The sequence below is a fragment of the Adiantum capillus-veneris genome, chromosome 6 (genome assembly GCF_014529385.1).
Source record: "Adiantum capillus-veneris isolate H3 chromosome 6, ASM1452938v2, whole genome shotgun sequence".
Taxonomy (NCBI): Eukaryota; Viridiplantae; Streptophyta; class Polypodiopsida; order Polypodiales; family Pteridaceae; genus Adiantum; species Adiantum capillus-veneris.
The window spans coordinates 25,197,438-25,269,526 of NC_140936.1; the positions used below are offsets into that span (position 1 = coordinate 25,197,438).

At 41.2% G+C, this 72,089-nt stretch overlaps 1 pseudogene; it reads right to left on the reverse strand.

Moving 5' to 3' along the window:
* Nucleotides 1-52,819: 52,819 nt before the first annotated feature.
* LOC147455275 (uncharacterized) lies at nucleotides 52,820-55,512 on the reverse strand (annotated as a pseudogene).
* Nucleotides 55,513-72,089: the final 16,577 nt, after the last annotated feature.

Here is a 72,089-nt window from a genome sequence, read left to right on the forward strand (position 1 = left end):
AAGAAAAGATTATGAAGAGACTTTTTCTCCCACTTGTCGTATGACTATTGTGAATTTTCTATGTGCATTGGCAGCTCATTTTGGTTGGGGTGTACATCAATTAGATATTGTTACTGCTCTCTTGAACGGTGACATATTTGAGGAAGTTTATGTAACGCAGCCTCACGGTTTTGTTATTAAAGGCCCAAGAAGATAAAGTGTGAAAATGTAAGAAAGCTTTGTATGGGTTGAAGCAATCTCCTCGTGCTTGGTATGAGAAAGCTGACACTCATTCAGTCAAACAAGTCTTTCATAAGAATCCAATAAAAAGTACTTTGTATGTGAAGCGTGAGGTGATGTACTTCACATCGTTGTTCTATTTGTGGATGATTTGTTGATCACTGGTCTGAATGAGGCACATAGTACTACATTAAAGGATGATTTAAATGCTACTTTCAAGATGAAATATTTTAGAATGTTGCATCATTACTTGGGCATACAATTTAAGCAGTGTGATGATGGTATTGCCTTGTGTCAGACAAGTTACATAGAAACATTACTATGTAAGTTTGGACTTGAGGATTGCAAACCTATTGCCACTCCCATGGAAACAGGTTTGGAATCGAGTCTTCACGATGTTGGTGATCCTGTCGATGTCACTCTTTACCAATCTGATGGTGGATGCCTTATTTATGTATGCAACACAAGGCCAAATGTTCAGTTTGCAGTCTCACAAGTTAGAAGATTTATGCATAGCCTAGGGTCTAAGCATTGACAGGCTGCCAATAGGATTTTTTGCTACTTGAGTGGAACTATACATCTTTGCTTGTTTTATCCAAGGGGGGATAATTGCTGCTAGATTTACATGCCTTTTTGGACTCAAATTGGGCTAGATGTTTTGACACGCAAGTTTTTACAAATGGTTTTTGTTTCATGCTCGATAGTCTATGTATCTCATGGTTGACCAAGAATCAACCTACTATGGCCACTTCTAGTTTTGAGGCTGAGTACAGGGTAGTTTACACAGGTACGGTTGAGTGTGTATGGCTCATACGCCTTATGGTTGATTTGGCTGTTGGACAAGACACTGCCAATAGTCAGAGTGCATTGGAAGTTGCAAGGAACCCATTTTTTCATGCTCGCACAAAGCACATTGAGGTGCATTACCACTATGTTATGGAGAGGCTCTCAACAGGAGAGATCAACTTGGCTTATGTGCCAATACACGACAACCTTGCAGATCTTTTCACAAAGGAATTGTCTTGTGAGAAGTTTGAAGCTTTTTGCAAAGATTTGGGCTTACTCCCCTTTGTGGATTGATCTTGTCCTCATGGCATGGCAGTTCCCTATACTCCATGTGCTAGCGCTCGTTCACCGCATCACTCCCAGGGGCTATCTGTTACCATATACATGTGGTAGTGATGTGTGTGAACATAATTAGGACTGTTGGGGCATTTTTTTCCTCACTAGGAGTTGTTTTCTCTTGTGCATTGTTATACTCCCATCACTCTATGGCTATCTTATCTTTCATTGCACACTAAGTAATACTACACTATGTTGTGTGCCTTGAGCTTTCTTTGTTTTCTCCAAGCTGTGTGTGTTTTCCTGTTAACTGAGCCAAAGTCAGTTAACAGAAGATGCTAAAGACCAAAGACGTACGAATGCACATCAAATATCAACATGAAGAAATAGTAAAGATTAGAGTTACACATTTTCCACGTTTTCCCAAAATGGTCACGTATTGTAAATTCCTTATTTATTTCAAGCCATTGTAATATTTCTAATGTGTCAAGTTGTAAAGAATAGGTCACTTATTGTGCTTAGGTTGCAGATTCAGTAAGTGGTGGAGCCCTAAAGGCCTTGCACGCCCAGACATTGTATACTTTTACCCTAGGTATATAAAGCAGTGTGTAAAAGAAATTAGGGTTCTCAAGCTCATTTGTTGAGAGCACTCTTTGGTGAGAGCTCTTGAGGTGTGTGGCTATGGAGTCCTTGAGCTTCTCCTTGCTCATGAGACTTGATTAACACTAATAAATGATTCATTCTCTTTCATTATGCCTCTCTCATGCTTCTTATGTTTGCCTATGATGCTTAAATTAATTAGATCTTAACTAATTAGTGGTTAATCCCTCTCTAATCTTGTGTGATTGCCCTCTCTTGCTTGTGTGTGCATGTAGGTTTGATTGGAGTGTGGTGCTCGATAGATCTATATGTGTGTGCTTGCGATTAGTGTGTTGCATGATAGGATTAGTGTTGTGTGCATCTTGCAATCGTAGTGTGTGTGATTGGGTTGATTGGAGGTTAAGAGAAGTGGATGTGGAGATTGCCCTTCATTGTGGCTTAGCTCTTCCATAGGCCAAGAAACTCACCTCGTAGAGTTAACCATTCTTGTTGCGATGATTAGCTCACTAATCGTGTGAGTGTTTTCATGCCCTAGCCGGGTAGCTCATCCCTCCGTATTGACAATTTTGTTGGTCATTGGAGCTATTGCAACGATGGGACCCCCAACATCTGGCATCGTTGCCAAGGACAATGGCCTACGCTAGTGTGATTGTGGCATAATCGAATGTCTTCCCTCACTAATTTCACTACTAATTTCACTTGTGTGTTTATGTTTTTGTGGATTTTGGATGTGTGTGCATGAAGCAATGTGTTCATAATATCCTAATGTGACACTGTATCTTGCCAATTGTGTGTTTACACAATTGGCAAATTGTGTGTATGAACAAATTAATGTGTTTACACACTCTAATTTCACACTAACCCCTTGCTTATTTCACTAATTTTTTCTAACTTACTAATTTGCTATGGAGGATTGGAGCATTCAACCATTCAATTGATCTTCAATGGAAAGGTAATCAAGGTGGTATTATCAACCTCCCTAGAATCTAAAGATGTGTAGAATTGTGTAGAGATCCCACCATGATGATGCAATGTAATGTTGATGCTATGTTGATGCAATGCAATGTTGGATTGAAAATTTTTTGATTATTCATTTTCATGCCGTCGTAATGCCAAAAATTTTAAGATTTGGTGGCGTATGTATTTGACAGGTTTCAATTGCTAATTGGTGAATGTTCTTTGCTAATTGGGTGCATAATTGAGTTAGTTGCATGCTTGGATTGTCAATTTCAAGTGTGTGTGCACTAAAATCAAGTGTGTGTGCATTCTAATTGAGTGTGTGTATGCTTAATTTTAGGTGTGTGTGCACTATTTTGCCCATGTTTGTGCACCTAAAAATCAATGTGTACTTAATGATTTTTCAATTGTGATGATTGATTTGTGTTGTGTTCATGCCCAACTAATGATTTGTGAACTCACATTGCAATTTCGACAAAATTTGCCCATATGTGTGGGCACCTAAAGATTGGTAAAAACTGCCAATTTTATTAGTGTGTGTGCCTAAAAAAGTGTTTAATTTACATGATTAATTAAATTTTTGATTACATGATTGATGTGTGTAATGGTTAATTGCTGTGTTTTTGTGCTCAAAACAGGGATCTACACACTCCAATTGCGTCAATTTTTGACATAATTTTGTCGGTTCAATTGCTAGTCTTGATTTTATTGGTGAAATTTTTTGGCAATTTATTTGATGTGATTTGTGTAACTTTATTTGGCTGCACTATTCCCCTATGTGTGGAGAATTTTTAGAATTTTTTTGGGTATTTTTCGGATAAGTTTTACAATTTTTGGATAATTTTTTGCTAATTTTTAGTTAATTCCAGAAAAATTTGATATTTTGCGATCTTTACGAGCTATTTTGTGTTTGCATATTTTCAGCATCATTTTGTTCGCATTTGTGTCCTCCGTGGTCGAATTTTGAGCGTTTTGTCGTTTTCGGCGATCGGGTAGACAATTGTGTCACAAATTACACTTTTGGAAAAATCTGCTATTTTTGGTGTGCTTTTGCGTGTCAAAAATGTCCGATTGTGAACGTCGGTGATTTTCTAAGACTCCTAGAATTTTCCATAAATTTTTTGGACTTTTCTGGCAATTTTTGGGATTTTCTGGTGATTTTTGGAGTTTCGGCTAATCTTCGGCCTATTTTTGGAATTTGTGGACGTTCAAAAGTAAAAAATTAATTAAAAAACCGATTTCGACTTCAACGCCGATGCTTTGTGGTGCATAAAATTCCGTGGTGGATAGATATTTATGATCTGTTGGGATAATTATCGCCGACAATAAAATACTTTTCTTCTTCTTCTCTCTCCGGGTGAACACCACCCATCACGCACACACACTCCCATTCTCTCTCTAGCTTTCTCTCTCTTCTCTAACTTCCCCTCTCTGTCTCTCTCTTTGTCGGTTATGGGATAGTTTCCTAAGAATTTAAAATACTCTTCGTCTTCTTCTTCTTTTTATGCTGTTCGTCATCGCCCGCTGTCATCACACACACACACACACCCAGCGCGCGCATTGCCCATAACTCTCTCTTCTCTGAGGCTCTGTGCGCGTGAACGCCAACACACACAGTTGACTGTTTCTTGCCCGCCACTTTTGGTATCTTCACAAACACACACACACGCAAGCGCACTCCCTCTCCCTCCAGCGCGCAGAACCCCGGGCCCCTCGCGTCCCTATCGTGCGACTCCTCCCCTGCCAAAATCAGCCACATCACCCACGCTATCCTCTCTGCCCCGCTGTCTGCGGCTCTGCCCACGCGCGCACATTCACACCCATGCACAAGTCAATGCTATCAGGCAAGCCGTCAACGCCTGCAGCTATCCAGCGTGCAGCCAGGTAAGAAGGTAAAGCTTTTGTTTTTTTAGTTTTTTATTTAATTTAGTTTATTTATTTTAAAAAAACATTAATCAAATAAAAAATAAATTAAAAAAATAAATATTAAAAACAATAAAAAAGGAATAAATTTTTAAAAAAACAAAAACTTAAAAACAATTTAAAAATCCAATAAAAATTAAAAAAAGAGTTTTAAAAATTCTAGAAAATAGAAAAAAACATAAAAAATTCACAGATAAATCAAAATCACATAGAAAATCATAAAAATTTCAAAAATTCCATAGATAAATCAAAAAAACTATAAAAATTTCATAAAAAGCCACAAAAAATTCATAGAAAATCAAAAACTCTTTGGAAAAAATAAAATAAATCAAAAAAATCATAAAACCTTCAAAAAATTTAGAAAAACTACCAAAAAATTTATTAAAAAATCAAAACCTTCCCCAAAAAATCATAAAAAGGCCAGAAAATTTTAGAAAATTCAAAATTTTACCAAAAATTTTAGAAAAATAAAAAGAAAGTCGCCAAAAGTGCCAGAAAAAGACCAAAAGAGCCAGAGAAAGCCTGAACGAGCCCAAAAAAAGTCAGAAATAGCAAAAGCAAAGCCGGGAGAGAACCGCGCATTGAGCAAACTGTGCCAAAATGAATCAGATCAGTCAAAAAAAGCGAGCAAAACAACCAATTCGAAGCAGTAGAGGGGCAGATAAATTTCAACAATTTTGCATGCAAGAACCAAGCAAGTGCAAGTGTAGCAGTGCAAATTAGTTTCCAATCGGATGAACAGGGGCACAACTCACATGTGATTGTAGATAAGGCTAGTACGAGCAACAAAAATTATGCTAATCGATACCAAAATCCGCTAGGAGACAGTTTTTACAGAACAAGCCGACATGGACTCAAATCGAGCCCAGAATTCAAGTACAACAAAGCAAGCCAATAGCAATGACAACACATGCACAACTACAATAGAGCAAAGTTTTCAGCTATATAGCTACAATGGAGACAAAGTCTTATATGCAAATTCAGAAGGCCATAGATACTTGATGAGCAGCAAAATCAACACAGGAACCAAGATCCTATTGATCAAAGTAAATCCAGATTTAGAGAACTCCCAGATGTTCACAGACTTCAGTGGAGCAAGGTATTGCAAGCTCAAAGATGAAGTGCAGATAGAAGTGCAAAAAATCGACCCAAATGGTTATCCAAAAATCTGCACAAGCCAGCAAAACATACAGTTGGTGCATATGCAATCAGGGTCATTGTACATGGATTAGAGTGGTCAAATCTATAGTCGAGAGCCAAAAATGAAAGATCCAATGGATCAACCAACAGAAGACAGTCTAATTGGAGAACCAAATCAAAGATGGTATAAAGGTCAAGTTGGGGCAATCTACAGCTTGATGCTTAGTGTTCTAAAAGAATATGCCGACAACTTGGCCAACATAGAAGCAGAAACTTCTCAGTAAGAGCTTGACATGACAGAACCAAATGAAATGCCACCAGTCATGGCGTATTGCTCAGATTGTGGACAAAAAGGTGGACATTTTTTTTAAGATTTTCCAAGAAATCCAGACAAGAAGGATACATCAACTGCCAAGCAAGATACAAAGAAAATTGGAAATGCGAATCTTGATGTAAGTGCATTTAACTCATCACTTTTAATGCAGTCAGATGATTCTACATTACAATTAGAAGCACAGTAAAAGCACTGCAAATTCAAAATCAGCATTAAGATGCGCAGACACGTGAAAAGCTTAAAATTGATTCTTTGAACAACATATTCATGCGTGAATTTGGTAAAGCTGTCCAGATATCACCGAAGGTTGAAAAGACTGTTAGGTTTGCAAATGATTATGCATTCACTGCCACAAGTGTGCAATCATTCACGAGTCTATGGGACACATCAAACATAATGATGTCAGCTTTGTATGGTACACAAAACTCATATGCACACTATGTAGACCAAAAAGGGAAACTGTACAAAAAGGATCAACCAGTGTTTGAACGCCCACATATTAGCTCATAGAAGTGCATCCAATGATAGATCAGAAAGGATGGTTCATTTTAGATGAAAGAGTCTATTATATCCCATCCTCTCTAGAGCTAAAGGATATTACCTGAGTGAACTTAGAAATCTGCTCAAAGCCAAACTCTCCTCCATCGAAAATCAAGCTTCGATGTTGTGACCAAATGAACATATACTTTGACCAAAACAGTCGTAGATATAGATGACAGTCTAGCATCTATGATACCTTGGGTCCTGAAACCATAGAAGCTCATATCATAGGAGACCCATCGCATAGACAATATCAGAGCAAAGATAATGCTATTTATAGCTTGACTTGGGGAACAATTTGTCATGTTTCAAGGAGATACATACAATTTTGAACTCATACAATGAAGCAGGCTATATTGATCACCCTAGGAAGGGGGGAGCTGTAAATCCATCAAGCTCAGCTTATGTACCAGGAAATGCTACACCAGTTAGAATCCCTAGAGCTTCTAACCAACAGAACTCTTCAAAGAAGAATTCATTGAAAGATCATATGGTTGTTGGAAGTTTCCACTTGACCCATATTCCATCAGAGTCTACAGATAAATGCCTCTATGAAGATCATCAAGGACAGAAGTTTCAACTGATCTCCACAAGTCAATGTCAAAATCCGACCAATCCAATAGTGTTCAAACAGTTACATGCGACCAAGCTCACATATGCATATCAAGATGCATAGGGTAACGAATATCAGCAAGATCATGACCTTGTACAAACCCCTATGGATGGTAAGACTAAAGTCAAAGACTATTTGAAGATCATGCAAAGCCTCAAGCTACCAGAATAGGAAGTCAAAGTCAATGAAAGCTAGATTCCAGAAAGCTATACAAAGGTCACCATTGAAATCTCCTCCGGAGAGAGAGATTCTTCCAGAAAGTACAGTGGATCTTTTAAGATCAAAGGTTACTCAGATGCAGGTAGATAATGCTCAACAATTGCAAGCAGAAAGTGCGGTATCACAGTCATACGAGTCAGCGTCAATTGAAGAAAGTGGTCAAAGCAAAGACAATGCAGATAAAGCTCGACCAAAGGATTTTTCCATAGCAAAAGAAGACGATCAAGTGCAACATTGTTGGTGAAAACAAAGAAAAGTTGTCGAGAGAAGTAAAGCTAGATTTTCAGTTAGACAAGAACCTCATGTCTTTTTGCACTTGGAAAAGATGTGGACAACCATAGCTGGAAGATGCTCCTGAATTTGCGAGCATATCTGGAGACAAATGAGCAGAATGCTGGGGAATCGTCTCCACCACCATTGAGGTAAGTTTACAGAACATTACTGCCCAATTCCACGTGATCACAACAAAGGATATGCCAGACGACATTATATTGGGAATGCCAATGGCCCAGAAGCTATTAGAGATACAAAATGCAAACATGATGGACTCATCACAGACAACCAAGAATAAAGACATGCAAAGACTGGTCACCCGCGGATGACAGCACAAGGTCCTCAAGCATAGTTAGAATGGAGACTGATATCAAAGCAGATCTTATGGAAGATGATTCATCTCCATCGAACAGAACTTCAAAAGACCTAGAAGCAGATCAGGCAACAACAAGTGCAAATCAAAAAGAGCAAAGAATGCCACCAAAGCTAGAAGTTAAGAAGAATGAGGTTGTAGACAAACAGGAAGAAACATTAGGAAGTCCAAAGATCCAGACATTGCCAACTGAATCAACCGATGTAAGTCAAAGTGAAAAATAAAATCTCAAGCCACCCTCTATAGAGACACAGTTAGATCAAGATGAGACCATGACAAAAGCAGTACAAAGATCTTCAATAGAACCAACAACAAGAATAGCTATAGTTCTCAACAGTACAAAAGGAGCAAGTGGCAGATGTAATGCTCTATTGGATAAAGAAGAAAAGTGCAATATGGTTGCAGATAACATTTAGAGCATTCTAGAGATCACTCCATGCAAGAATGATAGCAAAACAATGCTAGGTTTGCATACATGTCAAAAAGAATTGGTTGTTACCCTTAGCATCCAACATCATGAAGAGCAGGTAAAGTTTCAGGTGAATCCTTCAAAGAAAATTCTTGCAGATGTCATCCTTGGACATCAGTGGTTAGACTAACACAAGGCCTACAAAGAAGATAAAATGCTAATAGTCTCTTCTCCAAGAGGTAGCAAGTAGCACATACAGGTACCGTTAATGCTAGATTCACAGTTGTAAAAGTCACAGGAATTTAAAAAAAAATCTTGCAGACAAAGGTAAAGCTAAAGTGGACCCTCCACCAATTAGCAAAGAAGGTGTGGCATCATATGCCTCTACATCAAAGAACCCTTGTGGATTAGATACTTCTAGCAAGTCAGGCTATCAAAACTTAAAGTCATGCTGACCCAACTGAAACCTCTAAGGAGACTGTTACCATATACATGTGGTAGTGATGTGTGTGAACACATTAGGACCGCCGGGGCATTTTTTCCCTCTTTAGGAGGTTTTTTCCCCCGTGCATTGTATATACGCCCATCACTCTAGGGCTATCTATCTTTCCATTGTACACTAAGTAACACACTCTATATTGTGTGCCTTGAGCTTCCTTTGTCTTCTCCAAGTTGTGTGTGTTTCTCTGCAACCCTAATTCCAACAATTGGTATCAGAGCAGGTCACGTCCTCCCGGGCTTAGTCACCAACTGCTCCATTACACGCCTGCTCACTTTCTCCGATTTCAGTGAGCTTTGGCGAGCGTTCGCAGGTCGACAAAAATTTTGGGATATCTCGAAGAGCTCGGTCTGCTCAGAATTTTGATTTGGGCTCATTTCGGCCTCCATTTCCACTATAGGTAGTACTGCACAGGATATTTTGTCATTTTGTGCAGAATTTTTATCAATGCCATTTTCTACATAAAAGGTGCCTTATAGTCTTCTACGGTTTGTGCTATATAGCACAGGTTGTTCCCGCTCCGTTTCTCCTATTTTCGGGCAGTTTTCACATCAGGTGCAGCATTTACCATGGCTGAAAACAACAACACAGATGTGTTCAAGATGTTTGCTGCTGAGGACAGGTTGGATGGGGACAACTACCCTATGTGGGATTATATGATGCAACATGTTCTTGTGTCAAAGGGTGTCTGGAACATTGTGCAAGGCATTGATGTACGTCCTGGTTCCGAGGATGTAGGCGATGTTGAGGATGTTGCAGGTCTTGCTGCAAGGATTGCAGCTGTTAGAGTTGTTTTGCCTACGGCAGAACAAGCTCGTTGGGATGTTAAGGATGCGTTGTCTGTGAAGCGCACCATTGTTCCTCACATCCGTTCAGCAAAATCTGCAAAACAGGCTTGGGATATTTTAGCAGGTCTTTATGTAAGCCGCAATGAGGCTAAAATTGCTTTGCTGCGTAAAGAGCTGGAGTCGAATATTATGCATGAGGAAGATGATATGGACACTTTCCTTGCTAGTGTCAAGGATATCAATGAGCAGCTTATTTCTGCATGTGAAGTCATTTCAGATAGTTCCCTTGTGCAGACTGTTCTTGATGCCTTACCAGATTTCTACCAGACTTTTGCTAGTACTTGGAGACTGATGACCCAAGGAAATCCGGAAGTTGTCAAGTTTGATGCATTATGCACATTGTTGTTGCAAGAGTCACTGTCTAGAAAAAACAGGACTAGACACCGTGCAGTTGAACAGGCTTTTATTACTTCTCAAAGAAAGGGTGGTAACAGCAATGCAGCCACTGCTTATGGTTCTACTGCGAGTGGCAAAAATTATGTTCCTAATGCTTCTGCTGGCAGTACTTTGTCTTGAAATTCTGGTGATAAGGGCAAAAAGAAGATGCGTTGCCATTATTGTAAAGCCAATGATCACTTGATCAAGTCATGTCCTAAGTTGAAGGCCAAAGAGGCTAAGAAGAAAGAGGGTGGTTCCACTGCAAATGCTGGTTCCACTATAAATGCAGCCATTGTTAAGTCTTCTGTGAAAGGAGACTGTAATGTTGATGTTGATGCAGAATGGGATTTTAGCGCAGAGTGCACTTACAATCCTGTTGTCCATGATGCATGCTTGTCAGTTGCTGCAGATTCACATGTATGGTATTTTGACAGTGGTGCTACAAAGCACATTACCTCACATCGTGAATTGTTTAACTCTCTCGAGTCTGTCCCTCATGGGAATTCAGTCACTTGTGCCAACAACGCCTCTTATCCAATTCAGGGAGTTGGAAATATTGTGCTCACTGCTGCTAATGGCAGTTCCTTCACACTTGTTGATGCACTTTATGTACCTGGCATCAAGAAGAATCTCTTGTCTGTATCCGCACTTGCTAGACTTGGACTTGTAGTCAAATTTGTGGATGACAGATGTACACTTCATGATCTCAGTTTCGGTGATGAAATTGTTGCATCTGGGCTTTTGTGTCGTGGGGTGTATAAGCTCACTTTGTATGACAAGTGTGGACAAAATTTTGCAAATGCTGTTGAAGATTCAAGGGCTATTTCAGATGCAAAACTTTGGCATGCACGTTTTGGTCATCTAAATTTTGCCAGTTTGCTGCTTTTGCAGAAATTTGATATGGTTGCTTCTTTGCCGCCTCTTGAAGCACCTGTCAAACATGTTTGTGAAGGCTGTATTTTGGGTAAGATGCAGCGTTCTAAGGTTGCAGCTTCTGCATAGTGATGTTTGTGGGCCCATGCAAACTCCGTCCTTGGGCAATTACCTGTACTTCGTGACTTTCATTGATGATTACTCCAGGCATGCGTGGGTATTTCTGCTTAAAGCGAAGTCCGAAGTTTTTATGTGCTTCAAACAATTTCTGGCTATGGCTGAAAATGTCTCGAAATGTACTATGGGCACCCTCCGTTCTGATCGAGGGGGGGGAGTATATGTCTCATGAATTTAATGTATTTCTGGCTAGTCGTGGGATAAAACACCAATGTACAGTGCCTTATACACCTCGGCAAAATGGTGTTGCTGAGAGGAAAAACAGGTCACTGACGGAAATGGCACGATGTATGGTCAAAATTCAAGCTTTGCCGCATTCTTTTTGGCTTGATGCCATCATGTGTGCCACTTATGTACTTAACAGGTGTCCTACGAAATCTTTGCAGTCTATTACTCCATATGAAGCATGGCATGATAGAAAGCCTTCTATTGAGCGTATGTGTGTTTTTTGCTGTTTGGCATATGCTTTGGTGCCACAAGTGCAGCGCAAAAAATTGGAAGATAAGGCTGTCAAATGTATTTTTGTTGGTTACTGTGCTGAAAGCAAAGGTTACAGGTTGTATCATCCGCAAACAAAACGTATTCTTGTTTCACCGGATGTAGTGTTTGTGGAAGATTCTGTTCAGCCCTTGCTGTCATGTACTAGAGACAGTAATGTAAGCTCACAGGACATTTATGACACTTTGTTGCCTCTTTTCAATGGTGGAAATACGAATGTAAGTTCCAATGAGGCAAATGTACAGTCTATGGGGGTTTCTGAAAATGTTTTAGATCAGCCTATTACTGATGCAGATGTACATGATGTACTTGATGAGGAAAGGGCTGAAAATGAGCAGGCTAGAGGTATGCCAAAATGGTTGGTGCACACTTTGTGTGACAGTAAATTGGATGCACCTTTGTCTAGTCGTACTCGTTCAGGCTCTCGCCATGCATCTTATGCATCAGATTGTTATGCTTTGGATGTGTCTAGTTTACATGATGTTGAGGAGCCTCTGTCTTTTGATGAAGCACAGAATTCAGAAAATTGGATGGCTGCCATGCAATCAAAATATGATGCACTTATAGAGAATGACACATGGACTTTATGTGATTTGCCTCCTGGCAAAAAGGCCATTGGTACGAAGTGGGTTTACAAGTTGAAACGCAAGCCGGATGGTGAGATTGATCGCCATAAGGCTCAACTTGTTGCAAAGGGTTATGCACAGCAAAAAGGCATAGATTATGAAGAAACTTTTGCTCCCACTTGTCGTATGACTACTGTGCGTTTTCTATGTGCATTGGCAGCTCATTTTGGTTGGGATGTACATCAATCAGACATTGTTACTGCTTTCTTGAATGGTGACATATTTGAGGAAGTTTATGTAACGCAGCCTCGTGGTTTTGTCATAAAAGGACAAGAGGACAAAGTGTGCAAATGTAACAAGGCTTTGTATGGGTTGAAGCAATCTCCTCGTGCTTGTTATGAGAAAGCTGACACTCATTTGGTCAAACAAGGCTTTCGTAACAGTCCTACAGAAAGCACATTGTATGTAAAGCGTGAGGGTGATGTACTTCTCATTGTGGTTCTTTATGTTGATGAATTGCTGATCACTGGACCAAATGAGAGACATATTGCTGAATTTAAGGATGATTTGAATGCTACTTTCAAGATGAAAGATTTGGGGCTGTTGCATCATTACTTGGGTATACAGTTTAAGCAGTGTGATGGTGGTATTGCCTTGTGTCAGAAAAGTTACATAGAGACATTGCTATGTAAGTTTGGACTTGAGGATTGCAAACCTATTGCCACTCCCATGGAAACACGTTTGAAGTTGAGTCTACATGATTCTGGCGATCCTGCTGATGTCACTCTTTACCAAACTGTTGTTGGCTGCCTCATTTATGTATACAACACGAGGCCGGATATTCAGTTTGCCGTCTCACAGGTCAGCAGATTTATGCATAGCCCAGGGTCTAAGCATTCGCAGGCTGTCAAGAGGATTTTCCGCTACCTTAGTGGCACTTTACATCTTGGCTTGTTTTATCCCAAGGGAGGATCATTGCTGCCAGACTTACATGCTTTTTCGGACTCAAATTGGGCTAAGACTTACCGCCGGGGCATTTTTTCCCTCTTTAGGAGGTTTTTCCCCCGTGCATTGTATATACGCCCATCACTCTAGGGCTATCTATCTTTCCATTGCACACTAAGTAACACACTCTCTATTGTGTGCCTTGAGCTTCCTTCGTCTTCTCCAAGCTGTGTGTGTTTCTTTGCAACCCTAATTCCAACAGAGACACCCAAAAAATCAAAGGTATACTAGCCAAAGTACTCAAGAAAGAAAAGGAAAGTCAAGAAAGTGTTTGTTCAGAGCAGTTTAGTCAAATTCAATGATCCAATTTGGATTAAAGATGGGAAATCAACACAGAAAGACAAACACATGGGATGGATAGCATCAGAATGGATTTTAAAAGAACAGGAGTACTATGGAGGTAACAGACAGATATAGGTACCAAAACCGCAGGTTAGAGCATATGAAGTAATGTCAAGTCCCTCCCAAGAAATAAGGCCCGCAAGGTATCAACCTCGATAATATTCTAGGATACCTACGAAGCAGGTGTGCAATAGAACAACATCGAAAGATGCATAGTCTACCACACCTCACAAGAGGATACAGAACAAAGACGGATCTCAAAGAAACTTCCTCTTAGACAAGGATTCTACACAGATTATACAAATATTTGGCTACCAGTCAACCACAAGCCAATTGCAACTACACCAGACCTGAATGTAGATCTCAAGAACTCAACAAGACCTAGAGCTCAACAAAGTCAACAAAGGAGTTACAAAGGTCCTCAAAAGATTTGGATTCCTAAGTCTTCCAATGCTCCTAGTCAAAAGCCAAATTCCAACATTGAACAAAGGCCTACAACAACATCAAAGACTCCTATCAACATGCCTAATTGGAGAATCAAACAGATAATGGAGTCTTCACAGCCAAGGAAGGACAACCCAACCAATGAGAATGCAGACTCAAAGATGATAAAAACAGGTATGGCAAATGAAACCTTCAATGCCAACTTGGTCCTTCACTAATCCCCTTTTTTAGGATTCAAGCTTACTTTTACCCGAAGAAATGTTTGTAGTAAGCACAAGAATGTAAAAAGTCAAGTCGCCAAGGTGCAAAAAACACTCTTTGTCATAGTCAGAGTCGGGCTGTCGAGCCATAGAATGAGCAAAGCATTAGTCCCAAAGCTTTAAGTCATATTAAACTATGTGCTAAGAGTCGTAGTTATTAGGCTTACGCTCAAGCTGGAAGAGTTGAGCATATCTATGTCATGTTGCTCATGTTGGATGAAATGAGCATAAGAGTCAAAGTCTATTAACTTACAATTGGTGGAGTATTGTAGAGTCCAACACTGGCGCACAGTGCACAGTAAGATGAGACAGATCCTCATCAACGAAAACTATTCTTAAAGGGGTGCCAGCTTGCAAAGCCATGTCATATGCTTTTATAGCTACACCATCTTTCTTAAGAACCCCTCAAAATCCTTCTTGCACAACATATTGTTTTCCATGCATTTCTGTGTATGCATAAATAGGATGTCCCCTCATTGGACATATGCATTAGACACTCTTTTTTGCTTCCACCTATGGACCTTGAGTGGACTACAGTAGGAAAACCATTGCTCCATCATGCTACCCTCTCATATTTGCTGCCTTTTCAATTCCATATCTATCAACAAATAATCCCTTGAGTACTTTATTAGTATTTTCCATGCTAATAAGTACTCCAATAATGCGCGTATCCCAAAGGCACTTTTTTCCCATTGGGTTTTTCCCTTTGGTCATTCAAGTATTAGACCCTAATTTAGAACCTCATCATTCTACTTCCCTTGTACATACTTTTCATAAATAAATAGCAGCCTCATCATTATGCTATTACAATGGACAAATGCAACATCATCTCTCACATCAGACATATTCTGACCAATGAAGATGCTGTAGCAGATTGAACCTCATCAACAAATTCAATGACAAATGAAGACAATCAGCTGATCAACAACCAATCAAAAACCTTCCAGAGCCTCCACGGACACTTTTCAACAGTGCCCGAGGATGGGCACTAAAATCAAAAGGGGAGAATGTTAACTGAGTCAACGTTAGTTAACAGAAGCTGCTAAAGACCAAAGATGTACGAATGCACATCAAAGATCAACATGAAGAACCAGTAAAGATTGGAGTTACACAATTTTCACGTTTTCCCAAAATGGTCATGTATTGTAAATTCCTGATTTATTTCAATCCATTGTAATATTTCTAATGTGTTACGGGCTCCAGGGGAGTTCCAAACCATAAAGAATAGGTCAGTTACTATGTCTAGGTTGGAGATTCAGTAAGTGGTGGAGACCTAAAGGCCTTGGACGCCCGGACATTGCATATTTCTACCCTAGGTATATAAGGCAGTGTGTAAAAGAAATTAGGGTTCTCAAGCTCATTTGTTGAGAGCACTCTTTGGTGAGAGCTTTCCAGGTGTGTGGCTATGGAGTCCTTGAGCTTCTCCTTGCTCATGAGACTTGATTAACACTAATCAATGATTCATTCTCTTTCACTATGCCTCTCTCATGCTTCTTATGTTTGCCTACGATGCTTAGATTAACTAGATCTTAACTAATTGGTGGTTAATCCCTCTCTAATCTTGTGTGATTGCCCTCTATTTCTTGTGTGTGCATGTAGGATTGATTGGAGTGTGGTGCTTGATAGATCTATGTGTGTGTGCTTGCAATCAATGTGTTGCATGATAGGATTAGTGTTGTGTGCGTCTTGAAATCGTAGTGTGTGTGATTGGGTTGATTGGAGGTGAAGAGAAGTGGATGTGGAGATTTCCCTTCATTGTGGCTTAGCTCCTCCATAGGCCGGAAAAGCTCACCTCATAGAGTTAACCATTCTTATTGCCATGATTAGCTCACTAATCGTGTGAGTGTTTCCATGCCCTAGCTAGGTAGCTCATCCCTCCATATTGACAATTTTGCTGGTCATTGGAGCTATTGCAATGATGGGACCCCCAACATTCCCTGCAACCCTAATTCCAACACTTATATCCTCTTATTTTCAAGCTGGTGTGCCACTATCCTTGATCCTAAGTCAATGGATAGTATTGTGGCACAAAATAGAAGCCTAGCACTTTTGCTTTGCACAGTTGAGAAATCTTATTTAAATCAAAATTGTAAGATAGAAATACAAGTAGAAATTGAAATTGTCTAACCTTATCACCCCTCTAAGGGCAGTTGCCTTCGCTTGAATGTGGTTTTTATCCATGTATGGTGAGAAATTTAGAGTTGTCAGCCCTCGGGGCTTGGTTCATACCGACCTCCAATAAAAAACAAGTAGATACATTGCGAAGTTTTTACAAGTTTGTATGCTATTAGCATATTCCATACTTTGGAAGCTTCTAGGCCAAATTCCCTAGATTGAAGCCTTTATTTGCGTAAGTTCATTGAGGAGATGATAAGAAGAGATCGTGATCAGTGCTCCTAGCTAACATGTGCTCAAGTCAAAGCAAAAAAGAATTGACCTTGTCAAACTTTTATAGAGAATCAACCTTGCTAAATCATGCAGTCTAGAATCATGAGATTGCCCAATATTGAAAGAGATACTCAAGAGCTAGCACTTGAAACTTAGCTATCAAATGTCATCAAGCTGCTAAACATTGCTTGACCAAAGCAACATTTTCTTAGCAAGTTGGCACTGTAAAAGATTTTACAAGAGTAAGAAAGTTCAAAATTTGAAACTGAAATTTAACTCTCTTACCAATGTTCTAAAATTACCACCCTTGGCATCAGAAGTCATAGCACCCTGTGGCATGATTGTGCTTTCAATGCACTTTATGTACTTATTTTCTTGTAGTCTGGCAAACTGCAATTTCTTTAGAGCAATTAGGCACCCAATGTATAGATATAGATATGGAGCCATGCTCTTGGAAATCTTACTTTTCCCCTCTCTTAATAATACAAACAGGACATATCAAAGAGATATTGGCCGATGCACAAGCCAGTTTCTTGAGTATCTTTATACGGAGCCTTGCTCCCATGATGCATCTTATGGCATTGTCATACTCGAGACAGGTAAAAGAAGTTTAACCCTGCCGAGTGTCGACATTGTCGAGTAATATACCGGCTTCAAAGCTTAAATGTAAGAACCCTAGGCGAGTACATTAGAGATCCACCTCCCTAACACCCTATATATAGACCGTGTCGCTCATAGACAGTCTATTTCGATCCCCTTCTACATTTCTAAGTTGTCTAGGCCCTTGGCCTAGGTCCATGACCCCTTGGGATTGCCCTTGGCTTTACATTACTCCCCCCTTGGAGAAGTGTTTTCTTCCTCAAAACAAAAGTGGGAAACTTCTTCTTCAGAACAATGATGGTTTTCCAAGCGGTGAGGCAAGCTTTTCCATGCATGGGAACCCCCCATATATTTTTTCTCTTTTACCAAAAGTATTTCCTATTATATAAGTTACTTTTGATTTTTTCTTCCCTTTTTCACAAACGTTTTAGCCTTTATTAAATAAATAATACTTATGCTAATCAATCACGATGTAGCATAAATAAGTAAGCTTTCTTTGTTGATCTCTCTTTTGACCTTAAATATTAAATATATATATTTTAAATTACATTATATATTTTAGTATTTTCTAATATATTTTTCATGTATATATATATTAATCCACCCTACCAAATATTTTATTCACTAGTTTTCATTTTCAAACCTCAACCCCACTTTCAAATTTCAATAATACCTCCATCTAGATGATTGCCAATCTTTTCAAAACTCTAGGTCATGTTTTCATACACATGAAGGAGCTCACACTTGAAGGCAAGAGAGAAGTCCACTCAAAGGGGACCACCAAAAGACCTTTGCAACCACAAATAATACATTATTTGGCTAAATTTTTTAAGTAGAGAAGAACCCCGAATCTAAAGGAGCGTTCAACATGAAAGATGTAGCTCGTGATCTCAAATTTTAGCTCAATTTTTTTCAGAATTTTTGGAGTTATGAACGCGGAGCTATGATTTTTGTGGTGGACCCCAATTTTCTCGTGTAATGGTGACACAGGCCATCCTCAATTTTCTTCCCTCTAGAATGGCTATGGTTCTACAAGTCTTCAAGCATGATTACAAGAGACAAGGCTCTTTTAATGAGGTCTTGGCTAGTGTAGAGTAATTCTATCACCATTTTTGGAGGATCCATCCTCATCAACAACTATCCACCTTTGACAATCTCTCTTGTAAATTTCTTACCTCTCTCTTCTCTCCCTAATAAGCTTAAGTCTAGCCAAAGCTAGACTATTGTAAATATCTCCTATCCTCTACATCCTACCCACATTCTCTCTTCTTCTCTCTCTATTGACTCTTGTATTTTAAATAATGAGGAGACAAGATGGGAGCCAGAGTCACATGCACCCCAGTTTCCTAGTCACCAAAGTGGGACACTCACCTCAAATAGAAATATTGCTAAATCCTTCCCTCCTTCCCTATATAAGGAGGCCATGAGAGCTCACTTGAGGGGGGAGACACACACACACACACACACCTATCCATACACACTCTTGTGCTACATGCTTGTAGCATGAACCCTAATCACATAATCACAACACCATCATCATCACCATCACCATGCACAAAAGATGAGCACCACACCTCCACACCACTTGTAATTAAGGGTTGAAGGCACAATTTCAAGAAGAAGAAGGGGGGACACACTCATGATATTCCTCGCCATCAACTCCCATCTCTCCATTATGCCTCCTACGATCTTGTTCCCTTCTCATTTTCCTGTCATACGCTACCTATTGTATTCATCTTTTGCAAGCAATCAACACACTCCATCTTGGTGCCATACTTTGTGTTGCTTTGGATACATCTCATTGTGAGTATGGTATATGCTTGTTCCTTGCCATTTTTTTCTCTTTCTGCTTATGTTAAGGTGTGCGGATTCGCCACCATACACACACACTCTCTCTTCCTCTCATATTCCTATCATCTTGCTACTTCCATCTTGAGGTGTGCGGATTCGCCACCTCTTGTATGAGAAGTGAGCATACTTGCATGTATCCCTGACATCGTTATCTTCCTTACTACATGCATGAGTAGCGAGCCCATTCTCACTCACTCACCACTCCTCTCACCTTATTCTCTGACCACCCCATTCCACATTTGGGCGTGGATCTTGAAATTGTTTTTCATGGCATGTTTCATTGTGTATATGTATGCGTCCTAGCCGCATATCTTGCTAGGTGGTGCCCCTATTGCGTATTTCCCATGATGAGGCCATTGTGCATAGTCTTGGTGTAGAGGCCACCGGGTCTATTTTTTCACTTCCGCCTCTCAGCGGCACCTTCTTCAAGTCAGTCTTTCCACTTGACTAAAACTTGTTGACATACATGATGGCGAGTCTGTAAATCATGATAGTTTAAGATGTGTTTAGGTTCATACGTTGGACTAGAGGTTCAATGAAATCAATCAAAATATATTGGTCAATGACATTTTCATCCTCATGCAAGCATTTGTGTAAACAAGTTACATAAAACATCGGATGGGTATAAGAGTGTGCAGGTAATGAGAGTTTGTAGGTACGATCACCAACTCACTTGAGTATCTTGAAAGACCCACACTATCTTGGAGATAATTTAGGTGTTGGCCTAGTCTTCATACTTTTTGAATACTCTGGCACAAGTAAAAATACCTCTTCCCCTTCCATGAAGATAGCTTGCCAACGTTTCTCATCAACATACTTCTTATACCAATCATGTGCTTGTCAAACATTTTAATGAGCCAATTTTAGCATTTCCATATGGTAATGGAGAAAATCCTTGACCTGTTGGAGCTTTTTAGTTGCCAACCCCATCGTAACGAGTGACCTAGGTTGAAAACCATACATGAGTATGAAAGGACTAAATCCAGTCGTAACATGCGTAGCACTATTATAGGCAAACTCGAGAATAGGAAGATAGTCTTCCCAGTATGCTTGCTTCTTACTAATGTATGCCTGTAGCATATCCTCTAGCACTTGATTGACTTCTTCAATCTGACCATCTGTTTCAGGGTGATATGGAGTACTTAGGTTGAATTGTGTACCCAATCGTTTAAAACACAACCCTCCAAATGTGATTGTTAGACTTGGGATCACAACCACTCACAATGCTACTTGGAAACTCACACAACATGTATAGATTATCTACAAATAACTTAGCCAATCTGGGAGTCTTTATTGTTGACTTGGTTTTAGTAAACTTGCAAAGTTTAGTCAACCGGTCTATGACCACCTACACCGAGTCATGATCTCTACTAGTGGTTGGTAAACCCACAATGAAATCCATATAGATACTTTCCCATTTTCCATGGGAATCTCCAAAGGATGTAAGAGTCCTCCTGCCTTCAGGCATTCTGGTTTATTGACTTGACATTCATGGCAATGCAAGATATAGTCTTGAACATAACAATATAAACCTCGCCATTAGAACTGTCGTTGTACAAGAGTATAAGTTTTCTTAATTCCTAGGTAACCTGACTTGGATTGTCATGACATTCATAAAGAATTTGGAGCTGAATGTCCTTGTGTGTTGGTACAATAGTCGAGTCATAACCTCGACTAGTGGTGGTAAGCCCACAATGGAATCCATAGAGATACTTTCTCATTTTCCATTGGGAATCTCCAAAGGATGTGAGAGTCCTCCTTCCTTCATGCACTTTGCTTTATTAAATTGACATTTTTTGCAATGCAAGACATAGTCTTGAACATAACCATATAAATGTGGCCAGTAAAATTATCTTCATACACAAGAGTATAGTTTTCTTAATGCTTGGGTGCCCTGCACTTGGACTATCATGACATTCATAAAAAATTTGGAGTCAAATGTCCACATCTGTCGGTACACATACTCTCCCCTTGTGGAGTAGGGGCCCATCATTGATGGAAAAAATCTTCCATCTTTGCAGCTTGTCACTCGATAGAGGAGAATTGAGTGTGGAGGTAAAAGACGCACTACTATCATTGGAGTGAGAAGGATCCCTCATTTTTACATGGATCAACACTTTAGAGTATGCATGGTCATGCTCACAATTTCCCTTAAGAGATTCCAAAAACTCGCTTCGTATCTCGATAAAGAGAAGGGAGTTGATCTCAGGAATTTGACTAAGAGAATCAACTACCACATTAGTCAATCCTTTACAATACCGGAGCTTAGCATCATACTCCCAAAAAATCTCAGCCCACCTGGCCTTTCGACCCTTCAAATTAAACTATTGTGTAAACCATTTTATTTTTTCATGTTCAAACACAATCTCAAATTGTGTCCCATACAAATAATTTGGCCAAGTTTTCAAAGCTGACACTATAGCATAGAGTTCTCATTCATAAGTAGAATAATTTTGATGGTCTAATTAAGTTTTTGTTCATCGAATGCAATTGGCCTTCCCTCCGTAGAAGGACTGCTCCAATAGCACCATTGTTGGCATCCATTTCTAAACGAATGCCTTCAAAGGATGGATCGATCCATGTGTAACTCGTCAGTTGAAATAACATGCTTTAAATAGTGAGTCTCCTCCTTGAGAAAATCACACCTTGATCTTTGGAATATAGCTTATGCTCTCATAGCAAGTTGAACATCTGCTTTAGATGTTGTAGATTCTCGTCTGTTGAAGCACTATATACCAGAAAAAAAACAATAAAAAACTTGCCCATATATGGTCTCAAGACATTGTCCATCAGCGTCATGAAAGTAGTTGGTGCATTGGTCAACCCAAAGGGCATAGCCAAAAATTCATAATGTCCAAACTGTGTTCGGAATGTAGTCTTGGATATGTCTGCAAGCCTTATGCGTACTTAATGATATCCTAACCATAATTCTATCTTCATAAAGATGCGAGCATGATTGAGCTTTTCAAATAGCTCATCCACTTATGGTAAAGGGTATTTGTTCTTAACAGTGATAGAATTCAATCCTCGATAGTTTACGTACATGCGCATGCTACCACCTTTTTTCTTCACCAATAAGATTGGAGAAGCCAATGGTGAGGAGTTGGGTTGTATAGAACCTCTATTGAGATATTCAGAAAGTTGGCATTCCACCTCAATAGCCTCAGAAAGTCTCATTGTGTAGGGTGGTTTACTTACCACGTCTATTCCATGTTGCACAGCCCGTGTTGGCGATAACCTAGGTGGTAAATCATCTAGAAAAGACATCTTTATATTCTGTAATAATTTCTTCAAATTGTTAGCAACATTTGCTTGTTCAAGAGAGAGAGAGAAGTAGCCAAAGATAGAATAGAAGAGAGAGAAACATGCAGTGTTGAGGAAGTGTCAATGAGGAAGCGTCAAATAAAACATGATCTACATTAGAAAGCATGATCTACATTAGAAAGAAAATGTCACATGTGGTAACATAGAAAAACTTCTTCTATTTCATTATTAGAAGTGAGCTTCATAAGCTTTGCACATCATTCTCTCCCAACAGCAGCACGTGCAAGCCATTGTATTTGAACATTAAGTTGTTGTGCTCATAGCTACGCTTAAGTGCTGGTCCTAGACTATGTAACCACTCTCTACCCAGTACCACATCTGCCCGCTCCATATTCATAACCTGGAAGTTCAAGGATTTGTGATACCCTTGAATTTCCAATGGCACATCTTTTACTTGAGTGTCCCACACCTCGGAATCATGGCCAGTCATTATTGCTACAATATAACGGTGGAAACTCAGAACCTAAGGCAACTTGAGCCATTTCACTAACGTTGGTGTAGCCAAAGTGTGTTGGCCATAGAAGATGGCATGGGCAGGTATGTGCAGGCTAGCAAAAGCATGGCAAAGGGTTGGAGCAGCAAGAAAGATCATGGGCAGATAGGTAGTAGCGAGCATGTATGGATGATGCGGTTTCTAGGCCAATAAAGGCTTCAAGAGGGGCTAATTTGGGGAGCAGATAAAGGAGGTTCAAGAGTCTTTGGGTCTAGAAATGTAGAGCTTGAGGTTCTGAAGGAGAAGGTCCAGGTGGCTCATCAAATTGAGCTATGGAGCCCAAACTATTGAAGTTTGAAGGTGCGGTGTGTTGCAAATTCTTGCAGGATAGGGCAGCTAGGGACAGGTGGTCCAAGCGGATGTCAGTTTACAGGCACGTAGTGCTCAATTTATGGAGCCTTCTCGTCTTTTGAGATTACAGATCAAAGCTACAGATTGCTGGATATGGCCATTTCAAGTTTTGTTGGGGGCTAGGTTGGTACCCACCCGATTGTAAAGTGTGAGCTAGGTTGGTACCCACCCGATTGTAAAGCGTGATCATGGGCAGATACGTAGTAGCGAGCATGTATGGCTGATGCGGTTTCTAGGCCAATAAAGTCTTCAAGAGGGGCTAATTTGGGGAGCAGATAAAGGAGGTTCAAGAGTCTTTGGGTCTAGAAATGTAGAGCTTGAGGTGCTGAAGGAGAAGGTCCAGGTGGCTCATCAAATTGAGCTATGGAGCCCAAACTATTGAAGTTTGAAGGTGCGGTGTGTTGCAAATTCTTGCGGGATAGGGCAGCTAGGGACAGGTGGTCCAAGCGGATGTCAGTTTACAGGCACGTAGTGCTCAATTTATGGAGCCTTCTCGTCTTTTGAGAATACAGATCAAAGCTACAGATTGCTGGATATGGCCATTTCAAGTTTTGTTGGGGGCTAGGTTGGTACCCACCCGATTGTAAAGTGTGAGCTTTGTCCTAAGGTGTGATTCAAGGAGAAGAGAGTGGATTTATCCCACATGCTGTTGAGCAAGGCTGTAGAGCTACTTAAAGCTCATTTCATAATTGAATAAACATCAATTCCATTTTGCACTACATGCTTGTCTATGGTGAGCTTGTGCTAAGCTAAGTCAATACTCAAGATTGTGTTTATGAGTCCAAGCTAATTCTATCTTGGAACCTAATTCACTTGAGTGATAATGTTGCTTACACACACACTCACGCATTGACGCTATGTTTCTCTTTCATCCACCCTAGCTAGCACGATCCAATTCCTAACATTTGGTATCAAAGCTATGGTGTGCTAGCTAGGATTGTTGCTATGCGTTTGTGTGTTAGTACAATTAGATTACGTTATTATCATTAGATAAATCCATTTGATTTTCCCTTCTATTGCATACCGCATGCCTCCATTGGCTAGCATGAGCATGTTCTTGAGCTAAAGTCTTGGGCCACTACTCACTAGCTAATTGAAAGATTAATTGGCATAGGATTTCATTAATTGATCCATTACGAACTTGCATTTTTCATTCAAAATTTGCTCCTCAGCTTAGCAAAATTGGCATTCACCATTGGTATGTGTGCGTAGCCCCATTCAAATGCTTTCCGTCAAGCCCACCCATGCTAAAATTGCATTTAATTTGCCTATTCTAAAGCTTGATCAATTTTTCTCTCATACACACCCTCAATCTCTGGTTTTTCCTGCAGACTCAAGACCCAAATTGTGTGTGTGTGTGTGTGCCTAAAAGAGCATTAAATGCTCACCACACCCTTGTGGAAAAAACAAGCCCAAAGAGCCTCAAACGACTTTGCATGTGGTGGGAACACCTTGCTTTTAGGGCCTTTGACCATTTTAAAGGCGAAGGGCCACACCCACAGTTGGGGCGCCCACTGGCGGATTTGAAAAGAAGGAGCTCAATTGTTTTGCATAAAACTTTCGACTCCAAACGGACCCCGGCCAGCCGGTCGCACCGTTCCTGCCTGCACCTGCCCAAAAAAATGGCCGACAAACTACTCGGCCTGACCCCGCGCCTGCCCGACTGGCTTTGTTCGCACACTCAACCCCTTTTAAGGGGATTTTTGGGTCCGCCCCTCTTGGGCTCCCCTTCCCACGCTGCTCTCAGGTCTCAAGAACTCCAACCTAGCGCCCTTCTCGGGCCCCCCTTCCCGCGCTGCTCTCGGACTCAAAGCCCCGACCTCTAGAGCTCACCAAGGAACACATTCCCACGAGCTTGCTACCATCAAGCCGTCGAGACCCTTCAAGGGCTTGCTCCCACCAAGCTGCAGCAAAGCACCCTGCCAAGCTTCAAGGGCTTTTCCAAGGCAAATAAACCAAGTCTTTCAAGCCTCAAAGATTTTCAAAGCTTCTACACCGGACTTCAAAGGCGTTCATCAAACAAAGCATCTTCAAGCTTTTAAAATGGAGCTCCAAAGGTAGTCTAAGCCAACTTCAAAGGCTCATTCCAGTCATCAAAGAAGAGCTCAAAGGTGTATGTGAAGGGTGACTTCACCTCGAGTGAAGAGGTACTTCACATTTTACTAAGAAGACATTAAAATTGAAATCTTGCAGCCAAGCACAACAACTTCTTGCAATGTATGTAATTGTATTTGTCTACATAAATGACATTATGTGCTTTTGTAATGGAATAGACATTGGCATTGGAGAGTCTCCAAATTGCTAAAATCTCTCCATGTGTGAAGACTTTGTGACAATGAGTATGAGAAACACCGCATGCTTGGGCTCTCGGAGTATGACCAAGATGGAAGAGAAAGCATTAACTTTTTGCATAAACCCTCTTATAGGATATTTTAGCATATTGTTGCATGTCATTATGACGCATGGAATAAAACCTGATTGCACAACGAAAAGCGGGATAGAAGCACTCGTTCGAGGGGAGGATACGAAGTCAAACCATAAAGCAGTCGAAAGCAACAGCAGAAGAGGCAAGAGACCTGACAGAGGATCAGCTCACATAGTAGAAGACAAAAAGGATGAAGACGAGAGCAACGTTGTCTTTTATGAAGACCCATTTTGAAGATGCAAACTCTCTACTTGTAGGGGAGGACTTTTTCCTGTGCGGATTCCATCATCCTGTGTGGACATCACCATCCTTTGTGGATTTTTCCTATGTGGATTTTATCGTCTTGTGTGGATATCACCATCCTATGTGGATTTTGTTAGCCTGTGTGGATATTACCCTCCTGTGTGGATAGCAACTTATTATCCTGTGTGGATCATGCATCTTCAGTATCTTGTCATAGTCCAAACCTCAAGGGGAGGATTGTAAAGTGTGAGCTTTTTCCTAAGGTGTGAGTCAAGGAGAAGAGAGTGGATTTATCCCACATGCTGTGGAGCAAGGCTGTAGAGCTACTTAAAGCTCATTTCATGAATGAATAAACATCGACTCCATTTTGCACTACATACTTTTCTATGGTGATCTTGTGCTAAGCTAAGTCAATACTCAAGATTGTGTTTATGAATCCAAGCTAATTCTATCTTGGAACCTAATTCACTTGAGTGATAATCTTGCTTACACACACACTCACGCATTAACGCTATGTTTCTCTTTCATCCACCCTAGCTAGCACGATCCAAGTCCTAACACCGACCACATGGGGATTCATGCCATCCGGTGTTTTTTGGGCTGCGATAGAGTTTGAGAAGGTGCTATACAGTGTATAAAGCTAGCAGGAGTTGATTGCTTGTCAAATAAAGCTCGGAATGGGAAGTTATTGAAGTCGAAAAGCTGGGTGCTAGGTAGTTGCTTCGAGTTGTCCAGAGACAGTTTTCCCGATTTTTGCGCCCTCAGTTCGAGGTCTTGGGGAGTCTTGAAGTGCGGCAAGGTTGGATGAGTTCAAAGTCAATCAAGTGAGCTTGCGGCCTGGTTTTTCGGCTCAGCAATCGGATCAGCAGGTGGTAGTTTGTGGGCGTGCAAGTTGGGGTTTTTTTCATCAAATGGGATATTTTTTTAGAAAAAAAGAGCTTGGAGGCTTGAAGGCCCAGCAACCGTCACACGGCTGGCAATATATCCCACATACGTGGACTTGGGAGAAAAGATGGGGGTATATGGGCTGGGGCGTGAGCCCATTGTCTTGTGCTGAGCTATGAAGTAAGAGCTTCCTTGTCATGGTGAAGGCCCGCTGGGTGCTGTGTTGTGGTGGCGCATGGCAGGTTTTGGAAGGAAGGTTTTGGAACAGCGTGGCCGGTGCCGGTTGGTGGTGTGTTGTCCTGCGGCGGTGGCATAGTGTAGTGACATGGCAGGTGCCTCTTATGAAGCGATTTCTGTGCCCACATGGTCCAATCATTTTTGAAGGCAAGGGTGCCCCCCCCCCACCCCCCCACCCCACTAGCAATATCGCTAGTGCATAGGGGAGGGTCCCCCGGCAAGTAGTGGAGCGAGAGAGAGAGAGAGAGAGAGAGAGAGAGAGAGAGAGAGAGAGAGAGAGAGAGACAAGTTCAAAGGCTTAAAGGGCCAAATCAAAGGGGCAATCGCATGGTGGATAGAGAGGCAGTGAGAGAGAGAAAGAGGCTAGATAGTGACGAGCTAAGCCGGGCGGCCGAGTCGGGCGAACAAAGGACCAAGGGGTGTGCACCATGCAGGAATTACCAAAAAATAAAGTGAACCAAGTGTATGCAATGCAAAGAGAATTCTAAAAAGGTCTCAAATGAAGTGAACGAGCCAAAGAGCTCACTTTTTTTTTTTTGGGTCTCCTAGACACCCCTATAAAAGGATGAAACATGATTTTTTTGGGGATTTTTTGCCATTATGCTTTTGCCAAGGTAGCTTTTTGCCTGTGTAGGCTTTTGGGCCATTGTTTTTTTGCCAAGGTTTGTATCGAAAGGGCTGCAGATTGATTGTACATGGTTGTATATGCAAGAAGACCATTCATTGTTGTCTCTTGGCATCATTCCCCTTTCTCTTTTCTACTTGTGTGCGTGTGTTTTCGGGCGTGTGTCTCGGAGTGTGTGCCCTCCCCTCCCCCTCCGAGGTGTGACGTGTAAACGGAGATAGAGAGAGGCTGTGTGCATGTGGAAGGCTGTGAATTGAGCAAATCAGAGTTATCGGGTATGTTCGGTGCATTGCAAAGCGTATGTGCATATGGTTGTGTGCAGGCGGTGGTTTGCTTGTGGGTAGTATCGAGTTTTGAAGGTGAACTCTAGTGGATTGGGGCGTTGTATATACCCTAGGCTATAGTGAGGCATTTTGTTGTGTGTTGGGTGTGCTCCCCTTTTCCCCTCTCCATCTTCTGGTGCCCTCACGGAGGAGCTGTTTGATGCTCCGATTTGCGGTTGGAAGCGGTGTTTTTTAGCTGACAAAGCGGATGGCTGATGGTCGAAGTGTTCGATGGTCGACTTTGAAGCTGGCTGGTGGAGCCAAGTTTTGGCCCCATATTTACAGGCGTCGAAGTTCTCGAGGACTGGTTAGCAAATTTTGAGTTATGGCTATTGTCGATGCATACATTGACGGATGCGAAAAAGCTGCAGACGGTGTCGCTGTTGATGCAAGGACGAGCCAAGGTGTGGTTCGATAGTTTAAAGATCAGTGATTGAGGATCATGGCAGAGGTTGCAAAGTTAGTTTTTGGAGTGGTTTCGAGAGGTGATTACGCCGGAAGAAGCTAATGCAAGGCTGAAGGCGATATGCCAAGATGTGAGTAAGGATTTTTCTATTTTCATTGAGCAATTTGAAGCCTGTTGGAAGCAGTTAGAGGTTGCTACTGGGATAAAAAGTAATCAATATTTGAATTTGTCAAAGCTGCTAGAGTGCTTGCATCCAAGGATTAGAGAAAAGGTCGAGGATGGTGCTGACACATATGAAGACATGGTCTATCTGGCCAAGATGAAGAGCAGAAATGTGAAGCAAAAGATGGAGCTAGGCGTGCTGAAGCCAGCAGATTATGTGCCTGTTGCGGAGGTAGAAAAGTGTTCTTTGGTCCGTTCCAATTGTGCGAAATTCATAGCCTATTGAGGTAAGGCATACTATTGGTCATGTTCCTTGGAGATTTCGAGTTCCTTGTAGAATTTTTCCAGGAGAGATAGAGCAGTCGTCCCTATGGAGGAAAATGAGGGGGGTGCAATAGAGAGCGAGTCTCTCTCTTCCTTGGCGGAGCATGATGCAGTGATAGAAGAGGTGCTTGAAGAGCATGTGATTGAAGCTGAAAAGTAGATGGTGTTGATCGACCTTGAAGAGCCGATTGACAAGGAAGGGCTCGATGATGCTGGAATCGAGTGTGTGGCCAAAGAGCAGGTTGTGTTGCCAAAGACGGTGGAGATTTTGATGCGGCAAACATGTCCAATGGTGGATAAAGGAGAATCCCAGGCAGTGTCTTTGCTTCCATTGAAGGTATGTGAGGTATGGTTGATGAATATGATGGTAGATACAGCTATGTAGTGGATGGTTCAATAGGTGCAAGGGTCTATGGTTGAGGTCTCTACTTTATCTGGTTGGGAGGGAGGGTCAAACATGTGTTTGAGCTTGGTGTGAGGAACATGTTTTTTGGATGGTGATATGCTTGATGTTGCTTGGTATGGAGTGGATGCTTGTTTGTTGAGGTATGCATGGAGTGTTGAAGGTAGGCTATGGGCAACCTACGTACATTATGGTCTATGTGTTGGGGTACCGCACTATGGTGAGCAGTTACAGATAGGTGGAAGACACCAATGGCAGGTGTTTGATCTAGGAAGAAGTTATGTGATGCAGGGGGTGGGGCAACCCACTTGAAGGTTTGACAGTAGGAAGAATAAGACTATGTAAATATGGTTTTGGTTTTCTCATAGTGTGTGACAGGTTTTGCAGTATGTAGTGGAATAAAGCTCTTTTTTGGTTGAGCATAAATGTTCAACTAGGGAGTGGGCAATGATGGTGCAACCAAAGTGTGTTAACCATAGAAGATGGCACGGGCAGGTGTGTGCAGGCTAGAAGATGGCATGGGCAAAGGGTTGGAGTAGCTAGAAAGATCATTGGGCAGACAAGTAGCCACGAACATGTATGGTTGATGCGGTTTCTAGGCCAAGAAAGGCTTCAGGAGGGGCTATTTGGGGAGTAGATGAAGGAGGTTTAAGATGCACTCTTTGGGTCTAGAAATGTAGAGCTTGAGGTGTTGAAGGAGCAGGTCCAGGTGGCTCATCAAATTGAGCTACGGAGCCCAAGATATTGAAGTTTGAAGGTGCGGTGTGTTGCAGATTCTTGTCGGACAGGGCAGCTGGGGACAGGTGATCCAAGTGGATGTCAGTGTACAGGCACATAGTGCTCAATTTATGGAGCCTACCCATCTTTTTAGATTACAAATCAGAGCTACGGATTGTTGGATACGTCCATTTCAAATTTTGTCGGGGCTAGGTTGGTACCCACCTAACCACATGGACTCGTGCCATCTGGAGTTTTTTGGGCTGCGACAGAGTTTGAGAAAGTGCTAGCAATGTATGGAGATAGCAGGAGTTGACTACTTGTCAGGAGTGGGAAGTTATTGAAGTTGGAAAGCTGGGTACAGTTGCTCGGAGTTGTCCACAAACGATTTTCTTAGTTTTTGCGGCCTTAGTTCAGGGTCTCGGGGAGTCTTGAAGTGCGGCAAGGTCGGATGAGTTCAAAGTCAGTCAAGTGAGCTTGCGGTCGGGTTTTTCGGCTCGGCAATTACATCAGCAGGTGATAGTTTGCGGGCAGTGCAAGTTGGGGTTTTTTCCTCAAATGGGATTCTTTTCTTTTCCTTAAAGATCTTGGAGGCTTGAAGGCCAAGCAGCTGCCATGTGGCGGGCAATATATCCCACATGCGCGGACTCAAGAGAAAAGATGGGGGTATATGGGTTGGGGCGTGAGTCTATTGTCTTGTGTTGAGCTATGAAGTGAGAGCTGTCATGGCAATGGCGGCCCGTTGGGCCTTGTGTTGTGGTAGCAACGGCCCCGCAAAAGCGGCGGCGCGGCCAATTTTGGAAGGAAGGCGCTAGAGCGACGTGGCCGGTGCTGGTTGGTGGCGCTATGAGCAGGATGGAAACACACAGAATGCCTCTATAATCACCCGACACACACTCTTGGGATGATACACACACACACTATGGGGCACCACTCGACTTACACAACCCACCTGGCCGAGACACGAAACACACCGATGGAGTGAGAGGAGAGAGACTATCCATTTGCCCACTCCACACAAAGACTCAGCTCAAAAGAGGAGAATTTCTGATGTTTAGATACAATTGATCTTGGGCCAACACCAATGGGACAAATAGCTCACACAATATGGGTAAAATATGCTAGATACAAGCACAAATTGGAGCAGAGGCTTCGCTCATAGGAGAAACTTACATAGCCAAAATAGCAGAAAAAGTGAAAAATTTGGCAAAATGGATAGCGCCATCGCGTCCGGAACGGCCCAAAACCCCAGTCTATAATGTCAAAGTGCTAAAATCCGACCTCGGATGAGCAATTTATGGCTAAAACAAGCTCCAAAAACGGCAAAAACTCAGTTGCGGTTGTTCCTCCTCTTCTCTCCATGTTTTGCTGGTCTTTTTCTCAGGTTTTTCAGTTCCCACACTTAGCTTTATTACTTGGGCACCTTTGGCCTTTTGGTTGACCTCAAACGAACCCCGAACATGCCAAAAAGTGGCCTCGCAGTGCATAGTTGTCACCCTGCTGCATCCATCCGCACACATGGCCCTCAACTTTTTCCAATAATGCATCCTGCCACCACGTGAAGTGGCCCCAAAATATGGTCCTCATGATGATCTTTTGCATAATTCATCACAAGAAAACACCCACGTTGTGTCCGTACTTATCCACGTGCAAGTATTGACCCCATTCGACCTCCTGACGCCACTAGATGCCATCTGACGCACCTGCTTACCTCATGTTGTCGGCCCGCGAATAGCTTCCTCAAGAATTTTTACGCGCTATCAACTCTTTGTTATTATAGAAAAAACAGATTGGTACTGGTAATAGTGAAAATCGATGCACTATGTACATGATGTCCTACCTGTACACATGTGGGCCCCACGTAACCACCTAGCTCTGGAAAATGGGCAATTCTTATTCGATGCACCATGCATGGGTATGTAAAATCCCATCCAGATTAGCCAGTTAATATGTACCATTCGAAAAACACTCCACTACCTTGAAAGGGCCTTCCCCCTTAATTTGAAACTTCTTTTGGAATGTCTTGTCCAGCTTACTGTTGTAGCGCAAAACCAAGTCATGTTTCTTGATACCCTTACTTTTGAACTTTTCCTTTATCTTTGCTAAAGCCCTATCTTGCATCTGTCCATACTGCTCCAATGTGCTCATCCTATCCAGCTAAACCTCTTGTAATTGTAAGAGCCTCTCTTTGAATGCATCACTGGACTGCCCAAGCAACTTCTCTAACATCTTGACTACAGGCAACTCTACTTCCACAGGCAATAGTGCTTCCTTTCCATATACCAAATGAAATGGAGTAAACCATGTACCTGTCTTCACCAAAGTACGGTAAGCCCATAATGCACCAGGCAATTCCAAATCCCAATTATCTCCTTGGTGCTATGTCACTTTTGAAAGAATTTGTACCAACTCACCATTGAATCTTTCATTTAAGCCATTACATTGGGGATAATAAGGAGTGGTATGTTGGTGCCTAATCTTCATCTTCGCGCATAAAAAGTTTAGCAATTTAGCTCTAAATCTTGGCCCCTTATCTGAAAGTAGCTCGAATGGCACCCCAAACTTGCAACATATTTCATCAGACACAAATTTTGCCACATCCTTTGCAGTGATTTGTTTTGATGCTATAGCGTCTGCCCATCAGAGAGATAGTCCACTGCAATCAAAATATAGCTTTTTCCCTTGCTTGGGATAGGTAACGGGCCTATTGCATCAATCCCCCACTTTTCAAACACATCAAACACCATAATGGTTTTTCGTAGCTCTAGCTCCAACACTCTCTTCCCAAATGCTTGACACCTATTGCAAGACCTACACCAATGGTGAACATCCTTGTGCAAACTAGGCCATACATACCCCTCTTGCAAAATCTTATGCAAGGTGACCTTTAGAGCAAAATGGCCGCCACATGCGCCTTCATGATTCTCTTCCAACACTCTATAAAGCTCCTCCCGCCAAGGTACACGTCTCAACACGAGATCAGCCCCTTTCATGTATAAGACATCCCCTATCAATTTTTACATGGATGCTCTACGCAAAAACCATACTTCTTAGACTTGTGAATGTCCTTCGAAATGATTCCTATTAGCAAAAACTCCTCTTATGAGCCAAACTTTCCTGGCCATGATAAAAAGGTAAATTGGTCCTCAACACAAATAGCTCCCCAATCATGCTTTGAGCTGCTTCATGTGCCTCTCCATTTAGAGCACGTTCAATGTGTCTGATGCTTCATGCTTCAAACTTTTTTAACAGGCCTCTAATTCTGAAACACAATTCCTTCAATGAGGTGTTCCTACTCTTCCACACACCCAGCACTTGCTTCACAACTAACAAGGCATCACCTTTTATGCTCAACCTTCTAATCCCACATTTCAAACAAATGTGTAATCCGGATTCCAAAGTAGTATATTCAGCCTCATTGTTACTATGAGCATCCAATTTGAACCTTCTCTTGCATACTAGCTTCCCCTCTTGATCGTAAAGTGCTATACCCCTTGAAGCCGCATCATGGCTCTTTCTGTATGAGCCATCAAAGAACAACACATGTGCATTGCCTGATCTGTGGCACTTCTTCAACTACCCTTTTCATTGCCTCTTCCTTAACAAGAAGGGGATTCTCCTTGTAAGTCAACAGATCAGCTAGGGTAGCTCTTGTACGTTGGGAGTAGTGTCGAACAGAGTCGCCATGCCCTATTGAAGACTGTGTTTAAGCACCACATAAGCCTCCACAAGCCGCGTTCTCTCTCCCATGCACCCTCGTCGCTGCCTGCACGCCATGCCTCTCATTTTATCCCCTTCACGCTTAAAAAAATATCCCCTCATTAAATGTGCGGCCACCTTTTTTGTCATTTTTTGGGCGGCCACACCCCCTTGGGAAGCCTTAGCCCTTGTAGTGGCACCACATTTGGTATACATCCCGGCCAAGGCAACGATAGCAACACATTCAATACCAAAGCTCATCAAGAATTCAATGCTTTTGTAAAGGCACCTCATTTGACATGCATATCGGTCAAGGCATGGCAAGGCAAGCCCTTTCTAAAAAGATCATCGTGAATTCTACTGCCCATATCAACATCTTGGGTAATGCCACATGCTTTTAAGATGCACATATAGGTGATTGCATTGGCCGGAAGGGATTCCCTTCACACTCGGTTGTTTATTGCTTGTATTAGCTTCTCGGATGATGCCAAAATTATTCAGCTCAGCAGTGCCGACAATTGACACCGACCTCAAGCCATATTATCTCATCAACCCGAACTCTATCTGACGAGCCATAAATTCCTATAGACTTCTCAAGCTACATAGAACACATACAAACCCTGTTGAGTCTGTAAAATTCCCAGAAGGCGATTGACCTAGCACAGAACTAGCCCCGAGGAAAACTTAAACTAGTAATAACTTGGCAACTAGAGCTCCGATTACTGATTAGAAAAGATCGACGCGCTCCACAAAGTAAGCACTTTAGGACCATCCATTCTCTTCATCTCTAATTCATCAGCGCAGAAGTTGCCCAATCCAGTACGGATCTGCATCAACTAAAACTTCAAACTGCCATAACTTGTTCACCATTGCTCCAATTGACAAGTCGTAAAGAGAGGCCAGTAGAGCACTTCAAGCACTGCAGTTCTAGATCATAAACTCCTATTTGTGCTCACTTCAAGCATACTCTTTTTTAGCATCATTAAGGCATTTGTTGGCCCTTTAAAGCCGCATATGGCATACATTAACCGTAAAAATAGCTTGTTAACAAGCCCTGAACACTGATCAAGGATCAGGTAAGCTTCAAGTAAGCTCAATGTGCATTATCATGGTATCTTTCTTAACATGGGAGCGGATAATGCACATCGAGCTTACTTGAAGCATGACATCCACCCCCTCTGAACCTACACAGCCTCCGGTCTGTGCCAACTACACTTCAATTTTCATTTGCTATAGGTACCTTAAGCTCTTTGCCATCATCAGACTCGCGTAACTATGAAACATATGGAAAATAATATAAGGCTTATACCCTATCATCAATGCTCTAGCTTAATCATTAGGTAGTTTCCCATCAGAGATCTTTGAACCGTATCTGTTGTATCTCCAAAGCATTCAATTATGGAAAACCTATTTAGTGAACCCTGCCCTCTGTCTGCACACGGAATGGCCATTAAGTTCTTTACTTTAAGTTCCGGTAGCATAACCAACTTAAAAGATGTGAAGATACTTTATCAAGTGTCCAATGAAGTCAACTGGAAGTTACTGCCCATATCATCGTGAATTCTACTACCCATATCAACATCTCGCATAATGACACATGCTTTTAAGATGCACATATAGGTGATTGCATTGGCTGGAAGGCATTCCCTTTGCACTCGGTTGTTTATTGCTTGTATTAGCTTCTCGGATGATGCCAAAAATTATCCAGCTCAACAGTGCTGGCAATTGACACCGGCCTCAAGCCATATTAACTCATCAACCCGAACTCTATCTGACGAGCCGTAAATTCCTATAGACTTCTCAAGCTACATAGAACGCATGAAAATCCTGTTGAGGCTGTAAAATTCCAATATGGCTCACCAACCGAGGCGATCGACCCAACACAAAACTGGCCCTTGTGGAAACTTAAACTGGTAATAACTTGGCAACTAGAACCCCGATCACTGATCTAAAAAGATCGAGGTGCTCCACAAAGTAATGATTTCAGGACCATCCATTCTCTTCATCTCTAATCCGTCAACTACAGTTGCCCAATCCGGTACGGATCTGCATCAACTTAAACTTCAAACTGCCATAACTTCTTCACCGTAGCTCCAATTGACGAGTTGTAAAGACAGGCCGGTAGAGAACTTCAAGCACTGCAGTTCTAGATCATAAACTCCCATTTGTGGTCACTTCAAGAATACTCTTTTTTAGCATCATTAAGGCATTTATTGGCCCTTTAAAGCCGCATATGGCATACATTAACCGTAAAAATAGCTCGTTAACAAGCCCTGAACACTGATCAAGGATCAGGTAAGCTTCAAGTAAGCTCGATGTGCATTATCTTGGTATCTTTCTGAACATGGGAGCGGAGCTGCACGACATCCACCCCCTCTGAACCTACACAGCCTTCGGTGTGTGCCAGCTGCACTTCAATTTGCATCTTCTATAGGTACCTTAAGCTCTTGCCCCATCATCAGACTCGCGTAACAGTTAAACATATGGAAAATAATATAAGGCTTATACCCTATAATCAATGCTCTAGCTTAATCATTAGATAGTTGCCCATCAAAAATCTTTGAACCGTATCTGTCGTATCTCCAAAGCATTCAATTATGGAAAACCTGTTACGTTAACCCCGCCAGACTCAAGTGCTCCAGTGAATGATGCACATGACTTGACAATCAAGCTCGCTTAGGGAACCCTGTCAAGCTCAAGTATTCCTTACTCTGTCTACACACGGAATGGTCGTCAAGTCCTTTATTTCAAGTTTTGGTAGCATAACCAACTTAAAAGATGTGAAGATACTTTATCAAGTGTCCAATGAAGTCAATTGAAAGCTACTGCCCATATCATCATGAATTCTACTGCCCATATCAACATCTCGGATAATGCCACATGATTTTAAGATGCACATATAGGTGATTGCATTGGCCAGAAGGCATTCCCTTCGCACTTGGTTGTTTATTGCTTGTATTAGCTTCTCAGATGATGCCAAAAATTATTGAGCTCAACAGTGTCGGTAATTGACACCAGCCTCAAGCCATACTCTGTCTGACGAGCCGTAAATTCCTATAGACTTCTAAATCTGCATAGAATGCATACAAACCCTGTTGAAGCTGTAAAATTGCTAGATGGCACACCAATTGAGGAGATCGACCTGGCATGGAACTGGCCCTCGGGGAAACTTAAACTCATAATAACTTGGCAACTAGAACTCGAATCGCTAATCTGAAAAGATTGATGCCCTCCACAAAGTAAGCACTTCAGGACCATCCATTCTCTTCATCTCTAATCCCTCAGCTATAGTTGCCCAATCTGGTACGGATCTGCATCAACTTAAACTTCAAACTGCCATAATTTCTTCATCGTAGCTCCAATTGAGAAGCCATAAAGACAGGTTGGTAGAGCACTTCAAGCACTGCATTTCTAGATCATAAACTCCCATTTGTGCTCACTTCAAGCATACTCTTTTTTAGCATCATCAAGGCATTTGTGGCCCTTTAAAGCCGCATATAGCCTACATTAACCGGAAAAATATCTTGTTAACAAGCCTTGGACATTGATCAAGGATCGGGTAAGCTTCAAGTAAGCTCGATGTGCATTATCATGGTATCCTTCTTATCATGGGATCGGAGCTGCATGATATCCACCCCCTCTGAATGTGCACAGCCTCCGGTCTATGACAACTGCACTTCAATTTGTATCTCCTATAGGTACCTTAAGCTCTTTTCCATCATCAGACTTGTGTAACTGTAAAACATATGGAAAATAATATAAGGCTTATACCCTATCATCAATGCTCTAGCTTAATCATGAGGTAGTTTCCCATCAGAAATCTTTGAACCGTATCTGTCGTATCTCCAAAGCATTCAATTAAGGAAAACCTCTTAAGTGAACTGGACAAGACTCAAGTGCTCCAGTTAATGATGCACATGACTTGACCATCAAGCTCGCTTTAGGGAACCCTGTAAAGTTCAAGTATGCCTTACTCTATCTGCACATGGAATGGTCGTCAAGTCCTTTACTTCAAGTTCTGGTAGCATAACCAACTTAAAAGCTGTGAAGATACTTTATCAATTGTCTAATGAAGTCAACTGGAAGCTACTGCCCATATCATTGTGAATTCTACTGCCCATATCAACATCTCGAATAATGCCACATGCTTTTAAGATGCACATATAGGTGATTGCATTGGCCGAAAGGCATTCCCTTCACACTCGGCTGTTTATTGCTTGTATTAGCTTCTCGGATGATGCCAAAAATTATCCAGCTCAGTAGTGCTAGCAATTGACACCGGCCTCAAGCCATATTATCTCATCAACCCAGACTCTGTCTGACAAGTCGTAAATTCCTATAGACTTCTCAAGCTACATAGAACACATAAAAACCATGTTGAGGTTGTAAAATTCCTAGATGGCACACCTACCGAGGCGATCGACCTAGCACAAAACTGGCCCCCGTGGAAACTTAAACTGGTAATAACTTGCCAACTAGAACTCCAATCGCTGATCTAAAAAGATCGACGTGCTCCACAAAGTAAACACTTCAGGACCATTCATTCTCTTCATCTCTAATCCCTCACCTGCAGTTGCCCAATCCGGTATGGATCTGCATCAACTTAAACTTCAAACACCATAATTTCTTCACCGTAGTTTCAATGACGAGCCGTAAAGAGAGGTCGGTAGAGCACTTCAAGCACTGCAGTTCTAGATCATAAACTCCCATTTGTGCTCACTTCAAGCATACTCTTTTTTAGCATCATTAAGGCATTTGTTGGCCCTTTAAAGCCGCATATGGCATCCATTAACCGTAAATAGTTTGTTAACAAGCCCCGAACACTAATCAAGGATCAGGTAAGCTTCAAGTAAGCTTGATGTGCATTATCCTGATATCTTTCTTAAGATGGGAGAGTAGTTGCACGACATCCACCCCCTCTGAACATGCACAGCCTCCGATCTGTGCCAACTGCACTTCAAGTTTCATCTGCTATAGGTACCTTAAGCTCTTTGCCATCATCAGACTCGCATAATTGTTAAACATATGGAAAATAATATAAGGCTTATACCCTATCATCAATGCTCTAGCTTAATCATTAGGTAGTTGCCCATCATGAATCTTTGAACCATATATGTCGTATCTCCAAAGCATTCAATTATGGAAAACCTGTTTAGTGAACCCCGCTAGACTCAAGTGCTCCGGTTAATGATGCACATGACTTGACCATCAAGCTCGCTTCAGGGAAGCCTGTCAAGCTCAAGTATGCCTTACTCTGCACATGGAATGGTCGTCAAGTCCTTTACTTCATATTCTGGTAACATAACCAACTTCAACAATGTGAAGATACTTTATGAATTGTCCAATGAAGTCAACTGGAAGCTAGCCATGTAAGATTATCGATTGCATAACCAAAAACTCTTCCTAGCTAGCATAAATCTAGAGAAAAAAACCTGTTCCATGCAACCTGCCACAAGAGACATCTAGTATCCTTTGAATCTGTAACTTTACACTTTAGTATCCCACACGATCAAATGGGATAATAAGGTATTTCCCACACACTGGAGCATCGTAATATCCACATGAGCATACATTTCCTATATCAATCAACATCAAGCATTTTTGGTGCAAATATGCTACCCCTGATTCAAATAGCACGCAATCACTTTGCATACTTAACACTATCCATCCATATTCAATCTGTTTATGAATATCCTTAGAATCTCCTAGATCAAACACCATTGAGATCACATAGCATCGATGGACTCCACAATATACTAAAGCTTCACTTGAAGCATAGTGCAACACCCACATCTCATAAACTTTTGGCAACTTACGAGCAAGCATTAAAGAATTCTAATTCCCTTTTATTGACATCCAGGACATCACTGACGTAAGCATCAATAGGAATAACATCCAAATCCAACCACATTTGGCACATTGTCCAAGGAAATGAAAAACCTTGTGCACTTTTTGTAGTATCAATGGTGATTTAGCATCATCACCCCCTCTAGCTTTATAGCCATCACAAAAAACCTTGGGAGTCTCTGAACCTGTATCATCAGAGGAATTTTACCTGTTGGGGTTTCAGCTTGATCATGAAAAACAACTTTATCCTGTAGATCTTCATACATAGCATCCTCAGGAAAATCACCCTTGGAAGTCTCAAATTCATCAAAATTGTAGGAGTTATCCCCTCATGTAGCCCATGTACAAGCATAGATGCAAAATCCATGTTGATAACTTGTTCACAACAATCAGCATGATCTAGGAAATCTTCATACTCATCAATATCATCCTTTGCTTCCTCATCTGCATCCATGCTACTTAGCAATCCATCATAACACTATAAAGGTTCATCTGGCACCCCCTTTGAAGGGGTACATGCATCACAAAGCTCTTCTATACTGTCATGATCATCTCCTTCCAGATCTAGCCAAGAAATCATCAATTATGGCATCTTCTTCCATGATAACAACACCTGCAAACATATTGTTAGTAGAAATCATAGGTTCATTGACATTCTCAGGCTCATCCTATGCTGGGTCCACAATCTCGATCACTTCATCAACTATTGTGTATATAGTAGCTTTATTGATGCAATCATCTGCAGCAAACATGTTGTCGTGCTCAGCTATAGTGCTGATAGTTTTAGTAATATCCTGTAGAGGCTCATCAGCTTGATGAACTCCTTCAGAATAACCCATGTCAAGGTAAACAGCTTGTGAACCACTTGTTGTACAGTCTACGTCTTCATTGGGACCATTATTGGAGGTAGCATCCAAGCAAGCAATCTTTGAAACAAATTCATATAATTTTTTTTCAACATTAAATTCATCGTTTATTTTTTCTACCTTGCTCAAAATATGGTCCTCTGAGATTAAATTTACTACTTCCAGCTTTGCATTTGCTTTGGCTTTGCTTCTTTTAGAAATATGTTCACAAAATTGATCGTAATTAAGGAACTTCGTATGATCCCCTTCACCTTTAGTGAAGACAACCTGGCTTCGTTCAGTAATCTCTTTTATTTCCAGATCTAGAATCCTTGAGCTTTCGCAAATAAATTCCTCTGCAAAACAGTCCCAGTGTGGGATGTGCTTCTGCCAGTTCTTGAACTTGCTTTTTAAAATCTGAGTTCACAACCTCTTCAAAAGCTGCAATCATCCGATTTTTTGGTACATTTAGCTCTTCATCTTGGCTACATAACATGCAATAAAACCTTCTGGATCATATCCCTGAAAATTACAACACTGCTCCCATACAACATCAAGTGCTAGCTCTACAACATCATCAATTTGCTTTTTTATCTGCACGACTTTTGCTTCGTGCAGACATCCCCAAACTAATTCCATCATTTTTGGTAATTTTGCAAGTGCTAGATTTTTATCAAATCCATTGGAATTGAAATCGTCAATAAACTGCTTCAATTGTTCTAGTATCTCCATCTTTACCTCTCACCCCAGCTCAGTTTTGTGTCGAGTTCACCAAAGATATCAGGGGGTTTGTGTTTGAAATGTGATACAGGTAGGCGCAGGGCCTACAGAACAACAAACATTGAAAGATCTAATAATCACCGTAACCATCAATAAATTGAGTTAAAACTTTGAGTACAGCTTAATCTTTAGCCAAGGTAGACTGTTAACAGGACCGTCACTTGGATCATCTGATAATTGGGAGTTTGAGCTCCAGTTTCACAGGATTAATCGTGTTGTTAATTCCATTGGGACTTAACAAGATGATTAATCAATTTTCAAGCTGATGACGGTGATGGAAATTCTCTTCTATCTCTTTATCTACTTCAACTACCTTCAAGATTCTGCAAACTTCATTTAAGTTCACTGTGTCAATCATCATGCTTCATTTTTTCTCAAATGTTTTGCAGCTTCTTGCTCTATTTGCTTTGCACTACCTTAATTGCCGCTCACAAGCTTAGACTTCTCCTCTAATGAACTTGATTTGATTGCCTTCAAGCTTTGTATACCCTTGGTGATTTGTCTTTTCGAGCTCGAGAGAGTGATCTTACTTGCTCCTTATGAGATGAGACAAATCCGGATTCCTTTTGCTTAAGATTTGAGAGAGAGAGAGAGAGAGAGAGAGAGAGAGAGAGAGAGCATCTCCTCCTTCAAGCTTCTTCCCCTTGCCAAGTCCTCTTCCCTTGCAACAACTATAATCTCCTTATCGAGTACCCTCTCTTGCTACAACTTCCGCCTCTATGTCTCTTGCTTCCCCGGTCAAAAGAGAGTATGAGAGCTTCCTTATGCTCAAAGAGAGAGGGAGGTCCTTTTTCTTTATGCGAGAGGGAGAGAGCGTTCTTCTTTATGCTCGAAAGAGAGAGAGCATCCTCCTGCTTCGCCTCCCCTTCTTCCCCTTTTTCTTTGCACGCTCAAGGGAGATTACCCTATTGCTTCGAAGGAGAGTCTTTTCTAGCTCTCCCCCTTCCTCCTCTTTTTCACTTCCCCCAGAATACCTTCTTTTTCTTTTGTTCATTGCCTTCCCTCTATATAAATCCCTCCTCTTAGAATAGCCCCCTTCCCCTCCTAAGCAACAACGGCGCCGTCGTTGCTAGGCGTGGGAAGCAGGGTGATGATATGGCATGTTGGGGTAACGACATGCACAAAAACTGCCTGGAGTAGTGTCGAACATTCACCATGCCCTATTGAAGACTTCACGTTTCATGCTCGTTGGAGTTTGAGCACCACACAAGCCTCCACAAGACGCGTTCTCTCTCCCATGTGCCCTCGTCGCTGCATGCACGCCATGCCTCTTTTTTCTCCCCTTCACACTTTTAAAAAAAACCCTCATTAAATGGGTGGCCACCCTTTTGGTCATATTCTGGGCGGCCACACCCCTTGGGTGGCCTTATCCCTTGTAGTGGCACCACATTTGGTATACATGCCGGCCAAGGCAATGATAGCAGCACATTCGATACCAAAGCTCATCAAGAATTCAATGCTTTTGTAAAGGCACGTCATTTGACATGCATATCGACCAAGGCATGACAAGGCAAGTCCTTTCTAAAAATATCATCGTGAATTCTACTACCCATATCAGCATCTTGGATAATTCCACATGCTTTCAAGATGCACGTATAGGTGATTGCATTTTCCGGAAGGCATTCCCTTCGCACTCGGTTGTTATTGCTTGTATCAGCTTCTCGGATGATGCCAAAAATTATCCAGCTTAGCAGTGCTGATAATTGACATCAGCCTCAAGCCAGGACTCTGTGTAACGAGCCGTAAATTCCTATAGACTTCTCAAGCTGCATAGAATGAATACAAACCCTATTGAGGCTGTAAAATTCCCAGATGGCACACCGATTGAGGTGACCGACCGAGACGACCGACCTAGCACGAAATTGGCCCCCGGGGAAACTTAAATTGGTAATAACTTGGCAACTAGAACTCCAATCACTGATCTGAAAAGATCGACGTGCTCCACAAAGTGAGCACTTCAAGACCATCCATTCTCTTCATCTCTAATCCCTCAGTTACAGTTGCCCAATCCGGTACGGATCTGCATCAACTTAAACTTCAAACTTCCATAACTTCTTCACCGTAGCTCCAATTGACGAGCCGTAAAGACAAGCCGGTAGAGCACTTCAAGCACTACAGTTCTAGATCATAAACTCCCATTTGTACTCACTTCAAGCATAATCTTTTTTAGTATCATTAAGGCATTTGTTGGCCCTTTAAAGCTGCATATGGCATACATTAACAGTAACAATAGTTTGTTAACAAGCCTTGAACACTGATCAAGGATCATGTAAGCTTCAAGTAAGCTTGATTTGCATTATCCTCGTATCTTTCTTAGCATGGGAGTGGATCTGCACAACACAAGATTGGGACCCTATCCCGTTTTGGAGCCTTGCTCCTGCATATGTGTGCCAGCAGAACCCTTCTGTTGCATAAATTGCACCATGGAATCTGATAGTTTAGTAACATTTTCATTCAAACATGCAATATTATTCTCCATCACAAAAATGCATGTTTGCAATGCACAAAATTCTTGTATATCAAGCAACTCATAGCTTTCATCCCATCCTCGTGGCATACGGGTACCCTCAAGTGTATCCGACCGTCGGGCAACATTAGGTGGATTGGCATAGAGTGCTCAAAATCAAATGCATGATTCATGTTAATGTCTAAATCCATGGTGGCGTGTGTTGTGCTAGCAAGAGAATATAAGATATCTTATCTTCAACGCGATCGAATGACAATAATTTGAAACTACCTCGATTGGCCGTGCCAAGTAGAAATGACCAATAGATGATGTTGCGGTCGAACAACAAGCCGTAACCGTCAAAGCTCCTAAATGCTATACGAACTTGAGACTTGTCGTGTGTCTGATCCACTCAGCAAGCCAAAAGAAATTTACCTCTTTAGTGCTTGCAATGTTGAAATCCCGAGCGTAAATCCCTCCACTTATTGATTATGTGGAAAATCGATAAGTAGAGCTTCTTGGCATGTGTAGAAATTGACTTGAATTTGTTGGAATTTCTGAGAATTCTTTGATGATATTGTTTGCCCTCAATCTCAAGGCCGCTTGCACTTCTTGTGTTGGAATTTCTTAGAATTCTCTGAATATATTGTTTGCCCTTGATCCTAAGGCCGCTTGCACTACTTGTGCCTGGTTGTATCGACTTCTCGTGACCAAGGCAATAAGGACAAGATGGGAAGGGGGAGAAGGGGGGGGGGGGGGAGGGGAGGTTTATTGGGGAGGCTATCGTGGGCACCCTCCCTTGGGTGAATCAACCCTAGAACTCTAAAAAGAACCCACCCTTTGTAGCGAGTCATGGTTGCTATGTCACGAGGATAGAATAAGAGAGAGAGCAACGATGCATTGGTTCATTGCCCTTACGCCCTTGATGGGTTCTCCTCCCCATGCCTGCGTGCTAGCAACAAGCCGGCCCAAACTCTATTTTCAAGTTCTACTCCCTCCTTGCCTAAGCCGCCCTGCTTAGCAATCCCTCTTGCGCACAGCCATGGCCATTGTCTCCTTCCCCCAAAATTGCATGAGCATGCAAACAAAAGTGATGATTATCATGCCCTTTTCCCAAAAAACTCAACCTTGCTCTTGAGCCCACTGTAAGAACCCCAAGGGACTACCTTAGAGATCCACCTGCCTACCTCCCTATATATAGACTGTGTGGTTCATAGCTAGTGTATTTGGATCCCCGGTCCGCATTTCTAAGTTGTCGAAGCCCTTGGCCTAGCCGTGACCCCTTGGGATTTCCCTTGGCCTTACATTAAAAACATCTATCGTAATTGCAAAAGCAAAGCGTACCTGGTTTGCCCAATGCAACTGGTATTTACCCTTGAAATCCCATTGGATCTGTCTTGTCAACAATGGGTTGAGCATGACTGTTTCTAACTGTATCGAGTTCTGTAAAGTGGTCTAGGAGCCATGCCCCAAAGCTCTGAACTAAAGGAGAAAGATGTATGCCAACTTCTCAGAATTGTAATTAATGATTGGCCTTGCCGAGTATGTTTGCAATACAAGTGATAGGCCATGCTTGATCTATTTTTGCTTGTGCATGTGAAACATGTGAAAAAGCATAAAAGAAAATTTTTTTCATCCTATCAAGCATCTCGATCTTGGAGTCCATGTGGCCTGATTCAAGGGAGATGTAGAGTTGTGATCCTTAAAGCGAAAGTCTTGTATGTCACAACATAACATGTGGCTCTACCATATTGGCTCGTAGCCTTGCCATAAAAAAATCTGACGCCAATGTCTACCCTCTCTGAAGGAAGCTATACTAGCTTCTTGATGGCTTGAAATATCTATGTATGAGTGGCCTTCAAAAAACTCTCTGAAATAAGAAAATTTAACTTGCCAAACAAAAAATCAAGCTTTCATTGCTTGCAAGCACCGAAGACCACCTCTGGTCAAAAGATGTAATCTTTGTAGTTTTGTATGTACTGTTTGAATGTTTTTCCGACTCCAGTTGTCGATTATGCCAAAAATCAATATTTTTAGCCCTGTGAATAAATTGCAATTTCTTGAAATCACTATAATTTCAAAAAAAAAAACTAAATTTTGGGTTTCTTCGGCTTGGCCTTGATTGCTTCTACCATCCGTGCTAGGCTTTCCTTGCCTAGCGTGAGGAGAAGAAGAGGGGGGGATGCGGCACCCTCCCTTGCTTAATGAACTTGAAAAATTTTACTCAAAGTGGGTGGCTAAATGAAAAATCAAAACCCTCTAGAGGCATTAAAAAAAATGATGGTGGGTAGCGAGCTCATGAAGAAGATGCTCACCCGCCGGCTAGAGGCCGAGATGGTGCTCGGTGCAGAAACAAATTTTTCCTTCTCCTCAACGCAAACACATTGTGCTTTACCCCACTCCAAACGATGCATGTCAACCCCCTCTTTCTTCCCGACCTTGGAGTCACTTTACACTATGATGTTACCAAGGCCTCTACACCTCCATCTAGCCAGAGCCACCTACCACCCCAAGAGAAGATGCCCTATCTAATTGGGGGCACCACCTAGCAAGTATGCGGCTAGGATGCAAAGACAAGATTATATAGCACACCATGTCACACAACCAAACATACTATGAATTGATTCACTACCTCACACCTCATGTGGTATGTGGTGGCAGATAGATAGTGAGAGTTGTAAGTGTAGGTGTATGGATTACTATTTACACAAGAGGTGGCAAACCCACACACCTCAACATGCAAAGGAAAAGAAAGAAACAACCATTTGACATACTCACAAGTTTTTGATAAATAACACAATACAGGGAGTGGCATTAAGGAAAGGGTCGATTATCTATAGGGGAAAGATATAATGGGTAGAGAAGGGCAAGAGAGAAGGGAGGAGACCATGGGTGCCTCATTGATGGATGGGCGGTGATGGTAAAGAGTAGCATGAGGGTGACCTTCATTCTTGTTGATGTTGAATGTCGAGTCCTCCATTTCGATTGCATCAAGGCATAGTTGTTGATGGTGATGAAGGGATATGATGTGCACTACGATTTGTGTGTTTTGTAGCTCTCCTTATGTGTGTGCATCGTGTGTTACATAACCTCCTTAAGCCTTGTGGTGTGATGGTGTGGATGGTGTCTCCCAACACCCTTTGCATGGACTAACACTTCTAGCTAGGTTAGAAATGTGGAGGCATGGTGTGTACGTCTCAAAGTGCTCATAACCTCTAATACTTAGAGCTTGTGCCTTGGTGAGGATTGTCCTTTGGTGATAGAGACCCCTCCTTATATAGGGAAAGAGGGTGGAATTTTCCAAAATTTTATTAGGCTAAAACAAGGGCCATGTGATCGTGGGTCACCCTTGTTTGGCTAGGTGTATGTGTGCCAAATTAATAGTCTTATGAGAGAGAAGGGAGAGAGAGAGAGAGACAGAGAGAGAGAGAGACACACACAGAGAGAGAGAGAGAGGGCAAAGGGATTTACATGGTTGCTAGCTACACTAGCTTAATAAAAGAGAGAGGATAGAGAATTTACAAGGGATTTGTCGAAGGTGGGAAGTCATTGGAGAGGGTAAGACCGCTATACTTGGCAAAGAATGCTCCAAGGTAGCCAAGACCACATTGAAGATCTTTGTGTCTCTTGCAATAATGCAAGAGATTGTGTGATTTCACTCTCTCTCCTAGAAGAGGAATTACTAGAGGAAAATGAGACAGTGATTTCACTTGTTGAAATCGTCATGTATCCCGTACTTGTAGAGAGAGACTCTACGTCATGTCGCCATGATGAGACCTTTGAGGGAGGTAGAAAACTCTCCTTAAGCTTGAGGATGAGATTTTTTTAAGGTGGGCATGTAATTGTGATTGTATGCATATATACATGTTTATATAAGCATGTAATTGTGTGAGAGAGAGAATGAGAGAGAGAGTATGTACATAAGAGAAGTTGTGAGGTATGGAGGTAGAGAGATGAAGGTGAGAAAGATGATGAGATCACTATTGCAGATCTTGGCGAGGGAGAGAGAGGAATGTGTGAGGGAGAGAGAGAAATGAGTGTGGTTGTGAGTGTAGAGAGGAGGAGGTGAGAAGAATTCAAGGTTGTCATGTGTGTCATAGTGGGCTCCACTATTTGGATCATATCTTGACGCTCCAATCTCCAAAAATTATATAAGAAATATAGGCAAAAACTTCAGCTCATGGGCTATATTTCACAATTTTTAATTTTTTTCAAATTCCAAGTGGAACAGACCGCCAAAAATTCCACAAAAATGTATATCTCTGCTGTCATAAAAGTCTTTGGTGGCACCATCTTGGTCGACTCTTCCTCGGTGCATCCCAAAAATTCTTCATCCATGTGTGAAAGCACCACCAAGGGCCTTGAATCTCCTTGTGAAAATAGAAATGAGGTTCCTCTTATAAATATTTAAAGACCTAGCCCATAATGCAACTAGTAGTAATATAAAAAGACTATGAAGGTAAAATAATAATATTTACATGGTGGAATAAAATATAGTAAAAATCATAAAAATTTATGATGAGATAGAAATGGGTAGATAAATTAGTAATGGTCATAGATTTTTTTTTTTTCATGAATGTAAAAGCTATAGAGTAGAAATTAACCAAGTTGAAGATAAATAATAGACGTAAAGAAGGTAGGTGAGGTTCTCGTACAAGAAAGAGAGAGATAGATGGACCAATTTTTTTGAAAAACAGCCCTCGACGGTCTGCTTCGACCTATCTTCCTCGGCTTCTTCTGCACGGTTTTTGCATGCTCATGCAATTCATGCATAAGGTAGATAGAGTCCACGCCTTTTCCCAAAAAGACTTTGAGCTCTGATACTAGTGTAAAGACCCACAAGACTTGCTTGAGAGATCCACCTTCCTACCACCTTACATATAGGCTTTGTGGCTCTAAGCCCTAGCCTGTTATGGATCCCCAATCCACATCTAGGCCGTCCAGGTACTTGGCCTAGGTCCGTGATTCCCTGGGTTGCCTTTGGCCTTACAAAGTGCCACAATAATTATCTTACATCTAAAAATGCCTACATTAGCACGAACCAACTATTACATAAACTCAAGCCTCTGTCACACGTGGGCTCTCGGATGGACCTAAAAGGTATTCTTTGGACACTCTGCTTGTCACACAAGGGTAGACAAATTGCTAGTTTAAACAAACTCAGAATATCGTCAACTAATCAGCATAGTGCAACTGGCTTGACATTCATAGTGCATGCACTCTGTGCGGGGCTGAACGCCAACAAGTGGCCTTCGAGCGAAGCAGATGTGTTGTGTCTGCTAGCTGCTCATTGCGGACAAGGGGGTTGAAATTTTGTACTCGAGGACATAGGCCTTTGCCACTCATCTGGTCCCTCTCCACACTATCTCACATGGGTAGCTTTAACTGGTATCTACGATTGAGGTGTCACACACCATTTGAAGCACTTTTGTAAATTTGAGACATTTACTAGATACAAGGAGAAAAGTAAATTCGGGTAGGCTTGTCAATTTGGGGCGTTCTGTGCCCCATGTCTTGAATCCACAGCCTCCACAGTGCGATCCATGTGCACTAACTATTGTGCCACATGTGTTCATTGAAATATAGGGGATTTGAGTATGTGGTATTGTGAATGCAGGATGATTAGTAAGTTCAGGGAAATTTTGTAAATTTGGGGTAGCCGTCAGATTTGATGATCGACGATTGACGTGCCCCCATTTTCCTCCTCCACCATTGATCCCTTTTGAACATGCCCGTGTGATATAATGATGAGGGTCCCCCTCACCTTGCACACCTCAATGTCGCACATGTCATGCGGATGTGTGTGTTAGGGGCCTCAAATGCATGAACTTTGAGCTGCTTGCTGCCTACAGCCTGCTTATGGTCAATTCATGCTACTCAAGGTAAGCCCCCCTCTTCTTCTTCTTCTTCTTCTTCTTCTTCTTCTTCTTCTTCTTCTTCTTCTTCTTCTTTCTCTCTCTCTCTCTCTCTCTCTCTCTCTCTCTCTCTCTCTCTCTCTCTCTCTCTCTCTCTCTCTCTCTCTCTCTCTCTCTCTCTCTCTCTCTCTCTCTCTCTCTCTCTCTCTCTCTCTCTCTCTCTCTCTCTCTCTCTCTCTCTCTCTCTCTCTCTCTCTCTCTCTCTATGCCTGCAAATCTGTGACCTTCAATTGAAGGTGCATGCCATCGCTCTTTCATACACTATCTCTCCCTCTTCCTTAAGTATTGCTAGCAGAGCTATAGAGGATAAATATAGACGAGATTGTAGCCACAAGGATTCTTTCGAGAGAAGTACTTTTGGATAGACAGCTTTCAACACACTAGGTATGTTATCACATGAAAGAACAAGGCCGTCATTAACTTGCCGACAACGGCACTACCTGATCAGGTCAAGACGGAGAGAGAGAGAGAGAGAGAGAGAGAGAGAGAGAGAGAGAGCAACATATCTTACACAGTACACTCCTTGCTCTCGTCTCTTCTGTTACAGTTTTCTGCTGTCTACGTTTTTAAAGTGCGCACTATTTTTATTACAAGCATGGCTCCAAAGAAATGTTGAAAAATAGCAGCTTAAAATAGCTTCAAAAAGCCTAAAAGTTGTGTACAACATTTCATAGGCACGATTCCTATATCTCTCCCTGCAAGCAGGCAGTGCCAACACATTGATGTACTCAAGAGAAGTACTTTTGGATAGCTAGCTCTAGTATAGTTTTTGGGAGTACTTTTTTGTCTGCGATGTTTTCACTATCCCATAAACATTACCGGTTGAGATTCTGTATGAAAACCATCAAGAGAATGAATATCTTGATGCTGCACTTATTATTGCTATGCATCTACATCTAACTGAGCCTAAGGTGATATCCTTCTTTTTTTTCATAGGACACAGAAGAAATTGTTATGACGTGTCAGATCTTATGTGAAAGAATAAAGGAGGTGGGTCCCAATGTAACACAAGGGCACCATGTTCCAGCTGAAAGAAAATGCTTTTAGCACTTCAATACAACTGAACTGAAAGAGAGAGAGAATCCACATAAGAGACACAATGGTGGAGTTCCACTCTTAGATGGCACTGGCCCCAAACCGTGGTGCCCCTTTTGATATTTCTTTATGTTCCTCAACAAGGTACAAGGTAGGAGAACTCTACTCTTTCGATATTTCTTTATATTCCTCAACAAGGTACAAGGTAGGAGACTCTACTCTGCTTCTCCACATGGTAGAATGCCAAAGAGAGAGCTCCTACAATGTGTTTAAAGGCACTTGGACTATCCAAAAGTAGTTACATGAAATGAAATTGTTCAAAAAGCAATCTACCACATCATCAACTCACACAACTTTAGGTCTTCCACCATACTTTTAGGATTTTAGGCCCCTTGACCAGCTTCAATAAGTTGATTTGGACTTCTTCTATTTTTTTTGTTAGAAGATTTTATGTCTCTTAGTCGAGATTTGGACTTTTTCTTCTTTTTTGTTAGAAGAGTTTATGTCTCGTAGTCCTAACTCCCTCTTCGTCTTCAATGGTTCATACGTCAGTAGTCTATGACATGCCCCCCTCTTAAAAGAAGAGTAATCGTCTGCGATTAGAACTGCAAAACTCAATGAAGGTAGTTTTAAAACTACGAGGGTCAATTAGTTTTCTCATTCCACATAAAACCTCTTTATATTCTCATGTACCAATGTTAGCCATCACACCCACACCACGTTGACCTTTAAAGCGGTGTCTTGATGCACTTCCTAATATTACATACCGATGCAATCACGCCCCATGTAATGGGAATGGCCTATGAACTTTGAGAGTAGCGGAATTAGGAAATTACATGAAGCACTTTTGTGAGATTACTTTGTGAGCATAGCGGGTGAACTTAATTGATGGTAGCAACATAAACATGGTACTTATTTAACTTGGCATGAACACTACTTTTGCAAGAGAGAGAGTTTAGAGAACATGACAGCAGTTGAGGACCGGATTCATATGGAGCCGCGGTCCCCCCTCCAATAGGCATTTGTATTATAGTTTCTTCCATCAAGAGAGACTTGGTACAATACAATCTTTGTGTTCCTTGTGACCTAGGTGATGCAATGAAGATGGAAATCTTCATGCATCACAAGAATAACATAAACTTTGTAGAAAGCATTAATGTTGGCGGTCATAGCACAGCGCACAACCCACCGACATAATGTCAATCCAGTGGATCGGAACCCGGCTAGTGCATGGAGGCATGGATGCACCTAATGTGATGAAATGAGGACTCTAGGAAGAGGGGTAAAGCAAGAGAGGAGGAGAGGGAAAGCCGATGAAGCAAGATCCATGCACACACACTCTCAATCTACACTCTAACTCTCTAATCATGCAGACAATGGTGTATCCCTTTTCTCTAATCTCAAGCACACACACTCTAATCACACATTAAGCATACACAAAGAAGCCTAATGAGAGAAATGTATGCAGTCCACGTACACACACTCTCTAATCTAGCACACATGTGAAGCAAGAATGCTCAAACAAGAGGAAAAACTTGAGAGAGAAGAGAAGATTAACACTAATCATACACCATTAACACACATAAGCTTGAAAGACAAGAGAAAGTAGAGAGAACTTAGCTTCCATTAATCCCAATGACCACTACATATGATGTGGAAGATCCAAGCTCCATAGCCACTCCTCTTCTTCTTCTCCACACTCCCTCACACTCTCTTCTCTAAGAATGCCCTTTCACATCTTGTGAATTGACTTATATACAAGGGCTTTAAAAAATGGGCGGCTGGCACAAAAAATGTATAACATGCTGCAAGTGTCTAGGCTCATCTAATCATCAATGTACAACTTGGAACCCACTATGGAGCCCGTAAATACAAAAAATATATGCATACACATATGTGTACACACCAATGGAAGCATAATGCATGTCGTTGACGCTCGCCCGTCAACACTCTCCCCTCCCGAAGCTTTGTCGTCCCTGACAAAGCCATGTCGTGGTAGATGCTTGAGAAAGAATGTGCCTGTAAAAAGAAAAAGGTGGATGAGGTAGCATTCTCAAATATATGGTGATAAGCCATAAGGAAAAGGCAAAGCACATGTAGTAATGAGTAAATGCAAAGAATTATGAAATGTTACACTGCCATTAAGGAAAAATAAATTGCACTTGCTGAAATTAATTAATCAAGAGTTTTGGGCTTATGAATGAGTATATCAATTAGTTAGCTACGACTAAGGATTAAAACATTCACTCTAGTACTACCTAAGTTAGTAAATTTATCCCAATGCAAGATTCCCTAATTATGTCTGTCATAGATTAGCTAACTAACTCTCACAACTCGAAACAAAAGATTGAATTTTTTCTACTTGAAGCTCAATGGAAGTCTTTCTCATTTCATTTTTCTTGCTTTTCATTTGTTATTTTTCACATTTTGCAAAATCATTTGACGTGTGTGCTTATTTGTATACCTGGGGCTTTTTGCTTCTCAAAGAAAAGCACCCACACTAGGAACCTCTAGGGCTCTAGTACCATAGGCAATACATGTGCGTGAAGTACCAAATCAAGCCAAGATTTCTCTTCCAGCTTAAGCTTTTACACTTGTGGCACTTTTGTTTTTCTTCCATTTCCTTTGTATTCTCACTAGTTTTCTTTGTTGTTTGGGTGAGAAAGCCTCTCTGTGCTTAAAACACTCCTAAGGTTTCAAACACTCAAATAATTTTACCAACTAAGACTAAGTAGTCAAGTAAATGAGTTAACCTAAAGTCACGGCCTCCTAACCTCAAGGCTCATCAATAAAACTAAACTCTAAGTCAATTAACTAAAGAAAGGACAAGTTTATACATCTTTAATGGCAAATAACAAAACATAATTGAATGCACTTAATCAAACCAAGAAGAAGCTACAATCAACAATTATATATGTACAAAACCATATAGCATAGGAAGGAGTACACCTGTCATGGGCTCGATGAAGAGGTCGATGTCATGGAAGCTCCTCGTGTCTGGAGATACATCATGTCTACATGGTCGTCCAATCTCCATGGGCAAGCTAAAGTCTGTCTACGTGCTGCATCAAAAGATCAACAAAAGCACTGTACCTCCAAGAGGTATGTCAGCAGCAAGATAAAATAGCAAAAGTAACATAATAATAAGATAAAACATCTAAGCTAGGGTCTAAAACCTGGATATCCAGAGGGGAAAAACCCAAAAGGGAAAAAAATTCCTCTGGTATATGCACATAAATCTAGTGCACATATCAATGTGTACAAATCTCAAATCTCGTGCAACTAGAAGTCAAGAGAGAGCTCTCACCATGAAGCATGATCTGCAATCGCTTAGCTCGATCTCTAATAGTCAAGGGCTGGCTAACACCTAGCTCCATATGTAAAGTCTGCTCAACAGCACAAGGAATGGTCGTAGGGTGGGCATCATCCTCTACTCGAATAGTCTGTAGAAGGCTCTTCGGTAGCCAAATCTGCAATGCTCACGCTCTCGTAGGGATGTCAGTCTAAGGTCTCCTAGCGTGTCTACGTGTGCATCTAGCTCTAGGACATACTATCTGCTGTGAAGGTACCGACCTCTCTAGGGGTAGTCTCATCTCTCGACATCTGGCTTGTGGAGGTCTCGCTCTAAGGTATGATCTTGTATGCGCTGGGTGTGCTACCGCTCGTGGCCTAGGTACCTAAACATGTCTTTGTCCCTCAAATTAATCCTGTGCCTCAAGTCACCGTCTAGATGTGAGCCAACCATGTGAAAGTCCGTCGTCGATCATATGGCTCTTTAGAAATATGATCGTGTCATCACAAGGTAAAAATCTAGCATGTATCTCGTCACAAGGAACAAATACCTGCTGGGTTGTCCTGGAAGCTCTACGTGGAGATCTACGTGTCTGATCTATCATGTGTCGCTCCTCAGCGGCACTACTCATCGTCGCAGAGCCTCTGCCTAGAGAAGGCTCTACACATGTCTAAGATGCCTGTGTACGTGGTCTCCAAACAAGTCTAGCAGGCGCTATCGTATCCCTACATAGGGTGTCAGTAGAGGTCACTCTAGTCCGTGTACGTCCATGTATCTGTGGTGTAACCTCTATCTCTGTGGTGTCAGTAATGTGGTCTCTAGGAACTTGATCTAGAAAAGTACGGCTCGTGGCTAGTCTCCGCTCAATTGGGTGATCTGATCATGAATCAGCACTCGTAGATGGCACTAGGGCAACATCTATATGTGGTGGCTTCTCTCTCTGTGACTCAATGGCTATGACACCGCTATGCAAGCTAAAAGAGGGGGATAGCGATGATGTCGGCTCTACATCTTCTCTCATAGGGGATCTACTCTCGTAGAGGGCTCTAGCTCGACATCTATCTCTAAGGGCCTCTGTGAGGTCGGCAGATCTAAACAAGGATGCTCAAGGGCAGCTAGAATCTGTGGAGTGGTCTCATCTATAACAAAGCCATCGGAAACACTCACTCTATGACTCTATGAGATCTCTCGCTATGTGCTGGAAGTCTCGTGGATAAGTGTGGTAGGTGGTGTAGGCTCCCTAACAATACTTTGACTCGGCTCTAGTCTCAGGGGCTCTACTTGTGGTGGTAGGCTAGGTGCTGGAGCTATCTCTTATGGCACACTATCATCCTCATCTAGCATCTCCCAAGGTCGTAGAATACGACGTGACAAAAGAAGCCTAGGAGGTGATCTCTCTAGTGGTGTCTCTCGAGGACTCGGAGCTCTCGGTAGCTGTGGAGCTAGTGTGGTCGTCGTGGGTAAACATAAATCATCATGTCTAAGTCGAGGGGAGTAGGGTAGACCTATAGTCAAAACATATACTACATGATCGACATCCCTATAAACTCGCTCACGTGGATCTCCTATCAAATATGCAAGAAGGCGGGCTGAAGGATCTCTGGATCCACCACTCGTCAGGCGTCTGTACCTACGACCAAGCTCATCTAGATAGGTCACGGTCTGCTCAACTATCTGAAGCTCCACTAGCCTAGGATGTGTCTGTGTGTTTGGGCTGTCATCTGGGTGTGCTCTCTCAATGCCATCAAAATCAAGGGTCTCAATCAAGAGATACTGCTCTCCGAGCTCATCAATAAAAACTGCTCTATCGGCCTGTGGGTAGGCTCTCACAATCTGCCTAGGTGTAGACATCATGTGCTGTAGGGTGGCTAGCCTCACAAAGGGGTGATCATAAGTGTCAACATAATATGCAACCCCTCGTGGAGATCGGCCTACTATATGCAAGATCTGACCGTCTATATCTCTCATGCTATCCCTAGTCTCTCTGGTCTCGGACAGTGTCTGAAGGGTGGGGGTCAGTGGTCTAGGGGCACTCATATCTACAATGGGTGATCTATCGGGCCCTACCTCTGGTGCTCTCAACTGGGATGATGTGGTCGTTATAGACTCTCTCGTATGCTCTCTAATCTGTGTCATCAAAGGCTGTCATGGGTCTCTAGATGGTGCAAGGTGTCGAGGTTGAGACTCTCTAAAGTACGTGTCTCGAAGGCTCTGGGTCTCTATCTGTGGCTCACTCTGAGTGGTACGCAAAGTGCTAGCAATCGTCGTGTACATCGCTCTAGACTCGTGATAGCTCGAAACGCTTGGTGGAAAATCAAGTCTAGGTGAGGAGAATCCTAGCGGTGGTTTCCTGAGTGATGTGGGTGGTGGCACTGTGTCTAAAGGAGGTGAGGCATTACTACTCCAAGTAGGACGCTAGGTCGTTCGAGGATCGTACGGCAATCCACAAGTCAAAAAGTAAAGCTCAGTGCCTGTGGTGCTCATGTAGCATCTGTCTTTAGGCTCGCCAACTAGTGTCACAACATCTGTGGATAGGTGTCTACTAGAAGTGCGACACTCTAATCGATATATGTGCTGAGCACTATCTATATAGATCACTAGAGGACCTACCCGATGTAATGTAACCTGCACGGGATGGTCAAAGGCCTCAAGGCAATCATCTACGTGTACTAGCTCTATCTCCTCTAGCCTAATCAAATGGTTGACCACATACGTGGCGCGATAGTCATCTCTAAATGTGCTATCCCGCGTGTCGTTGGGAAGGACGCGCACCACCTAGAGGGTCTGTGTGGGGCCAAAGGAGGCACGGCACTGGACGAAGAAATGTCCATATGTGTCCGTGTAAAAGGGCCGGCCTCTGTGCTCGCCTACAAGTGTGAGCAATGTGTAATCAGAGCACGAAGTGGTCATGGACATCATATGTGCGCTCTCGGCGTGTGATAGGCCTCTAAACCTCGTCAACTCGTCGAATGGAGACTAAAATCAAAATCTGCACCATATCGAGGTTTATGCATACAATCGGACTCAAATTTGACAAAATCTGGCAAAACCTAACTCTCGGACGTATCTGCTCTAAATGTGTCTAATCGTGTGTACATATGCGCGAACGTCGAGTATGTGGGGCGTGTGATGCGTGTGGAATATGTGTGAGAAGCAAAAAAAGAAAAGAAAAAAAATCGTTTGTTTTTTTTCTTTATTTTTAAGTTTTTTTTTTATTTTAAATAAAGGCCTTTTAAATTCGGACACCCGTGCAAATCAAATTTTGTTTTCTTGTGCTTTCACACTCTTTTTATTATCTTTGTTGACTTTGTTTCTCTCTCTCTCTCACCTAGATTCTTTCCTCACATGCCTTGTCTTTTGTTGACTTTACTCCCTTTCCACACACCTAAAAACAAGCATGCACATGTGCTTGACCCCCCACCCCCTTTGTTTGCTTGTGCACTACACTTTACACACACCCAAATTGAGGATGGCACACACCCCTCTTAAATGATGCACACAACTAAATCAAGTAAGTGCACACGCACACCCAATTTAAGTAAATGCACACACACATAAATCAAGTAAGTGCACACACACCTAAATCAAGTAAATGCACACACTACTTTGAGAAGTGAGACCTATGCGCATGCAAAGCTAAAAATAGGTCGTGAAGTGCGTACGCTCTCAATTTGATGAAGATTTTTTTTTGCAATTAACGCGTCAAAATCACACCCAAAATAAATTTTTTATGCATTTTGCATCCAAATTAGGTCGATTTTTGCTTCTCTTTTTGCCTAATTTTGACTAAAAATTAGCATAATTAGCAATAGAATTAAGCAAAATTAAGCATATATAATTGATCATCACACTTTGAACTTTGCAATTCATCCAATTTCACATCAATTTTGCAATCAATTACAAGCCCAATTAAGTGTGCACACACACGCATAATCAAGCACTAATCGCTAATCAATGCACACACATTCTATAAAAAATTGGGCAGCATTTCGACGCAATTTTAGCAATGAGAAAACTGATCCATAATCATCATAACAACATCAAGCAATCCAATGCTTTTTATGAACCCAATTGGCAACAATTAAACCACAATCTGCACTAAAAAATGTGCACTTTGCCTACACATAGGCACACTATTGCACTAATTTTTTGTGAAATTTATCTTTAATCAAACTTGCAAATCAAATCAGCAAATGAATGGGTTAATGCACTCACAATAACGTAAGCATCGCGTCGATTTTCCACTCCAATTGACGCCTACACACATGTGTGTGTACTAGCAACCGCTTAACCACAATTCACCTACAATCAATCAAGCACAAAATCTCATGTGTAGCATCATTTTCAATCAAATTAAACACATAAGAATGATTATCACACTTCAAATAAATGATTTAGCTATGTGTGACACAAAAATCACGTGTGATTAGAGAGTAATTAGATAGCCTAATTAGGAAAAAAATCCCTAATTACACACTCAAAAATCACTCGATTTCACTCAATTTTTTTGCAATTTCTTATCAAAAGAGTGATGCTTAAGCCTCTAATTAGGCATACACACATATAAAGCACTCCAATTGTTAGCGGATTAGTAGAAAATTAGTGAATAATTAGTGAAAAAGAGAGAAAAACATACAAATTAATCACAATTTCTTAACCAAATCTCACCATAAATCCACAATTCACCATCACCAACACCTAATCCTAATTAAAATTAGAAACTCAAACCATCACACGGGTGATCCTCTAGCTTAGGTGCTCGATCCTTGCCAGCGGCGCCAATGTTGGTGGTCATAGCACAGCGCACAACCCACCGACATAATGTCAATCCGGTGGATCGGAACCCGGCTAGTGCATGGAGGCATGGATGCACCTAATGTGATGGAATGAGGACTCTAGGAAGAGGGGTAAAGCAAGAGAGGAGATTTGGGAAAGCCGATGAAGCAATATCCATGCGCACACACTCTCAATCTACACTCTAACTCTCTAATCATGCAGACAATGGTGTATCCCTTTGCTCTAATCTCAAGCACACACACTCTAATCACACATTAAGCATACACAAAGAAGCCTAATGAGAGAAATGTATGCAGCCCACATACACACACACTCTAATCTAGCACACATGTGAAGCAAGAATGCTCAAACAAGAGGAAAAACTTGAGAGAGAAGAGAAGATTAACACAAATCTTACACCATTAACACACATAAGCTTGAAAGACAAGAAGAAAGTAGAGAGAACTTAGCTTCCATTAATCCCAATGACCACTACATATGATGTGGAAGATCCAAGCTCCATAGCCACTCCTCTTCTTCTTCTCCACACTCCCTCACACTCTCTTCTCTAAGAATGCCCTTTCACATCTTGTGAATTGACTTATATACAAGGGCTTTTAAAAATGGCCGGCCGGCCAAAAAATGTATAACATGCTACAGGTATTTAGGCTCATCTAATCATCAATGTACAACTTGAAACCCACTATGGAGCCCGTAAATACAAAAAATATATGCATACACAGATGTGTACACACCAATGGAAGCATAATGCATGTCGTTGACGCTCGCCGGTCAACAATTAAATATCCCAAGCCTCATTCCCAAGGCCTCAAACACCTTCAAAGGTGGAGAGAGCTAGTGGGGAATCAGGGTAGGAAGAAACATTCCATAGGAAAAAAAAATAGTTCCTCACTTATTATCACTCTTCTTGCTAGCATACATAATAGCATAGTAATGAAGATGGAGAAGATGTCAAGCTTAAGCATTGAAGCATGGCTCTTGGTTGGATTTGCATTCCATAGCCAAGAGTGTTGGTGTAGGCTCTCACTTCTCACAGCTTGGAGAAGGAAGTGGAGTTCCTCAACTTTCACCAAGTGAGAATGAATCCACAAAATGAGTGTGTGTATGTGTGTGGTGTATATCCCCCCAGCACCCCCCTTGCTTGCTTGGGGCGAGTTGTATCTTTTACACATGTTTCAAGCTCATTGGACCCCTCTCCCCCCTAGCCAATCACATGCAGTGATAGCCATTTTTCAGCTTTCCATAATTGCCATAGTAAGCTACCTTACCCTATCAAATCACTCAAACACTATGGCTATCCCTACCATTTCACTATATATAGGTGTGTGTGAGTTAGGGAATTCTTCCCATATTTTCTTAAAGAACCCTCAATTAGCTAGTCACTGGGCTAGTTGAGCCAAAAAAAATTTAAAAAAAAATTATAAGTATATTATGGTCCATTTGTGTGTAAATATTTCATTGTATATAGGGCCTAAATAAAAGGATTTTTCATAATTATTTTGGTATTTATTTAAATATTTATACTTAGGTGTGTGTTATTTATGCTATGTACATTGACTCACCATTACCATATTTTTTCTTACCATTTTGCATACTCTTTATTCCATATAAAAATAATTTCATGCAAGCTTCTCTTATTTTTGGTGTAACTCCATCCCAATAAAAATCCAAAAAAACTAGTTCTATTTATGTGTATATTTTCTCACTATTGTGATTTTTTCTTTCCTACATCTATTCTCTATTACTCTCATAAATTAGACCACCAAAAATATTCATCTTTTTATGGTAGACTTATAATGAGAGAGATTTATTTTGACCCTTTTATATTTTTTCCACCTATATTATTTATATTTGACATGTACATATTTTTTTAGACCCCTCAATATTTGATTTTCTTAGTTGTACTATTCACTTATATCATGATCTCAATAATATCTTCAATTATAGACCTACCAAATAAGGTCAAGGGTATGTAGAATGCATGCATGTACCATGGGGAGCTCACTCTTGGAGGTATTCAAGAGAATCATCCAAAGAAGGACCTCACAAGGACCTTGTGCAGTGGAAAAAACAGTCGCTTTTGCTGAATTTTTAAAGATCACATGCTCCACGAATTTGAAAAGGTGATACAAAAAAACGTTGTAGCTCGTGAGCTGAACTTTCACCTCAAATGTTTTCATATTTTTTTGAGCTACGAGCTGTGAGGTATGAGTTTATTGGTGGACCCCAGTTTGCCCATGCTATGCAGCCACACTTCCTCTTCCACTTTATCATTTTCCTCTTTCACACACCCTCCTCCCTCTCCTTCCCACTCCCAAACCTACAACTCCCATGTCCTAATTCACCCTTTTCACCATTGCCACATCTCTCACACCTCCATAGCCTTCATCCTCCATTTCTACACCCTATGTGTCCCCCTTTCTCTCTACATATATGTCCATATTACCATACTTTCTTCAGCTTTGTAAAGAACTTCAAAAAATCAGAAAAAGTCCAAGGATAACCTCTGCAAACGAAGGCTTTTATCATGAATTTTCCAAGGTTTGAAGATAACATAGCTTCATCGACACGCGCTACTTCGCCATTCTGGCTGCTTCTTCTTCCGGTGCTGTAAAGAGGTGAATGTCAACTTCTCCAAAGCTTCAACCTCTCTTTACAAGCTCATCCCTTCTCTAACTTTTCTCATCATATATCTCACCATTTGGTGAATGATTTTGTAAATATTCTTTAGCGATAATTACTAACTACTAACCACTAACCAAATTGTAAAATGCACCCTCTACTAGAGTAGGCACTCCCAAATTATTCACTCAATCCTCTCTCCTTTCATCCTCGATGATTCTCTTCCCTTGAGCCCACATCCATGTGACTCAAAGGACAAGAGAGACCCACCCTCATTAAAAAATAAATAAAAATATGCATAATCTTTTATTCCTTCAAATAAACTTGCTTAGGCCTAATCCTAATTGGGGCTTCTAAAACCTATAAATAGAGCCCTTCTCTCCCTTGTAAATCATCACATGATCACACTACACCACACCATTCTCAACACATAACACACCACTCTTCAAGCCTAGTTGTGTAGAGTGTGTGCATTGTGTGTGCTTTATTCCATCACTACACATAGGTGCATGGAGAAGCTTGAAGTTAGTTATGCCATCTAGAGGAGTGGAGTGATACTACACTCTGCAATCACACTTGTAGCCTACTCTTGTCCATAAATAAGATTCATAGTTTTGGGTGCAATTGTATGCTGCAACTACGACTCTTCTCTCCAAATTGACTTGATAAGTTGGCTCATCAGGTGGTTGAAGGTATATTGTCCTTGAAGTTTGTTGTGCCATTTCATGCTTGGTGGTTTGAGGGCTTGTTTAATTGTTTGCCTAAAAGGTAAATTGTAAGAGGGTGCTCGGTGAGAGGGCTCCCGTGACCCTAAGACAATTTGTGTATTGGCAACAAGGTCAAGTTTTGTGTTGTCTCTCTATTTCTCATCAAGCTTTGTGTACATCTAGTCTTTAAAGCTAAGACTGAGTTGCTCAAGTTGATTTGTGCTCTTTATCTCTCTCTGGCGTGGTGAATGTTTGTGTTTGGTGTGTGTGGCTATCTTGCATTCCCCTCTCTTTGTGCGTTTGAGTACAAGGAGATATCACGTGCGTCCTAGTTCGCATCTACAACTAGGTGGTTCCCCTTTTCTTATTTGGTTTCTGGCTGTGGGTTGTTGTTGTCTCTGATTGTGCTTTCTCCAGCCCCAATTGAGCAGCACGGGAGCCTTGAAGGGTGTTTAGAGGCCATTCTTCTTGTTGCCCGCCCCGGACCGCCTCAAATTGGTGCCCCCACGGAGGAATGACTTTCTGCTTATTGTTATTGTATTGCATGAATGCTTGAATTTCAGCATAATCAAGTAGATTATATGAATCATGAAAACTTGTATGACCAAGTTTAATTTCAAGGCAACAGAAATTGATCTAGAATATGGTTTGGATTAGCATAACATAAGAAAGGAAAAAAACATTTTCACATAAGAATCTAGAATTCATGCTGAAATACCTTTCAAAACTTTGTGTAGTTAGTTGATGTCATGAGAGAAAATGATTGTTTGGAACTAATCTTTGTGTGGTTCTAGCATTGATAAACTATGACACGCTATACCTTTGATGATATCCCAATCTTCTTCGAAAATCTAGAAGAAGATGTTGATGATTTTCTTGCTGATTTTAGAATGATTTGTCGTATCCTTGGTAAAAGGGATGACATTGAAAAAGGGGATTTTCTATTGCTATGCCTTAGAGGCAACGCTGAGCAATGGTTTTGGAGTATGTCTTCTCAGATTGAAGATGGATATACCCAGATTTCCAAAGCTTTGAAGACCAGATTCTCTAAATTTCCAACAACAGAGACAGCATGGGCTTCATTAGGGAGACTTCAACAACATGGTGAAGACTACTATGCTTGTGAGGATTGTAACATTTAATTGCCTAATAACTTATGTGTAGCGGAAATTAGCATGAACATAGTGGGCATTTCATTAGAATAGATTCCTAATGAGAATTACAAGAGTGCTTGGGTGGAGAGAGCAACAAAAAGCATAACACCTAGTTAGATAGCATTGACAATAGTTTCAAAAGAGAGAGCAATTAAGCTATTGACAACAGTTGAGGACCGGATTTTCATGGAGCCGGTCCCCCCTCCAAAAGGCTTTGTATTATGGTTTCTCCCATCAAGAGAGACATTGTACAATACAATTCTTTGTGTTTCTTCAAGACTAGCTAGTGCAATGAAGATGGAAACTTCATGCACTAAGCAAAACACTTAACAAACAAAACTTGAATTATCCCCGTTCTCAGACCCAAGACCTCACACACCTTCGAAGATGGTGAGAGCTAGCAAGGTATGAGAGTAGATTGAGAGGAAGAAGGAGTATCTTACGAGAAAGATGTACATCTCCTCACATAATCACTCATATGTAGCATAGCTTAGCTTAGTAATTAGCTTGGTAGAGGAGATGAGCATGCATTGAAGCTTGGCTCTTGGTTGGATTTGCATCCACATGCCAAGAGAGTGTTGATGTAGGCTTCTATCTCACAAGCTTGGAGTAGGTGATGAGTTCTCCATTAAAGCTTGGGAAGAGATAATCTTCTCTTTCTTCACACATGAGCTTGTGTGAGTGTGTGTGTGATAATGCCTTGCAAAAATCAGTCCCCCTCTCTCTCTTGGGCGAGCCCTCTTGCTAATTGCTCTTGTTGAAGCCTCATTGGCCCTCCCCAAGTCAAGCCAATTACAATTAAGCAGCATAAGTGATAGCCTTCTGACATGTGTCCCCCTTTACCCTTGTGTGAGATCTTTAGGTAATTAAATAATTAAACTAAACTCTCATTGGACCCCTTTGCCTCCTGGCCAATAGGAATCAGGCAAGCCATGGGGCTCCTGAATGCTCATTGGACCCCTTGGGAGACTGCTCAATAGTCTTCTAGGAGACTTAATTCTCATTGGTTTCTTTTATTAAATGTTTTTAAATTAATTAAACTAGATTTACTCTATCTTAATTCTCATTGGTCCACTTCAAGGGTCATCCAATAGAAATTGGGCACACCTTGTGGGCATCTGGCCTAGGGAGCTGACATGTGTCCCTCATTCCCTTTGTGTAAAGGGAGCCTGTGTGTGTGTGTGTGTGTGTGTGGCTTTCTCTCTCATCCCCTACCTTTAGGGCTCGCCCCCTCCCATGTAGGGATGTGCAAAGACTTTTAGGGCACACACAAAGCATCCAATTTTCCCTAGGTTTGACCTTTGGACACAACCTTTGAATTTTGGAACCTTATCATTTTGGAAGTCTTAATGGGCTGAACCTTAGGGTCTTTTTATCCCATTGTTGCACATGTCTCTTTTGCAGATGGCCCCCCCTTTGGATCCCTATTTTCCCTCCTTTGGATCCCTACTGTGGCCGGTCTGCTAGCTTAACCAATATTCTAGCTTTTTCTCCCCTGGACTTCCCCACATTAAATGATCAGTTTAATATGAGAAAATCATTTAGGAGAATTAGATATTGATTATTATGACAGGATATTTTTTCTCGTCAATGGGGAAGATGTGGGTTTAGTTCTACATTTCCAGATTATGTAAAAATGGAGCAATTTGTTTCGGGTTTGTCTCCTTTCTTGAAGATTAAGGTTACTTGTAGTGGACCCTCTACCTTTGAAGAAGCGGTCACTATTGCTCGAAGGAAGTTTCACAAGTACTTCTACATTAAAAATGGTTTCCATCATGCTGGAAGAACCAACCATCATGAAAGTGTTTCTATCAAGGAGTCATCTCCTTTTCCATACTTGTCTCCTTCTACTCCGACAAATGTTGAAGAAGTTACTTACATGCCAACTGATTATTCAAGTGCTAAAGTGTGTGGCCAAGATTCAAATGTGGAATCTATTTCTTCTACCTTTATCACAAGCATGAAAAAATCGACACAAGATATCTCAAATGGCATTGATGATTCAATAATGGATACATCCAACCTTTTGGCGGAGGATCAATTTCTAGTCCGAGCAGACGAAGCTTTTGTGCAACATGACTCTATGGAGAATGAAGACCTTGAAGGTAACCTTGATCTTATGGAATGTTCTGAGAGTGTATCTTGTCTAAAAGAAGAGAGTGAAGAAGAAGATGAAATCATAGGTGGGGAGATCATAGACCACTTTGATCATAAAGAGATGATTGTGTACATGGAATGCCAACTCCAAAACAAAGTAGAAGAGTGCGAGTTGAATCCATGTGAGGATAATCTTCAAGAATTGTTTGAGGATGTTGAAAAGCATTGGTATGACCCATGTATGTTAAGCATGGAGGAACCTATCATGCAAGAAGCCAAAGTTTTCACAAAATCAAACAGTAATCCATCAACCTTTGAGGTGGTACAATGTGAGGAGTTACAACCTTGCCAAAGGGGGGGCTTAGAAGGGGATGAAGAACATGGGAGAGTAGTAAAAAATAAAATCATAAAAGGAAATTGTCAGAAGGGTATCATTCTCTCCAATGGTGTTTTAGTGGGTGGCTCTTCATTCATGGGACAATCTCTTAGCAAGAAAATCCAAACTTTTGAAGACCCAATCATCTTCACATTGGGTCTCACCTCTTCAAAGTCAACTTCTCCTCTCTTCACATATACCTTTCATCGGGGGCACCATACCTTCTTAAGTGGAAGAGAACATGAATACTTGGTGATGAACGGATGTTTCCAAACCTTCTTCATTTGGTTATTTGGTGTATGGAGGTCGCACATTGTGATGCTTCTGGTCTTCATCATAGATGAAAAACTTGTTGATTGCTACATGTGGATATTTCATCAATCAGTACCAAAATTTATTCTCTTCGAATGTGTTGGAAGCAATGGAAACCTTCGTCTATTATATACTTATGTGGTAAACTATTTGCAATATCTTCCAATAGCAGCTGGAAGCATGGATCAAGCTTTCCTAAATCATGAAGGTCATAGAATTTTTGACTTGATGAGCCTACCCAGGTTGAATGAATTTTATGAGCTACAGTTCAAGAATTTGCTCATACAAGCTCTTGAAGATCGTAGCAGATACATCAACTTTACACAAGAGGAAGAGCAACCAATCTTTTATATCACATTTTTAGTGATAGGTGCAATGATGGACAACAATAGAATCTACAAGTTTCTTCAACCGAAATCAGTAAGTTGTTCCATACCATACATCTCTCTTTGGGAAAGAAATTTCAAGATCTTTGATCCTGGGGGGTGCTTATGGAAACTTTCTCAATGGAGGAGGTTTACTCCCTCACTTCATTACATCCTGCTATTGGCTCTGAGAACCTTTCATATCACACAAGGTTTTTTTAATCATACAACAAAGGTTCTTCAAAGATGAGAGCAGACAAAGACAGACGTTACACAATCTACATGTTGTATGATCGGATAAATGGTACATGAATGTACCATTATCTAAGGGGGGGGCTAATGATAGTCGTTTTTCAGCTTTCCATAATTGCCATAGTAAGCTACGTTACCCTATCAAATCACTCAAACACTATGGCTATCCCTACCATTTCACTATATATAGGTGTGTGTGAGTTAGGGAACTTTTCCCATATTTTCTTAAAGAACCCTCAATTAGCTAGTCACTGGGCTAGTTGAGCCAAAAAAAATAAAAAAATAAAAAATTATAAGTATATTATGGCCCATTTGTGTGTAAATATTTCATTGTATATAGGGCTTAAATAAAAGGATTTTTCATGATTATTTTGGTATTTATTTAAATATTTATACTTAGGTGTGTGTTATTTATGCTATGTACATTGACTCACCATTACCTTATTTTCTCTTACCATTTTTCATACTCTTTATTCCATATAAAAATAATTTCATGCAAGCTTCTCTTATTTTTGGTGTAACTCCATCCCAATAAAAATCCAAAAAAACTAGTTCTATTTATGTGTATATTTTCTCACTATTGTGATTTTTTCTTTCCTACATCTATTCTCTATTACTCTCATAAATTTGACCACCAAAAATATTCATCTTTTTATGGTAGACTTATAATGAAAGAGATTTATTTTGACCCCTTTATATTTTTTCCACCTATATTATTTATATTTGACATGTACATATTTTTTTAGACCCCTCAATATTTGATTTTCTTAGTTGTACTATTCACTTATATCATGATCTCAATAATATCTTCAATTATAGACCTACCAAATAAGGTCAAGGGTATGTAGAATGCATGCATGCACCATGGGGAGCTCACTCTTGGAGGTATTCAAAAGAATCATCCAAAGAAGGACCTCACAAGGACCTTGTGCAGTGGAAAAAACAGTCGCTTTTGCTGAATTATTAAAGATCACATGCTCCCCGAATTTGAAAAGGTGATACAAACAAAAGTTGTAGCTCGTGAGTTGAACTTTCACCTCGAATTTTTTCATATTTTTTTGAGCTACGAGCTGTGAGCTATGAGTTTATTGTTAGACCCCAGTTTTCCCATGCTATGCAGCCACACTTCCTCTTCCACTTTATCATTTTCCTCTTTCACACACACTCCTCCCTCTCCTTCCCACTCCCAAACCTGCAACTCCCATGTCCTAATTCACCCTTTTCACCATTGCCACATCTCTCACACCTCCATAGCTTTCATCCTCCATTTCTACACCCTATGTGTCCCCCTTTCTCTCTACATATATGTCCATATTACCATACTTTCTTCAGCTTTGTAAAGAACTTCAAAAAATCAGCAAAAATCCAAGGATAACCTCTGCAAATGAAGGCTTTTATCATGAATTTTCCAAGGTTTGAAGATAACATAGCTTCATCGACACGCGCTACTTCGCCATTCTGGCTGCTTCTTCTTCCGGTGCTGTAAAGAGGTGAATGTCAACTTCTCCAAAGCTTCAACCTCTCTTTACAAGCTCATCCCTTCTCTAACTTTTCTCATCATATATCTCACCATTTGGTGAATGATTTTTGTAAATATTCTTTAGCGATAATTACTAACTACTAACCACTAACCAAATTGTAAAATGCACCCTCTACTAGAGTAGGCACTCCCAAATTATTCACTCAATCCTCTCTCCTTTCATCCTCGATGATTCTCTTCCCTTGAGCCCACATCCATGTGACTCAAAGGACAAGAGAGACCCACCCTCATTAAAAAATAAATAAATATATGCATAATCTTTTATTCCTTCAAATAAACTTGATTAGGCCTAATCCTAATCGAGGCTTCTAAAACCTATAAATAGATCCCTTCTCTCCCTTGTAAATCATCACATGATCACACTACACCACACCATTCTCAACACATAACACACCACTCTTCAAGCCTAGTTGTGTAGAGTGTGTGCATTGTGAGTGCTTTATTCCATCACTACACATAGGTGCATGGAGAAGCTTGAAGTTAGTTATGCCATCTAGAGAAGTGGAGTGATACTACACTCTGCAATCACACTTGTAGCCTACTCTTGTCCATAAATAAGATTCATAGTTTTGGGTGCAATTGTATGCTGCAACTACGACTCTTCTCTCCAAATTGACTTGATAAGTTGGCTCATCAGGTGATTGAAGGTATATTGTCCTTGAAGTTTGTTGTGCCATTTCATGCTTGGTGGTTTGAGGGTTTGTTTAATTGTTTGCCTAAAAGGTAAATTGTAAGAGGGTGCTCGGTGAGAGGGCTCCCATGACCCTAAGACAATTTGTGTATTGGCAACAAGGTCAAGTTTTGTGTTGTCTCTCTATTTCTCATCAAGCTTTGTGTGCATCTAGTCTTTAAGGCTAAGACTGAGTTGCTCAAGTTGATTTGTGCTCTTTACCTCTCTCTGGCGTGGTGAATGTTTGTGTTTGGTGTGTGTGGCTATCTTGCATTCCCCTCTCTTTGTGTGTTTGAGTACAAGGAGATATCACGTGCGTCCTAGTTCGCATCTACAACTAGGTGGTGCCCCTTTTCTTGTTTGGTTTCTGCCTGTGGGTTGTTGTTGTCTCTGATTGTGCTTTCCCCAGCCCCAATTGAGCAGCACGGGAGCCTTGAAGGGTGTTTAGAGGCCGCTCTTCTTGTTGCCCGCCCCGGACCGCCTCAGCAGCATGCATTCAAGTACATGGATAGCCTTTGGACAAGTGTCCTCCTTACCCCTTAGAGAGAGAGAGATCTTGAAAATATCTAGATATTTGTCGGATGGAACTAGAAGCTCATTAGACCCCTCTTTATCCCAACAGATAACATTCAAGCACACCATGTGGTTAAGCTTAGGGAGAGTCTGACATGTGTGTCCCATGTGCCCTTTGAGAAAAGAGGTGCGCTTTGGGTGAGTGGAAGGTTAAGTCAAAGAGTCCCCTAACTTTGGGACTCTCTCCCTTCTTTGTAGGGTCTCTTTTTGACTCAAGCACCTTATCCCCCATGCATGGGAAGCTTCTCAAGCACCTTCCTCATTAAGTATGACAAGCACCTCAAGTACCTTAGTCATCAAGCATGACAAGCACCTCAAGCACCTTAGTCATCAAGCACGACAAGCACCTCAAGCACCTTAGTCATCAAGCACGACAAGCACGACAACCTTCGGTCCAGTTCCCACCTCAAGCTCAGTCCTAGCTTGCCTAAGGTCAAAGGACTTTTAACACTAACGATTGGAAGTCTTTAATAAAGCTAACCCTAAGGTCTTTTAAGCTCTAATAGATACACATTGCTCTTTGATAGACTACCTCCTTTTGGACCCCTATTGAGATGTAACCATCTCTCCTCTTGGTTCCCTGCTGAGGTACGTCTAGAAGCACTTATTGCACATTGCTCTTTGATAGACCATCTCCTTTTGGACCCCCATTGCGATGCAACCATCTCTCCTTTTGGTCCCGTGTTGAGATAGGTCTAGAAGCACATGTCTCTATTCTAACTCTTGTTCCCGTTTATTCTCCCACATTAAATGATCATTTTAATATGAGAAAATCATTTGGTAAACTTAGATATTATATTTTATGACATTACCTCTCTCTTGAAATCATAGTCGTCCTCGACTATGAGGTAGAGAAGATAAAGCCTAGTCATTAGTCCATGTTTCTTAGCAGGTAGAGGATCCCTTTTTACCCTACGACACATTCCAAGATGGATGACTAATCCATTTGGTGCTTGGGAGACGTAGCTGCTGTAAGCATGTCTACTCTTTAGTCCATATCATACTTCCAAAGTAGAGTGATAAGTTCTACTTGGTGTTTGGGAGACGTCGTCACCACAAACATGATCCTAAGCATGCATACTTCTTAAATTTGTGCACAATAAAAAGAAAACTAGTCTTATAAGACAAAAATATTTTTCATTTAAAATGCAATTCCATATCCTTACTCTAGTGTAGCATTGTAAGCATTGACAATGTTTACATTATCCTTAAGCTAGGTTCCTTGCATCTATTTAGCATCTTTAAAGGATAATTCTTTAACATAATAAGATATCATCAGATAATCTTACGGTTTCTTAATACCTTGTCTTCATGTCATAGGATGGACTCAGATTGAAGTACTTCTTCTTGATCTTTGATTTTTGGAGGGTCTGCAACTATTGCTTCTTTTGGTGGCGCTCCTTTGTAAGGCTTACATAGGCTCTCATGGAAAACATTGTGCAGCATGAGCCAATGGTTGGGCAACTTTAATTGATAAGCCATCTCATTGATTGGCTTAAGAATTTGAAAAGGAATATAGTATCTTTTTGCTAGTTTGGCATAATACTCTTGGTGGCCCGTAGGATTCTTTGCCCGTAGTATGCCTTGGACGAGCCTTGAGAAACTTTAGCAAGACCCAATCATTTTTCTTAAAGGCTAAGGCTCTTCTATGCTTATTAGCAGCAACCCTTTTTGCCTTTGCTTTGAGATGGATATAACCTCTTTAGTCTTTGAAAAAGATTCTTGTGATTCTCGACTATATTCATCAGCAGGCGAAGATCTTCCCATGTACTTTAAGTAATAAGGGACTTTTGGATTTTCCCTCTTTAACCTCGAAAGGTGCTTTCCCCATAGAAGTATGTACAATGTCATTGTACGCATACTCTATAAGAGCTAGGTACTTCTATCATTGAGAACGTTGATCTACTTCCATGACATAGGCTTTTAGTAGATTCAAGAATCATTAGATTAGTTATTTCACTTTGGTCATCCGTTTGTGGATGATAGGCCGAAAGAGAAATTTAATCTATTTCTTAAGTTCCAAAATAGACCCTTCTAGAAATTACTGTGGTCATTCTAGGATCTTTGTCCAACACTATGAATGTTGGAAATCCATGATGCTTGAAAATTTGAGATCTGAAGAGGGTTGCCATTTGATGTGCCTTAATAGTCTTTTTGACAGGCATAGAGTGTGTTTTCTTGTTAAGCCTATCGATTGAAACAATCCACGTTGCTTCCCTCGATCAAATTTCAACTTTTGGTATACCATGCATTTTGAAACATACTCTTGTATGTTTACTTTTCATGGTAGACCAACAAAAATACATTTCTACTCCTCGAAGAGTAGACTTTCGTATTGTTTGGGTGATTAACACATAGCATATTGCCGTTTGGAATATAACCATCCTTCAAGGTGAATGGTTCTTTTTCCCTTCCCTATTGCAAAGGCTGTAATTACGTATTTAAAGTATTGGTCA